The following is a 72,089-nucleotide window of genomic DNA, read 5'->3' on the forward strand; positions in this document are numbered from 1 at the left end:
CTCACCGTTGAGAGGACTACACGTCCTCGCCTTGAGAGGACTACACGTCCTCACCATCAGAGGGCTGCACGCCCTCACCTCCAGAGGACTATAAGTCCTCGCCTTGAGAGGGCTACACGCCCTCACCTTGGGTACTAGTTACCTTCACCTTCAGAGGACTACACGTCCTCGCCTTCAAAGGGTCATGTACCTTCAACTTCAGAGGACTACACGTCCTCGCCGTCAAAGGGTCATGTGCCTTCACCTTTGTAGGGCTACACGCCCTCACCTTCAGAGGACTACACGTCCTCACCTTTAGAGGACTACACGTCCTCGCCATCAGAGGACTACATGTTCCCCATTTTCAAAGGGGGGCATGCCCTCACCTTTAGAGGATTGCACGTCCTTGCCATCATAGGACTACACTCCCTCGCCTTCGAAAGGCGACACGTCCTGAACTTCAGAGGGCTACACGCCCTCGCCTTTAGAGGACTACGCGTCCTCACTTTCAGTGGGCTCCATATCCACACCTTAAGATAATTTAAGGTCCTCTGTCCTTAAATGCTTAACCGAGACTTGCACTCCCGGTTAAGGGACCAGTAGTTTCCTTTTAACGGTTCCTGGGCCACCCCCTGATATTGGAGGAGGGCCAACTGTGCGAGCACAACTAGAAAGGGAGGCTATCACACTGCTACTATGCATACTGGGGCAAGATTTCACCCGTGCCGCTGCAAAGAGACGAGTGCGGATCATGCGCACCAACATGACCACTCTTACATAGATGACATTGCTACTTAGCAATATTCTGCCCAGCGACCGCAATGCCAATCTCCCCCTGCAAAAGTATCAGTTGGTCTGTGTCGTCCCGACATGGGTAAGTATGCATATGGTTCAACTGATTTCTGATACCTTCTATTGTTTGCAGGGATCGCACCCACAAAGACACCCAGTGGACCTGAAGAAGTCCAACAGGGCCCTGGGGTTTCCAGCTCTGGTTACGGGCCTCTATCGGCCCTATAGGGCGCTCGTCCCCCCAGCAAGCTCATGCCATCATGACATAGGTAAGTATGCACCTCCCCCAATTGATTTCTGATGTCATCTATTGTTTGCAGGGATTGTGCCCGCAAGACACCTAGTGGACCCGAAGAAGGCCAACAGTGTCTTGGAGTTGCCAGCTCTAAATACGGGTCTCTATCAGTTCAAGGGAGTGCCTGTTGCCCCCAGCAGGGTCATCAGGCCCCCTACCAATCGAGTTTTCATCTAGAAGTGTTGCGCCCCCAGGCAGGCGCAGGGCGAGACACCACAGCAGCATTGGGATGGACGGTAGCGGGCAATAGACACACCGCCATCACCACTAAAGTTCACCTCAGCTCATCCATAAAAAGGTTAGAGCGTTGCCTACGACACATGGCCGACCAATAGGCAACCAAGTCCAAAGCCAAAGGTAAGCAAAGTACTAGGTCAGTGACCGACAAGTCATAAGGCGTCCAGCTAAAGACGTTAAAGAAGCGCTACTAGGAGGCAACCTAGTACCTTTTGAATCTATGCTTGTTATTTGATCACTTTTTATAGTAGGACGCACCTAGTTGCTCATGATCCTGGGGATTTAAATAAAACAAGCGCAAGCTCGGAAGGTAGTCATACCTCACAAAATATATATATGTATGTTTAGGTAGTGAAAATACCCTAGATATGCATGTATGTAAACAAAAAAAATTACTTCACAAAATATATATGTATGTTTAGGTAGAGAGATACCTTAGATGTGCGTGTATGTAAACAAAAAAATACTTCACAAAATATATATATGTATGTTTAGGTAGAAAGATACCTTGGATATGCACGTATATAGCAAAAATACCTTACAAAACATATATAGGTATGTTTAGGTAGCAAGATACCTTGGATATGCGTGTATATAGCAAAAATACCTCACAAAAATATACACATGTTTAGGTAGCAAAATACCTCATGAAAAAAAAAACAAAAAAGCAAACAAGAAAAAGAAATAAACAAATGATAATGATAAAAAAAAAGAAGGAGAAAAAAGAAAAAATAAGTTGTCAAGCTGAAAAACCAACATGCTTTTGAAAAGAGATGACTTCCAACTTTTCTTTGGAAAAATTCACTGATCATAACTAGTTTTTGAAAAAATGTGTATACACCTGAAGGGTGAATGCTGTGAAGATTTTCCCATACGCCCAAAATGGACTCGGATGAATGCACAAATTGATAAAAGAACATATTTTGGAAACGTTGGGTTGACTAAAATAGAGGAAATGAATCCTGAGCCCTAGCATCACATGACCATAAAAATTTGACACTTGAGTGTCCACATAGGTGCATGCATGACCAGTTTTGCATAAAGTTTCCAAATCATCATTTTTTTATGCATTTGTATCATGGAAATAATGTGGGGCATCCCTTTTTATCCTTGAACCAAACCAAGCCCTGACATGTATCATGTCTAGCCATTCTACAAGCTTTGAGCCAAAATCCTGACTCACCATAAACCTTGACCCAGGGTGAGAATGTCAATCCTTACCCTCGGAAGCGAAAAGAATAGAAGGGAAATTTCCAATCAAAGAAAAGAAAAGAAGGAAAATTCCCCAATCAAAGAGTGGGAGAAAGCAAAAAGAAAAGAAAGAAAATTCCCAATCAAAGAATGGGAGAAAGTAAAAAGGAAGAAGAAGAAGGAAAGAAAGCTCCTGATCAGGGATCGAAGGAAAACAGAAGAAATGTGCAAAAAGGTCTTTGGACCGGACAATATCTGAACAATACAGAATTGTCACCAAATGAACAAAAAGAAGGAAAGGAAACCACGACCTAAAATGGTCTTCTCCCTTTGATTACCAACCAAAATCCCGTGCGCTAGCGACTTTTTCGCCCCGCACTAAACAAAAAAACAGAAAAAGAAAAAAGCCAACAAAAAAATCAAAAGCCAAAAACACACAAAAGCCGAAAAAACCATCAAGAAAACCCATTCCCAAGGGAAGTCCTATTGATCCATGATCACGCATGTAATTTTTGATTTGATAGGAAATAATTTGCAAAGTCAAGTCATGACATATCTATGGTTCGGAATTAGGATGAAACACTTACCTGTGCGAGATTGATACACTTTGAGTGGATTTCTTCTATTTTTTTCGAACCCAGTGTTTCCTCTAAATGGTCATTTAGAAACGAAATGCTAAACATCCAAAATCTACATTATGGTTATGAGAAAATTTCATCAGCATACTCTCCTTCCCCGGTAGACGCATTGTTTTTCACTCAAAAATGCATATGCTGCTCTAATCAGTTGGAATATTTGTCTCTTTACTAAAGCATGTTAGCATTTTAGTGGAGAAAACACCGAGACTTTTTCAAGTCTCACAAGTTATCCAGAACTACGTAGGTCTGAGTTCCTCATTGGGGGATACGTAGGAGCAAGAGCCTCGCTTTTGTCGACCGCACCGCTTTTTGTTGCCATGACCCAAGAGCTGGTAACCCGCGGAGACACCATACGGTTATCCGCACCTCGTCATTCAATCACCCCAAGTGTGATTGACGAGCAGAGGCCAATATGGTCATTTGCGCCCTTTCCGGAGATGTCAGCATTTTCCGATGGAGACTTTTCAAGTCTCACAAATTATCCAGAACTACGTAGGTCTGAGTTCCTCATTGGAGGATACGTAGGAGCAAGAGCCTTGCTTTTGTCGGCCGCCCCATAATCTTTGTCATACTGACCCTGAGGTCACGTGATATGCACCCTTGTATCATCCAGAGGCGGCGGGCCCGATGATACGCGGAGATACCTTACGGTTATCCGCACCCTTTTGTCATCCAGAGGCGGCGGGCCCGATGACAAGCAGAGACCAAGTTTGGTCATTCTGCACCCTTGTATCATCCAGAGGCGGCGGGCCCGATGATACGCGGAGATACCTTACGGTTATCCGCACCCTTTTGTCATCCAGAGGCGGCGGGCCCGATGACAAGCAGAAACCAAGTTTGGTCATTCTGCACCCTTGTATCATCCAGAGGCGGCGGGCCCGATGATACGCGGAGATACCTTATGGTTATCCGCACCCTTTTGTCATCCAGAGGCGGCGGGCCCGATGACAAGCAGAGACCAAATTTGGTCATTCTGCACCCTTGTATCATCCAGAGGCGGCGAGCCCGATGATACGCAGAGATACCTTACGGTTATCCGCACCCTTTTGTCATCCAGAGGCGGCGGGCCCGATGACAAGCAGAGACCAAATTTGGTCATTCTGCACCCTTGTATCATCCAGAGGCGGCGGGCCCGATGATACGCGGAAATACCCGAGTGGCTATCCGTATAAACATTCTTTTGCTATCTGTAAGACAGAACGCTTGATAGCATGCAGAGGCTGACATAGTCTTCTGCACCTTTTGTTCCTCCGGGAACAACAAGTCATTTACATGCGGAAATTTCATGGTCACCCGCGACTCTCGTCAACCGAGAGGAGCGAAATTAGTGTCATACACTAATTTTCGTCCGGGTACCTTTGCTTGATGACATGCGACCTTTCTTTGGTCCTTGTGAGGTGCTTGGCACCCATCATTAGGCAATTTGAGAAATTCCGGGAACAACAAGTCATTTGCATGTGGAGATTTTATGGTCACCAGCGACTCTCGTCAAATCGAGAGGAACAAAATTAGTGTCTTATCTTTACTTTCCTTTTATCTCCAATAAAAGACAAGTAAAGAGGGGCAACTGTCATACCCTAATTTCGTCCGGGGACCTTTGCTTGGTGACATGCGACCTTTCTTTGGTCCTTGTGAGGTGCTTGGCACCCATCATTAGACAATTTGTGAAATTCCAAGACATGCCGGAAAACCAAAAAAATATTGATGCACAATCCGTAAGTTTCCGTGACACACCGGAAATCAAATGGAAGCATCGTTGCATAATTAAGTGAGGTTCCGTAACATTCCGTAAGTCAAAAAGGGGATGATTATGTAATCCGCAAGGTTCCGTAACATTACGGAAAGAAAACAAGTATCTTTACGAAATTCGTAAGTTTCCGTAACTTTACGAAAAAAGAATCACAAAAAAAAAAAGCAGAGGGGGTGTACTTAGTAAAATGGGGGGTGCAAACAGTAATTTTCGAATCTGGGCCCTTCTAGAGGTTTCTGGGCAATTTCTTGCTTAAGGTTGAAGTAACCTAGCTCGCCTGGGCGAGCTGAGCTCGCCTGGGCGAGCTAGATGGCCACCACACCCCCCGTTTTGTTGAAAAATGGGATTCCGGGGCTTCCGGGACACCCGTAATGCTTCCGTAAAATTCCCATAACTCTAAATAAGCATAATTAACTTAATACGGGTGAGACGGAAAAGAAAAAAAGAAGAAAATCAAGTCCTATATGCTTCCGTAAGGCTTCCGTAACTTTTCCGTAAATTATGAAAGAAGGGGGGTGAACTTATCAAAATTGGGGAGGTGCAAATAGCAATTTCGAAATTTTGAATTGGGCCTTCCAGAACGTTTTTTGAAGCTGGGTTGCTTCTGGAGGAAGCAACCCAGCTCGCCTGGGCGAGCTAAGGTCGCCTGGGCGAGCTGGGCGGCAACCTCCTCCCCCTTTTTCCTATAAATAGGCTGAAGGGGACTGTTCTAAGGATCCCTCAGCCCCCTGGCTATGTATTTCAGCTGTTTTGGGTGAAAAAAATTGTTTCCGTGAAGAAAATCCAAGCCGAGGTGCTTCCGTAACGCTTCCGAGATGTTTCCGTAAGCAAATCCGTGAAGGTTTTCGTCCGTTCTTCATCGTTCTTCATCCGTTCTTCGTTCTTCAACGGGTAAGTTTTCGAATCCGAGACTTTCAATTCATTTCTTGCTTTTTTAAGCTTTCATCTTTATTTTCGATTTCTTTTCTTCCGTCTTTAACGCACTTTTACCGTTTATTTAAGCCGTTTTCTCACCTAATAAATGATAAAATGAATTTCAACCGATCATTTGTGTTGTAATCTCATTTAATCACTTTTAAAATGAAATCTAACCGATCGTTCACGCTATAACCTCGGTTAAACCAAAAAAAGTAAAATAATAATAAAATAATCAAAATATCTTGAAAAATAATAATAAAATAAACAAAATATCTTTGAATAAAATAAAACAAAAAAATCAATCGGACGTTTTTCTTTGGAAGTTTCCTTGAATGAATTGATTAATAAGCAAAGTGAAACTAAGACTAAAATAGACTCACAAATCAAGTTTTGTCCGAAAATCACTAAAAACCGTTTTAAGGTCCAACGCCTTAAACGGTCCTCTTTGCTTTTATCGGTTAACATGGACCGTTCAAAAGCATAAAATCAACATGTAACTTTACCGCTTTTGCAAGAACTACGTAGGTCTGATTTCCTCATCGCAATTGAGGATACGTAGGAGCAAAAGCCCCGCTTTTGTCGACCACCCCAAGAGATCGTTAATGGTCCAAATGCCTTAACGTTTCTCTCCTTTCAAAAACAAGAGATCGTTAATGGTCCAACGCCTTAACGTTTCTCCCCTTTCAAAATCAAAAGACCGTTTAATGGTTCAACACCTTAAATGACCTTTTGTTCAATAAAAACATATTTTGCAAAAAAGACAAAAACAACTTAACCAAACACTTTGTTCCGAAAGAACTACGTAGGTCTGATTTCCTCATCGCAATTGAGGAATACGTAGGAGCAAAGGGAAACACCCTTGTCGACCACAAAAAGGAAAAAATATAAAAAGGGTATAAAGGATATAAGAACATAAAAAGGGAACATAAAAAATCAAAGTCATGTTTGCACATTCGATTAAAGGCTGCCGTCCCTTGGGACGGACGTGTGGGGTGCTAATACCTTCCCCGTGCGTAAATACAACTCCCGAACCTTTCAACTTAAAAGTTCGTAGATCGCGTCTTTTCCGGTTTTTCCGACGTTTTCCTCGAATAAACGTTGGTGGCGACTCCGCGCGTATTCCTTTCGTGGAACACGCATCCCGCGAGTCTCGCGTCGCCCTCCCGCCGAAGGGTAGGTTGCGACACCATGGATAATTAAATATTCTAAGCCATCCCCCTCCGGAGATGCTTAAAACTCTTTAACCATTCTATTTCCTCCACCAGGAATATCCAACAAGGTCACTACACCCCCATGTACATACCCAACATAACATCATTACAGTGCATTTTCAACATCATCAACATTTCATCTCAATATCATCATCAACATCACAAGCAATCACATTCCACATACATACGTATAAATTCATGCCCGGGATTCACATTCCCCAGGTCTTCAGGCAACATAAACCTCATACAACAACAATCTATAATACCACGAGACTCATATTTTTTTTTAAGGAAAATTTTAAATTAAAGAGGAAAACTATAGTATTCAAACAAACTCTTATGCCCATTTAAAATTTAATAAAGAATTAAATAGAAGAAAAATCATAAAATTTTGGGTAGAGTCTCCTCTATATTTAAGACTTTTTCCAAAAATTCCAATCAATACAACAACAACATCATTGACAATTTCTATCATCAGTAACAAACCTATCACATCCCATTAGTTAAAAACATAGTTTTTCTTGAAAACCAGCATGCAACAGGGACATGCATAGATCCCCATAGTTAAGTTCCCTGACCCCAACTATGGTATTAAAAACTGTAAACAATAATAAACTCCCCTCACCTATCGTGAGCTCTACGTCAGTTTCTCTTTGCTTCGCCCAGAGACCTCTCTCGTTCATGTTCGTCAGTCCAAATGCAAGGTTCTATATGCCAAATTGAAGGAAATTTAGTATAGATTTCAGAAATAAGGTTAATGACAACATTCGAGGTCAAATACCCCTGTCAAAACATAAAGGGCTAAGGGGTGTTTCGGATTCTACTAAAAGGAGACATCATTTTAAAATTTCGATCACGCCAATGTGACCGGGGTTTAGTGAAGGTCACAAAAATAACATCAATGTTATAAAAAGATAACTTTTACAATGTCTTATTTTCAAGGATTTTTCAAAGGAAGTGTAAAAACATCCAATAATGGTTCCCAAGTCAAAAGAGATGCAAATATAGACTCACACTAACAAGGAGAAGGCTTAGAATCATGGTTACCTCGAAGAAACCACAAAGGAAGGATTGGAGGCTTCATTCTCTAATGAATCCTCGAGTTGAGTTTTGGAGATTCCGCTCCAATCAAACTGTTCTTCTCCGTGCGGTGATCTGACGGCAAGCAAAAATGGCTTGTGACGGTCACCGGTGGTCAATCATGGTGGATGAGAGGCTTGGGGGTGTTGGGGGAGGGTTTAGGGGAAGAGAAGGAGGAAGAAGATGATTGTTTTATGTTGTTGGACGTATTTGAAGCCTGCAACACTCGCCTGGGCGAGTTTGGCTTTCCTGGGCGAGCTGATCCAGCTCAAATTTTTCTTCTTCGGTAAAAATTTCATATCTCATGGGTGCTTTGTTCGCCTATCCTCGATCCTCAAAGGTAATGTTTCATATGTCAAGTTCTCCTTCACTTGTACGTCATCCAATTCAATCACGTGGGATGAATCATGGATATACTTACGGAGTTGAGATACATGAAAGACATTGTGAAGATTAGAAAGAGACGGGGCTAATGCAATTTGGTATGGCACAGGACCGACTCTTTTAAGAATTTGGAAAGAACCGATAAAATGAGGTGTGAATTTTCGAGATTTCAATGCTCAAACAACCCTGGTCCACAGAGTGACTCTCAAGAATACATGATCACCAACCTCAAATTCTAGGTCTTTCCTCCTCTTATCCTGATAACTTTCTTACCTACTATGAGCAGTCCTCATCCTTTCTTGGATCAACTTGACCTTCTCAGTGGTTTGTTGTACCACTTCAAGTCCTAAGGTGAGGTCTTCTCCGGGCTCTAGCCAACATAGGGGTGTCCTACGCCTTCTACCATACAAAGCTTCATAGGGAGCCATGCCAATGGTAGGTGAAAACTATTGTTATAAGTGAACTCTATCAATGGAAGAAAACTCTCCCAACTTCCCTGTTGCTCTAAGACACACGCCCTCAAAAGGTCCTCTAGCGACTGAATGGTCCATTCAGTTTGACCATTAGTCTGAGGATGGTAGGCTGAACTTAGTCTAAACTTGGTTCCCAATGCCCTGTTGAGGCTCTCCCAAAATCTAGAGGCCTCAAAGGGTTCTCTTGGGTTAGACAAAACTAGCACTGGAGCGGTCATCAATTTTTCCTTAAGGGTTTGGAAACTATGCTTACCTTGGGTATCCCACACAAAAGCTTAGGACTCTCCCACTCAAGAACGACTTCTATCTTAGAGGGATCTACAGGTTTACCCCCTTGAGATATCACATGCCCTAGGAAACTAACTTTCTCTAACCAAAACTCACACTTGGACAGCTTAGCATAAAGTTGTCGGTCCCTAAGGGTATGCAACACAATCCTCAAGTGTTCTTCATGTTCCTCTCTAGTCTTAGAGTATACCAAAATATCATCTATGAATACTACCATAAAACTATCAAGGTAAGGGTGAAATACTCTATTCATGTAGTCCATAAACACACCTGGAGCATTAGTCATACCAAAGGGCATGACTAGATACTCATAGTGACCATAACGGATCCTAAAAGCAGTCTTCGGTATATCCTCTGACTGAGGATGGTAGGCTGAACTTAGTCTAAGCTTCGTCCCCAATGCTCTGTTCAGGCTCTCCTAAAATCTAGAGATAAACATAGGATCTCTATCAAACACTATGCTAGATGACACACCATGTAATCTGACAATCTCACTAATATACAGGGAGGTCAACTTCTCCAAGGAAAATCTGTATTAATGGGAATAAAGTGAGCAGACTTGGTCAGCCTATCAACAATAACCCAGATAGAATCAAAACCTCTGGGGGTTCTAGGTAGTCCTACAACAAAATCCATGGAAATACTGTCCCACTTCCACTGGGGTATCTCCAAGGTTTGTAACTTCCCTGAAGGTCTTTGATGTTCTATCTTAGCCTTCTAACAAGCTAAACATGCATACACAAACTCACTAACCTCTCTCTTCATGTTGGGCCACCAAAACATCATCTTCAAATCCTGATACATCTTGGTAGCACCAGGATGGATGCTCAAGTTACTCCTATGTCCTTCCTCTAGGATCATCTTCCTAAGTTCAGGCACATTGGGAACACAAATCCTATCTTGAAGTCTCAAGACTCCATCTGATCCAACATTGAAACTACTATCTCTTCCTGACTCTATAGCTTTTAACTGAGTCCTTAGAAAAGGATCGGTCTTCTGGCCCTCCCTGATATCTCCTAGTAACTCACTGATGATCCTCAAAGTTCCTAATCTCACACTATTAGGGGTAACCTCACATACAAGGCTAAGGTCTCTAAATTGTTCTAGGAGATCCATCTCTCTAACCATCAAGGTAGATATATGTAGGGATTTCCTACTCAAGGCGTCAGCCACTACATTCATGTAGAGATCCATCTCTAAATTTTTCTATGAATACTACCACAAAAATATCAAGGTAAGGGTGAAAGACTCTATTCATGTAGTCCATAAACACACCTGGAGCATTAGTCACACCAAAGGGCATGACTAGATACTCATAGTGACCATAACGGGTCCTAAAAGTAGTCTTCGGTATATCTTCAGACTTCACTCGAATCCGATGGTAACCTGACCTAAGGTCTATCTTGCTAAACACACAAGCTCCTACCAGCTGGTCCATAAGGTCATCTATTCTAAGCAAAGGGTATTTGTTCTTAATTGTCACCTTATTTAACTAGTAGTAGTCTACACACAACCTCATGGTCCCATCTTTCTTCTTTACTAACAACACTGGTGCTCCCCATGGAGACACATTGGGTCTCACAAATAGCTTTTCCAACAACTCCTCTAACTGTTTCATAAGCTCGACTAAATCTATAGGATACATCCTATAAGGGGCTATGGATATAGGTCCAGCACTAGGTACCAGATCTATGGAAAACTCTATCTCTCTCTCGGGTGGTAGACCAGATATATCCTGATGTAAGCTCCATTGGAGCTTGTAGGCCTAGGATCTTCTTCATCAATGGATTCCTTTGCTTCTTGGAAGATGAAAGGAAGCGGAATGGAGAAGGAAGAGAGAGAAGAGACGCCACTTCAAGGAGAAGATGAGTCTAGAAGAAGCTCACCACCATAGGAGGCCATGGATAAGAGCTTAGAGGAAGAAGGAGATGAATGAAGGGAGAGGAAGAGAAGAGCACGAAATTTTGTGCTCTAAAAGAGCTCTGAAATCAGAATTTAATATTCAAATGATCAAAGTTTAAAAAATGCACACACATGACCTCTATTTATAGCCTAAGTGTCACACAAAATTGGAGGGAAATTCAAATTTCACTTGAATTTGAAATTGAATTTGTGGAGCCAAACTTTGGAGCCAAAATTTCACTAATTATGATTAGTGAATTTTAGTTATGGTTCAGCCCACTAATCCAAGATCAATTCCAAGATTCTCCACTAAGTGTGCTTAGGTGTCATGAGGCATGTAAAGCATGAAGGACATGCACAAAGTGTGACTATATGATGTGGCAATGGGGTGTAGTAAGCAAATGCTCACCTCCCCCTCTAAAATTTAATTGGATTGGGCTTATACCAATTCAATTAAATTTATTTCCCAACACACACATCAAATATTCACTTAGTGCATGTGAAATTACAAAACTACCACTAATACAAAACTAGTCTAGGTGCCCTAAAATACAAGGGCTGAAAAATCCTGTATTTCTAGGGTACCCTACCTACATTATGGAGCCCTAAATACAAGGACCAAATATAATGACATCCTAGTCTAATATGTACAAAGATAATTGGACCCAACCTTAGCCCATGGGCTCAGAAATCTACCCTGAGGTTCATGAGAACCCTAGGGCCTTCTTCAGCAGCTCTAGCCCAATCCTCTTGGAGCCTTTTGCTCATGGCTCTAGTGATTGGTCCCTTCCTAGGGAGGGTTGCATCATCCCCTCCCTTTTGAAGAGGATTTGACCTCAAATTTGTTAGTTTCTCCTCCTCAATATCAGCTCCACCTGCAAAAGGAAGTAAATCAGAAATGTTAAAAGTGGTGCTAACTCCATACTCTTCTAGGAGGTCCAACCTATGGGCATTGTTATTGATCCTCTCCAAAACTTGAAAAGGTCCATCCCCTCTAGGGCTAATCTTGGATTTCCTTTTAGTAGGGAATCTATCCTTCCTAAGATGGAGCCAAACCCAGTCACCCTCATTAAGAACTAGCTCTTTTCTTCCTCTATTGCCTTTAGTTGAATACACCTTTGTTTGACTCTCTATTTGGTTCTTAACCCTCTCATGCAACTTCTTTAACTACTCTAACCTAGATTCCCCTTCTTTATGTATAAAAGAAGTGTCAAGTGGGAGGGGAATGAGGTCTAACGATGTTAGGGGATTAAACCCATAGACAACCTCAAATGGGGACTTCTTGGTGGTTCTATGAACCCCCCTGTTGTAGGCAAATTCTACATGAGGAAGATACTCATCCCAAGACTTATGGTTGCCTTTCAAAAGAGCCCTTAAAAGGGTGGATAAAGACCTATTCACTACCTCTATTTGCCCATCAGTTTGTGGATGACAAGTGGTAGAGAAAAGAAGTTTAGTTTCTAGCTTAGCCCATAAGATTTTCCAAAAGTGGCTAAGGAACTTAGCATCTCTATTTGACACAATGGTCCTAGGCAAACCATAGAGTCTCACAACTTCCCTAAAAAATAGTTTTGAGATGTGGGAAGCATCATCCACCTTGTGGCATGGTATAAAGTGTGCCATCTTGCTAAACCTATCCACCACCACAAAGATAGAGTCTACACCTCTTTGGGTTCTAGGAAGCCCAAGGACAAAGTCCATACTAATGTCTACCCAAGGTGCAGATGGGATGGATAAGGGTGTGTATAGCCCATGAGGCATCACCCTAGACTTGGCTTGTAAACAAGCCACACACCTAGTGCAATGCTTATGGACATCTTTCTTCATATGGGGCTAATAAAACTTTTCTTTGAGTAAGACAAGGGTCTTGTCTATCCCAAAGTGGCCCATGAGCCCACCCTCATGGCTCTCTTTCACAAGTAATTTCCTAATGGATCCTTGGGGTATGCAAAGCTTTCCCTCTTTGAACAAATACCCCTCAGCCAAATAGAATCCATCTTGGGCCTTTTTCCCACAACTCTCGTAAATAGGAGAGAAATGTTCATCTAAAGCATACAAGTCCCTAATATTATCAAAATAAACAACTACAAATCTACCTATGAAATCCCTTTAGACATGATGCATAAGCCTCATAAAGGTGCTTGGTTCATTAGTGAGCCCAAAAGGCATCACTAGCCATTCATACAAACCAAACTTGGTCTTGAAAGCGGTTTTCCACTCATCACCCTTTTTCATCCTGATTTGGTGATAACCACTTTTAAGATCATTTTTTGAAAAGATATTGGCTCCATGAAACTCATCAAGCAAATCATCAAGTCTAGGAATGGGGTGCCTATACTTTACAGTGATGTTGTTGATGGCCCTACAATCTGTACACATTTTCCACGTACCATCCTTTTTGGGCACCAACAACACTGGCACAACACATGGGCTTAGGCTCTCTTGGACCCAACCCTTCTCCAACAATTATTTAACCTGAGACTCTATCTCCTTAGTCTCTTGAGGGTTAGTCCTATAGGCTAGCCTATTAGGAAGGCTTGCTCTTGGGACTAAATCTATTTGGTGTTCTATTCCCCTTAAAGGAGGTAGCCCAGGGGGTATCTCTTTGGGAAATATATCACCAAATTCATGTAAGAGTTCTTGGACCTTTGGGGGTAAGGTCTCAAATGTAGGAATTGTGGCAGTGCTAAGGGAGTTTCCCTTAATAGGAGAAGGTAGAAAGATTGTTTAAGAAGGAGTGCTCTTTTAATATCACCTTTTGTTGCAAAATGATTTTCCTTCTTAACAATCTTCTTGGAGGAATCCTTTCCCTCTTTTTCCTTCCCCTTGGCCTTTGAAGACAAGGCCTTACTATCCTTCTTTTTCTTTTGTTTTTCTACTTTTTCTTCCTCATCCCTCTTATCTTTCATAGTTAGTTGATCTTTGGCCACCTGTGAAGGTGTTTGAGGATGCAACACAAATTTAGTGCCAAGATGGGTGAGGGTAATCTCATTAGTTAGGCCATTATAAATGATCTTCCTATCAAATTGCCACGGCCTTCCTAAAAGATTATGTCCTGCCTCCATGCGAACTATATCACAATTAACTTCATCCTTATATGTTCAAATGGAGAAAGGTACCTTTACTTGTTGGTTAACTATCATTTTCCCTTGCTCATTGAGCCATTGAAGTTTATAAGGTTTTGGGTGGGGAATGATAGTGAGGTTCAACTTGGAAACTAATCTTGTGCTACAACAATTGCAACAAGATCCACTATCAACAATGAGAGAACAAGTTTTATCTAAAATTTTGCATCTTGTATAAAAGATGTTCTCTTTTTGGGATTGAGATAGATCACAAGATTGACCTCCAAGGAGCCTTCTAACCATTAAGAGGTCACCTTCTTCATGGGGGTAGACTTCCTCACTAGACTCTTCACCCCTTACATCATCTTCCCTTCCACTAGAGGAAGGGCAAGAAGTAGTCTCCTCTTGACTACTATAAATGTCTTGACCCCTCATGATCATGGTTTTCTTTGTGGGGCATTGAGAGGCAATGTGACCTCTCCCAAGACATTTGAAGCATTTAATGTTGCTAGTCCTCTCTTGGGAACTAGTCTTAGGGGTGTATTTTTCTATGGTCTTACCCTTATCTTCCTTGGGTTTTGAAGGTGCAGCCCCTAAAATTCCATGGGCTTGGTCCTTCCTTGGATAAGAGTGAGAGCCATAAGATTTTGAAGAAGGCTTTCTTTTAAGTTGTTGCTCCATTCTTATACAAAGTTGGACTAGCTCATCTAGGTCCCTATATGGAAGGAGTTCAACCTTGTCCCTCACTTCCATATTAAGCCCACTAAGGAACCTAGCTATGCTTGTTCTTTCCTCCTCCCTAAGTCCAGCTCTTAAAAGGAGTAGTTCCATTTGTTGTCTATATTCTTCAACACTCATACTCCCTTGTCTAAGCCTTTGGAGCTTGTCCATAAGCTCCCTTTCATAGTAGGAGGGAATGTGCCTCTTCCAAAGGGCACTCTTAAGATCATTCCAATACTCTATTGGAGGATCCCCATGAATCCTTTGTTCCCTAACAAGGGAAGTCCACTAATAGAGAGCATACCCTTCAAAGCTAAGGGTAGCCAATGGAACTTTTCTCTCTTCACTAATATGATGGCAAGCAAAGAGTTGTTCAACCTTCATTTCCCAATCTAAGTAGGCCTCAACATTATCTTTTCCATGGAAATATGGGAGGCTAATGATAACCTCTTGAGGCCTTCTATCCCTTTCTCTTCTTTGGGAGTGATGTTTAGTATGTGAACTATGGTGCTCTCTATAATAGTCGCTAAGTTCTTCACTTAAACTTTTGCAAGAGTCATGACTACTATAGGAGACATGTTTTTCTCTTTTCATTTCTTTCATTATTTTTCTTCTTTCTTCCTCTCTTATTTTCTCTCTTTCATCTTGACTTATTTCTTCCACACTTTTTTTACCTTTTTCTTTTCTCTCTTTTTTTAATTTCCACAACTTAAGATATGTCAATTCATCTAATATCTTATACAAGGGGTCCTTAGGAGTAGAACCCTCACCATTAACACTAGATGAAGAATGAAGACTCATGTTGGTTCCTAAGTTATGGTTCTTTCTTGTTGGGGGTTTGAAAAAAAAAGGTAAAAGAAACTATGGTTGAAACTAGCCAAAATAAACACTAAAATAGGTGTGAAAGATAAGGTAAAAACTAATTGGTAAAAGGCAAGCTACCTGGGCGGTTTGACAATGGAGAGTAAAGGAAATAAGCTATGAAAGTAAGCAAGAAATTAAAGTGCAAGAAATGCAAACTAGGAGGATCCTAAGAGTGTGTGGATGACCTCATTTAAGGTTCCCAACAAAACACTCACTATCCTAAGGGAAAATTGCCTAAAATCATTACACACAAATGGAAGTAGGGTGACCTATTGGAGGCTTCCAACTTACTTCCAATGAAAGACCTTTTTGTTACAAAATTTGAAAGCAAAGAAAATTGCCAATTACAAAATTACAAAAAAAAAGTCCTTAATTGTGGTGGCTATTCTCTCTTTGGTGTTTCACTCAATTTGGAGTGTTTCTTAGTCCAATAGCTCTTAAGGTGGTTGGCCCCTTGCTTCTTGACTCAAATTCTTCAAGGTATGGCACCAATCCTCTTTTCCAATTTCCTATGTGGCAACTCACAAGCAAGGAAACAAAGAGACAAGCAATAACCAAAGACAAAAAAATGAAATGAGAGCTAAACCAATAGAGTTTTAACAAGACAAATTTTTAAGGATTATTCAACAATTAAAGCAATGAAAAGCACACAAAAGCAAGCTAGGACTCAAAGAGAAACCTAGAATGGCTCTAGAGTAGAGTAGAAAAACTAAAAAATGAAAGAAAAAAAGACTCAAGAAACCTCTAGTTTTGGCACTTGTTTTCACAATAATTTTCAATTGAAGTTTCAAAACTAGGATTGGTATAAAATAGACACTAATTATAGAACAAATTTTGAGCCAAAACAACAAGCACACTTCCCTGTCACTTTTTTTTCCTGGACATTGATTTTTCAGCCAACTTGTGTGATTTTTCTTATTTTTTCCTTTAATCCAAATCGCTTGGTTCTTTTTTCGTAATTTTGTTCCAGATGTCTAAAAAATTAATTAAAAATTTCAGCTCAAAACATGTAGTTACCAATTCCCAGTAATTTATACAAGTTCGTATGTTCAAGCTGCCAGCACCAACAATTTCAACCTTGAAATCAAGAGTAGTGTTTATGTTGCTTAAGGCTTGGATAGTTACAATTTGTGTTTGCTTATGCTCAATTATCTTGAATAACACAATTCAAGAGAGCTTAAGACTTATTTTGATTCACAAATCCAGCCACAACTCAGCACCACAACTCAACTTCATCATAGGCATCATGTAGGAAACTTAGAAAACAAAAAAAAGAGTTCAACAACAAGACTACTTCTAGGAATTGATTTAGAACATGTTATGAACTAAATAAAATGCATGAATTATACTCAAAATTCAAAAGATAGGCTAAGAATTACAAGAATACATGAACAAATGTATCTAGAATTCTATAAACAAAATAAAAATTCAACATAAACTTAGAACATAATGTGACAATTACTATGACTAAACATGACTCTAAGACAACATGGATTAAGTGATTTACACTTAGATTTTTGTGTTTTTTTTTTCTAATCAATATTATGGAAGAAAATTTAGATCTAAAGGTTCAGCACAAGAATATTATGAATGAAAAATGACAGAACCTAAAATCAACACAAAAAACATGATTCAAGAATAGATCTACAAAATTTGAACCATAGAAATGCAAGAACAAGTGTAGATCTAAGATTTAATCCTTTTTGAATCTACTCTAAACAGCACCAAACCACAAGACAATGGAGGATATACAAGGAGAATAAGATGAAGAACAAGGAATTAAAGAGAATTCACCGAACAAAAAGATAGAGGAAGCAAAAGAACATCACCTAGATGAAGATGCTCTTGATACCACATGATGTAAGCTCCATTGGAGCTTGTAGGCCTAGGATCTTCTTCATCAATGGATTCCTTTGCTTCTTGGAAGATGAATGGCAGCGGAATGGAGATGGAAGAGAGAGAGGAGACGACACTTCAAGGAGAAGATGAGTCTAGAAGAAGCTCACCACCATAGGAGGCCATGTATAAGAGCTTGGAGGAAGAAGGAGATGAATGAAGGGAGAGGAAGAGAAGAGCATGGAATTTTGTGCTCTAAAAGAGCTTTGAAATCTGAAGTTTAATATTCAAATGATCAAAGTTGAAAAAACGCACCCACATGACCTCTATTTATAGCCTAAGTGTCACACAAAATTGGAGTTCAATTCAAATTTCACTTGAATTTGAAATTGAATTTGTGGAGCCAAAATTTCACTAATTATGTTTAGTGAATTTTAGTTATGGTTCAGCCCACTAATCCAAGAACAATTCCAAGATTCTCCACTAAGTGTGCTTAGGTGTCATGAGGCATGTAAAGCATGAAGGACATGCACAAAGTGTGACTATATGATGTGGCAATGGGGTGTAGTAAACAAATGCTCACCTCCCCCTCTAAAATTTAATTGGGTTAGGCTTCTACCAATTCAATTAAATTTATTTCCCAACACACACATCAAATATTCACTTAGTGCATGTGAAATTACAAAACTACCACTAATACAAAAACTAGTCTAAGTGCCCTAAAATACAAGGGCTGAAAAATCCTATATTTCTAGGATACCCTACCTATATTATGGAGCCCTAAATACAAGGACCAAATATAATGACATCCTAGTCTAATATGTACAAAGATAATTGGACCCAACCTTGGCCCATGGGCTCAAAAATCTACCTTGAGGTTCATGAGAACCCTAGGGCCTTCTTCAGCAGCTCTAGCCCAATCCTCTTGGAGCCTCTTGCTCATGGCTCTAGTGACTGGTCCCTTCCTAGGGAAGATCACATCATATCCTCAGGGAACACTTCAGGAAACTCTCTGACAACAGGGAGGTCACACATGGAAATCTTTGTCTCTAGGTTAGACATGATCATGTACACTTGAGCATCTTCTTTTAAAGATGTCACAACTTGGTTGGCAGAGATAAACATCATATCCTTACTCACTCCAGAACCATCAAACACCATAGTTTTATCAAAACAGTTTAACAAGACATGGTTGGAAGATAACCAGTCCATACCCAAAATAACATCAATTTGGCTCAAAGGCAAACAAATCAGATCAATCACAAATGTTCTACTAGAAATTTCCACAGGACAATTCAAACACACATTAAAAGTTAACACAAAACCACTAGTTGGGGTCTCTACCACCAGATCTTTATTTAAAGAAGACATATAAAGCTTAAGTTTCCCTACACACGTATAGGATATAAAAGAATGGGTAGCACCGGAATCAAATAGCACAAGTAAGGGAATCCCATTTATGAAACATTTACATTCAATTAGATCTTTGGATTTCGAAGCTTCGACACCGTTATGGGTAAAGACTTTTCCCGTGGCCTTCGGATGTCCAGTTTGGTCATTCAGGCCCCCACCATTTTGCTTCTTCTTGGGATATGGACAATCTCTCTGAATAAGCCCCATTTGTCTACAATTAAAACATGTCATGTCTTTATCAAGACAATTGGAGGAGATGTGCCCTGGCTTACCATATTTGTAACAAGTGATCTGAGTGGGGAAAGTATTGGGTTTGCTACCACTACCACCCGCAAACCCCATAGCAATAGTCCCCTAATTGTTGGTGCGGTTGCCATATTGCTTAGGAGGGGTCGAGTACGGTTTTCCCCGATGTTGAGGTCCATTCTTTTTGTTCTTCATTGGACCTATACTCCTATAATAGCTCGCCCTATCTCGAGAGTCTTCATCCCAAATCCGGCACATGTTAACCAAGAGTGGAAACTAGCGAACACCCTGGTAATTCACAACCTGCTTCACTTCAGGTCGCAAGTTGTTTAAAAGCTTCACACATTTGGAACTTTCACCATCTCTCCCTTGATAATGGGAAAGTACCTCACCACCTCCTCAAACTTGGCTGCATATTCAGCCACAATCATGTTTCCCTGCTTGAGCTCCAAGAACTCCATCTCTTTCTTGTTCCTAACATCCTCAGGAAAGTTCTCCAAAAATACCCTCTTGAAGACATCCCAGGTCACATCTTAACCTTCAGCCTCTAGGCATTGGCGAGTATTCTCCCACCAATACTCAGCTTCTTCCACTAGAGTATATGTACCAAAAGCAACCTTTTGCCCCTCCGGACATGCCATCACTCGAAAAATTTTCTCAATTTCCCTTATCCAGTTTTGAGCACCATCAGGGTTGTATCCTCCATTGAAAGCAAGAGGATTTTTTTCGTTGGAAGCAGTCCAACCCATGGTATTCAACAGCTCCAACAGCTTCTCCCCTATTTGGATTCCCTATAGCTTGAGCTAAGGCTTGGAGAGCATCAGTTATCGCACAATTATTTCGTCCATCCATCACTCCCTATACACACCAGGAAGTGAGACATGGAAAGAATACACACAAGAAAAAAAGCAACACAAAAATCACAACCATCACAAGTCCCTACTTGGTTACTTTTGAGAGTTGATGCCTCGAGAAAGCATTCCTCTAAACTAGTCCTGTCTCGAGACATTAACACTCACTTTCCATCATTTTTATTTCCTAATCGCTTGCCATATCATCCCATTGCACTTCACAAATTATACAGATGGCCAGTTTGATAACTCATGACACGACATTGAAACTCATGGTATAGCAGACATCAGGAGAACAAACATGTTATGACTACAACAATCAAATATCTATAACACATGGAAACACAACAAAGTGAGTAAGTTCCAATTGTAAACAAGAGACATCAAGCATTCAACAAGGCAACCACAAAATGCATAAAAAACATAGTAGACTCACAACTCACTGGCCGAAAAGGTCTGACTGGCTCTAATACCACTAGTGTAACGACCCACCTCGTCGCTACGATATCACCACTCTAAACCGCGAGAATTTCAATTTTTAAATGAAAACTCCATTAATTTGTTTATGAAAATGAACGTAATTTTTTTTTGTCAGATATACATTCACCAAACAACGCGCCATTACTTAAGTGAATACATACATACATATATAATTAAATTTGTTCATACATATAATTAAATTTGTGATTTACATCTTCAATTCAATAAAAAAATTATGGAACCAGCTATGGAGGAGTTGATTAATAAAACACAACTCTCTCCCAAAATAATCCCAACGTCATCACGTCGGCTCGGCGGCTCCACAAAAGAATCTCACTTCTCGCACTCTACTGTTGTCATTCTGCTCCCACGAACAAAGGTTCGCGATCATCACAGGTACCAACCACACGGTACAAAAATTGCGAGGGGTGAGTTTATTATAAAAGAAATTAATACAAAGATCAAATAACCACAATTAGTAAGAAAACATTAACAAATATCATAAGCTTACACAAACATTCACTAGTCCAACACACAGTCAACAAATAGTCATCATGAGTCCATAGTTTCAATCAATCATGCTTAGTATGATGCATGCACCTGACCTTAACTCTCAAATGTAATGTGGTACCATCCCCAAGGAAATAGCCTAAGTGTGTCCACACAACACTCTCACTTAGGAAAACTAGGCAGTAAGTGTCGAGGTCACCCTATCCTGCACAGGCAACTCCCCACCATGATGATCAACCTAAGTCTCAAGGGAGTTCCAAACCGAGTGACATACCCCCAAGTACAAGTATTCCTCCTCATGAGAAACTACAAGTACTTACTGACAAAGTTTATACTATTTCCATGTCATATGAAGTATGAAACATGGGCACTTTCAAATGCACTAATCGTGGATAATTAAAGATTCTAAGCCATCCCCCTCCAGAGATGCTTAAAACTCTTTAACCACTCTATTTCCCCCACCAGGGACATCCAACAAGGTGACTGCACCCCCCATGTACATACACAACATACAACGTATGAAACATGGGCACCATTAATGCACTGATCATGGATAATTAAAGATTCTAAGTCATCCCCCTCTGGAGATGCTTAAAACTCTTTAACCACTATTTTTCCCCCACCTGGGATATCCAACAAGGTCACTGCACCCCCATGTACATACACATCACACAACGTATGAAACATGGGCACCATCAATGCATTGATCGTGGATAATTAAAGATTCTAAGTCGTACCCCTCCAGAGATGCTTAAAAATCTTTAACCACTATTTCCCCCACCAGGGACATCCAACAAGGTTAATGCACCCCCGATGTACATACATAACATACATCATCACAATGTATTTTCAATATCATCAACATTTCATCTCAGTATCACTCTCAAAATCAACATCATGTCATCTCAATGACATTATCAACAACAATAACATCATCTCATATTAACATAATCATCAATAACAACATCAACTCATATTGACATAATCATCAATAGCAACATCATCTCATATCAATATCATCATAAACATCAACCTCACATCATATCAATTGATGTCATCAATAGCAACATCAATAGTAAGTCACATTCCGCATATACATACATCTATAGTTCATGCCTGAGATTCACACTTCCCAGGTTTTCAGACCACACAAGTCTAATAGTAATGTTATTATTCAATAATAGATATATCACATCCCATTAGTCAAAAACATTGTTTTCTTGAAAACCAGCCTGCAACAGGGATAGGCATTGATCGAGGCCGTACCCAAATCAAATAAACATTAAAAATGCAGTATCTAGGAAGTGATCCTAGGTCGTATCTCAGTGAGCAATGATCAACCAAACGTTCATAACATATGTTAATCAAATAGTAACGAAGTGGGGGGGGGGGGGGTTGTTTGTTTTTGTAATTTAAACATCAAGCAAACTTGAATAAGAAAATAACATAATTAAAACATGTTGTTTCCCCTTGATTCAAAATCAAGTCTCTTATCTTAGGTTACGAGAATTTATCCCTAATCAGTTCAACCACTTAATCCAACCCGAAATTAACTTACTAAGCGAAAATTAACCTAAGGCTGTCATTATGTGATTAAGCAACACATACACCAATTAATCCCTCTCACATGTCCATTAAGCATGAACGAAACTTATCATTAAGCATGAACGTAAATTAAGCATATAGACAATTAATCAAGCATTAAACATGCATGGATTAATAGCAACAGATACAGAGCAATTGGTGAAGGGGAAAAACTAATCAGAATTCAATAGTAATAACAAAACCTCAAAGAGAGCTATGCTTGATCCTCAAGAGAAAACAACACTGGAAACTTAGCCTTCCATTAATCAGCAGAAAACAAAAATGAATTCAAGGGCAGAAGCAGAAAACGAAATTGCAAATTGAAGCAGAAAATGAAAATTGATTGCTACGTGAACAGTGCGCGTGAACAGTAACTGAACATGCAAAACCCTAAAATTTCCTCCTATGTCAACCGTCTCCTCTACTAAAACCCTGGTGCTGTTATATATGTCCTCAGCCCCAAGGCTTACAAATTTGTTTTAAGTCCAAGCCCAAAAATGAAATAAAATAAAACTGGACGAAATAAGATAAAATTGGACGAAATAAAATTGTTTGCTCTCTTCAAGTCCAAGCTGGTTCAGCCCAATTCCAGATCCAAGCCCAATTGCTTATAATTCTCCTGAAATTAAATTAAAAACACAAAATTAGTCAAGTAGGCCCAAATGATAAAACGGCATAATTAATTTGACAATTAAGGCTAACCAGTAATTAAATCGGTGACAAAATGGGTTAAGAAATAGGAGAAAATAATGACACATCAAAATCCCCCACACTTAGCCTTTTGCACTCCTGGGCAAAATCAAAAAGCAGAGCAATGAACAAATCAAGAGACATTAAAGAGAGACAAACAAACACAAAAACAATTACATATTTCTCAATGAATCTCAAGGAATGGGTAACATCCAACACGTAAATAGTTAAAGAATCAAGACAGTCATGAAAATCATCCAAGCACCTCAAACCTGGCAAGGTAGTCAATCAACTCAAGAATTGAATGAAAAGTGATAAAGCCTCACAAGATATGCACTCTATCTCTCAAGTGTCTAGGCTACTGTTTACTCTCAGAGCACCCACGAAAACAAACACCACATAGACTTGGCAAAACTCTAAAATTGACAACCAAACTTGACAAACACATACACATGAGGATCAAAAGGTCTTTTAAGGTTGTAATGGGGCCAGGGACAAGGTAGAGGAAAGTATGGGATAAGTTAGCTAAAACCCAAAGGAATAGAGGAGCAATGGGGAATAAGTGGAAATTAAGCAAAAGTAGTAAACCCAAAACCTCCAATATCAACAAAATCAACCAAGTCTTCAAACCAGTCCAAGTCCTCAAAACAAGACCTCATTTATTCAACTTCACTCCTTTTCTGTTTTTCTTTTATGTTTTTTTTCCGATTTTTTTCTGTTTTTTTTCAGAAAACAAAAATTTAAAAGCATTTTGAATATTTGAAAAATAAAACAACAATTAGGCAATATATGTATATACATCAAGCATGGCCAACAAAAATATATCATCCAATGAAACATACCCCCCATACTTATTCCAAAAACAATTCCAAAGCTCCAAAATTCCTTAAGGGTAGGGTGAGATCATGGTTTTTCACTTAAGGCTTGTAATGAGCTTCAAAACAAAGAAAGGGGAACATAGGCTCAAAGGAGCTATCAAAGGAATTAATTCAAGATAGAATCATTTGGCTAGAGGCTTATAAGAACAAAAATGCCTAAATCATCTCCCAACATGCATGTCAACAAGAGTCAAGCCAAGGCTATTGTGCAAGCAATCAATGGGGCAAAACACACCGAATAAAATAGATGATGATGGCTCAAATCTTACCAAGGGTAAATCTATCACTTTCAATTCAACCTTTCAAAACTAACTTGACATGTAGAGAAAAACAAGGATTTCAATTCACAAAATGCCAAGAAACTCCTATTTCAAAAACAATTACCCGTTACCTGTACATAAACCAAAATTCAAAGAGAAACATGCAATGTTGTACACAAAACATAAAACCAAAATAACAAAATTAACCTAGAAAACCCAAAATAGCAAAATTAACCTAAAAATCCCAAACAAAGAACAATCTCCCCCCCCCCCCAACACTTAAACAACACATTGTCCTCAATGTAGCACAATCATAAGATCAAGAGCAATCAGAACAATCAATAAATTTGGACAAGTGCAATAAAAGAAAAGAAGGAGACAGAAAAAGAAAACTCCCTAAGTCATGGCGGAAGAGAAGTAGGGTGAAGTAAGGAGGTCTCCTCCACCACTACATCCACCAAGGAAGGATTTGTGAGGAATGGTTTCAGCCAGTGTCCATTGACCTTGAAGCTCTTATTTGTGGATTCACTTTTTATCTCAACTGTACCATAAGGAAAAACATTAGTCACCACAAAAGGACCAATCCACTTTGACCTCAACTTACCACTCATGAGTCCGAGCCTAGAGTTATACAACAAAACTTTCTGTCCAACCACGAAGTCCTTCTTAGCTATCAAGCTATCATGGAACTTCTTGGTCTTTTCCTTGTAGAATTTGGAATTCTCATAGGCTTCTAAACGGATCTCATCTAGCTCACTTAGTTGCAACTTCCTTTCCTCTCCAGCCTGATCAATAGAGAAGTTGCAGGTCTTTACAACCCAGTAGGCTCTGTGCTCTATCTCTACAGGAAGATGACATGCCTTGCCAAAGACAACTCGATAAGGAGACATTCCTATGGGTGCTTTGTAGGCATTCCTATGCACCCAAAGAGCATCATCCAGCCTGGTGCTCCAATCCTTTCTGTTTGGCTGCACAATCTTCTCCAATATCCTTTTTATCTCCCTGTTTGAAATCTCAACCTACCCATTAGTTTGGGGTTGGTAAGGTGTGGAAATTTTGTGCACGACCCCATACTTTTTGAGCAAGGAATACATGGATCTGTTACAAAAATGGGTGCCTTGATCACTGACGATGGCTCTAGGGACTCCAAACCTGGAAAATAGATTAGATCTAACAAAATCCACAACAACCTTAGCATCGTTAGTTCTGGTGGCTTTGGCTTCCACCCATTTTGAAACATAATCAACAACAAGGAGAATATAAGCAAAACCAAAAGAGACAAGGAAAGGCCCCATAAAGTCTATACCCCAGACATCAAACACCTCACAGAACAACATGGGTTGTTGAGGCATTTGCTGTCTCCATGAAAGTGAGCCGCTTGCTCTCTGACAAGGCTCACAAGTGCTACAGATTCTCCACAAATCCTTGAAGATGGTGGGCCAATAGAAACCACAGTCAAGCACCTTGCGAGCTATCCTCTGTATGCCAAGATGGCCACCTGGTGCGGAAGAATGATAGAATTACAAGACCGAGTCAATCTCATGGTTTGGAATGCATCTCCTAATAACCTGGTCACTGCACAACTTCCACAAATAGGGGTCATCCCAAATATAATGCTTAACATCACTCTTAATTTTATCAATTTGAGCTTTGGATGCTAAGGAATGGGGAAGAAATCAGAAATATTATACAGAATGTACAAATGGTCATCCGGAAAATCATCCCGAATGGGTGAGTCCTCAGACGCATGCTCAATCCTACTCAGGTGGTCAACCACGAGGTTCTGTGCACTGCTCCGATCACGAATCTCCAAATCAAACTCTTGGATCCAAAGCAACCACCTGACCAATCTAGGCTTTGATTTAGCCTTCTTCAATAGGTACTTCAGAGCTGCATGGTCAGTATAAACAATAACACGAGTACCAAGCAAATATGAACGAAATTTCTCAAGAGCAAAAAATATCGCTAATAGCTCCTTCTCTGTGGTAGTGTAATTTGCTTGGGCAGCATCCAAAGTTCTGGAAGCGTAGTAGATCACCCGAGGCATCTTGTCAATCTTTTGAGCAAGGACAGCCCCCAATGCATAATTGGATGTGTCGCACATCAGCTCAAATGGGGCTGTGCACTTAGGTGCCTGAATAGGGTGGTAGTCAACGCACGCTTGAGGCAATCAAAAGTCTCTTTGCACCGGTCATCAAAATCAAACTCCACCTCCTTTTGCAGTAGATTGGATAGTGGAAGGGCCACTTTGCTAAAGTCCTTGATAAAGCGCCTATAAAACCCTGCATGGCCAAGAAAAGAGTGAACCTCTCGCACACAAGAGGGGTAAGGCAATTTTGAAATAACAATTATCTTTGCAGGGTCTACCTCTATGCCCTTACTGGAAATGATATGCCCTAAAAATATACCTTGTTCTACCATGAAGTGACATTTTTCAAAATTCAGCACAAGGTTAGTTTGAATGCATCTATTACGAACTCTATCCTGACTATCCAAACATGCATCAAAAGAGGATCCATAAACAGTAAAATCATCCATAAACACCTCTATGCAACTCTCTAAAAAATCACAGAAAATGCTAAGCATACACCGCTGGAAGGTACCAGGGGCGTTGCATAGGCCAAAGGGCATCTTCCTATAGGCAAAAATGCCAAAGGGATAGGTGAATGTGGTCTTTTCTTGATCCTTAGGAGCAATATGAATTTGCAAATAACCAGAAAAACCATCAAGAAAATAGTAATGAGACTTACCTGCCAAGCGCTCAAGCATTTGATCAATGAATGGCAAGGGAAAATGATCTTTTTTGGTTGCCTGGTTCAGCTTCCTATGATCAATGCAGACTCGTCAACTGTTCTGCACTCTTGTGGGGATAAGCTCATCCTTCTCATTATTGATCACTGTGAGGCCTGTCTTCTTAGGCACTACCATATGGTGAATATTTGTATTCATGTTTTGATTAAGTTGTTAAGTGTCTAATAATTTATGATTAACTTGCTTTCATTTGTGGTTAACTCTAATGTCATCTATCATTATTAGTCAAAAGTCATGTGTGAACAACAATTTTCTTATCTCATGCGTGAAAGGTTGAACATGTATGGATAAATCTTATATTTTGTCACCTGTGAGAATAATTTCAAGTGCACAAAGAGAATCACTCAAGCTACTTTTACAGGTTAGTTACGTCCAAATTCAAGGTTAATTTAGTAACTTAAATGGTTACATTGGATAACTTCAATACTACTTTTTTTAGTAAGTTAATTTGATGGAACTTTGGGAATCATTGGACATTGATGACTCCGACCTCAATGCCTTTGTTTAACCTTGCATCTCCAATTTAGTGTCGTTGGTTTCAGCTCTGGCCAATGATATCCAAGTTGTCATCATTAATTAGTGCTTTGATGACTCCCTACTTGCTCAAGAATTTATTAGGCATATTTCCTGTGAAAGTGACCATGATTTTGACATGAATCCTTGGCAATGGACCATCCAATTTAATCGTGCACATGGTAAAGTTTGGTGAATGTCTCAATCAGTTTTCCACATGCAATATTAACTTTGTTACCGAATTGTTATTTTTTAGACATGTTGGTTGTTGATGATGTAATTAGGCATGGAACACCGTTGAGCTAAATAAAGGATGGTGATAGAGCGACCTTGGTTATCAGGGTTGTTAAATCATGCACTCCCAATGATTTTGGACAAGCAACAATTAAGCTGAAGGTAGTGTGGTAGTGTACAGTTTGATTGATACTATCATCCATAACATATGTTTATTGTGATTAATGGATTTGATTATTTATTGCAGGATCTTACAACAATTGTTAGTGCGAGTGTACATCACAAAGTCCTTGCAAACATTATTGTTTTAGTTCTGAAAAAGTATCATTCCACCTTAGTTCTTTGTCTATTTCACACACATTTTTGTTGGTTAATTAAATTGGTTTCTAAATAGTTTTTTATAAATAGGTGGTTGTATTTTTGTCTCGCTCGGTCTACATGTTATTTAAATATAACACACTTTGGTTGGTCCAAATAGATCCATATGTAATAGTTGTAACGGTCTAGAAGTGGAAACAACATGTTTGGATTTGAAAGATGTTTTGAATTGTTTCCCTTACTAACATGCTTCACAGAGAAGATGAGTTTTCCAACATATCTTAGACAGTCCTTTAACTAAATCCTTTTTGGATAATTTTGAAATATGTTTTAAGTTGACATGCCCAAGTCTTTTATGCCAAAGTCATCTTTCTTCGTCTTTGGATAACATACATGTTACATTCTGTTTACTAAGATATATCATATCAATTTCATAGAGATTGTGTCGTCTAGCAGTAAAGAAAGACTTGGCATCTTATGTTTTGGCTATACACTTGTCTTTGTTGAAGGACACAATATAACCATTATCTCAAAATTGACTTATGCTAAGCAAGTTATACTTCTGACCTTCAACGTATAAGATGCTGTCTATGGAGACTAGATAAGGAATATTAATTTTACCTATACCAGAGAGTTTTCCTTTACCTATGTCTCCAAAGGCAATTGCTCCTCCCTCGTGTGGCTTTAAATCTAGGAACATAGACCTTTCCCTTGTCATGTGTCTTAAGCATCTATTGTCCAGGTACCAGCTTAAACCTTGACCTTTTCCTACCAAGGATATCTCAGTCTTATTGTCTGTATCTGTAATGAGACAAATGTTAGCTTATTCATCATTTGAACTGCTACTATTTTCATTGTTTGAGTCATCCTAGGTAACCATTAAACATTTTTTTTCTTGTCTCCAAAGTATCTTCTCTTCTTTAGTTAGGGACATTCGACCTTCACGTGTCTAGGCTTTCTACACTCAAAGCAGATGATCTCATTACTCTCCTCTTTGTTTTTCTTTTTGAATCGTGTATCCTTTCTTCTGGAGAAGTGTTGAAACCTTCCTCTCTTTTTTCATCGTCCATTTGAAATTTTTGGACATAAGGACTACCTCATCATCTATGGATCCATCATATTCATTCATCTGCACTTTAAGAGCTTTAAATTGACTCTTCTTTTCTTTTCTTCTATAGCTTGTTTCTTCATACTTGAGAGCAAAAAAATTCTTCTTTTGCAGATGATCTTTGTTTTGAAGGTCGACTTCATGAACTCTAAGAATGCCAAGTAGCTCATCCCATGCAAGATTCTTTAAGTATCTTACTTCTTGAATGATTATGTTTTTTGGTTCCCATACCTTGGAAAAGATTTCCAGCACCTTCAAGTTTATCTAAGCCTTGGAGTATGTTTTTCCAAGAGCTTCCAGATTGTTAGAAGAACATGAAGTCTTCCAAACATGTCGTCCACAAACTCTCCATCTTTCATGGAAAAACTTTCATAGTGTCTAGTCAAATTTACAACTTTTCTTAGTCTGACATCTCATGTGCCTCCATAGTTTATGCTTAATGAGTCCCAGATTTCTTTGGCAGTTATTAGTCTACAAATCTTGTTATACTCATTTTTGGATAAGGCACATGTCAGAGTGTATCTATCTTTTGTGTTGAGCTCCATAATAGCCAGATTAACATTTGTCCATTCAACTTCTAGTTTGGGAATAGGAATATCCCTATTTGTGATTATAAGCTAGATTCTGTATCAAGTGGACTCGATGTACATCTCCATTTTGTCCTTCCAGTAAGGATAGTCTTCTCTAGTGAAGCCTAGTGGCCTTGTGAGCGATGCTCCCTCAGCAATGAACTAACGATTGTTATTTGTCATATGGATTGTTTCCTCTAGACATTGTTCGGTGCTTAACCCTTAGAGGTTGTGCTCTAATACCAAATTATGAAGCCTAATGTCACAAGAAAGGGGGTTGAATTGTGATTTTAGAAATTTGAAAACTTTTTTCCTTTTAAAAACAAAGTCCTCATCTAATAATACTTTGTTGAAAGAAAATATATGATTTTTCCAAGAAAAAAATATCAAATGATGTAAGAAAGTTTTTAGAAAAGCACAAGATATATATATATATATATATATATATATATATATATATATATATATATATATATATATATATATATATATATGTGAAATCTAAAAAAAATCACACCCTTTGGTTAGTTTAAAACTTAAAGGAAGACAAAAAGATCAGACACAAGAAGTTTTACACCGGTTCATCTCTTCCACTGAGAGTACATCCAGTTCTTGGTAAACCACCAAGTTCCAGTAACTTCACAGAAGTTACAAGTATAGTCATTGCCACTTCTGGCTCTTACACAATCAAGCTTTATACCAAGCTTGACAAAAACCAAATATTCTTTGTTCTACCAAGCCATTGTTGGCTCTAAACAAATCAAAGGATTTGTTGTTTAAGGTTGCTCACTAACTAAGCTATTAACGTCTCACATACAAATATATAATCAGCTCTTTTAGTCTTTTCTCTCAATATGTTCAAAGTGTTTTGAGAGTTTTTCAACTTTACAACAATAAACATAAAGCTTTTTATAGAAAGAAAGAATGAATGAATGCTTGTATGATTCTTGTCTTCTTCTTCAAAGCTTCTAGTATATATAGCCTTTTATCTTCAAGTTTATGTTTTCTCTCAATAGTTTGATTCTTCACTTGATCTTCATATGATGAAAATGGTCGTTAGGAGCATGTTTAATGCTTGCATTAAATGCACGTCCTTTCTTCATGAGATAGTCCACTCTTATGGGTTGTCATGTTGAGTACTTCAACAGAAAGTCACTTCACATTCATCGGAGCAGGTCTACATAGCAGAATGCATGTCTTTTGATGATGATCAACATTTTCAAATCTTGGACATTATTTATTCTTCATAGGACTTTGTCAAATCCTAGGAGAATGCATCCGCGGTTATCAAACTCTCGAGTTAACTTGCTAATTCTTACAAGTTTACAAGTCCACTTACCCTCTGTGAGTTGACTCCTGTGTAAAATCTCTTTTTAGTAGACACTGGGTAGACTCAACAAACTCTAAGTAAACTCGGTAGACTCTTGAGTTTACCACTGAGTCAACGAGTTAGCAAGTTAAAAAAATTAGACCAAAATGTAAGTAATTTTGGATTGTTTTTTAACGACCTGTGTGGCGTCCCTAAATTAATGACTGGTTTAATAGTAATAATTTAAATACAAAAAAAACCCTGGTAAATTTTTTTTTTCTTCTTTTTTTTTCATTTCTTTCTCTTTTTACCATAACTAGGTTTAGAAGGAAAATCCTCACTATAAAGTCCTGAATGGCCAGTTCACAACTCTATTCGGAGTCATTTCTTTCTTACCGCCCATAATTCTCTAAATTATTTTGCTATTTCAAAAGGAAGAATATACCAGCCATTACTTTAGGTCGTCACGTGAAAATAAAAGGATAAAATACAGTCGATAAACTCTTTTACAAATAAAGTTGCTAATGCTTTCTTTTCAAATAGCAAGATCGATCATATATGCATTCATCATTTAAAGCTGTCCAAAATATGGGAGTTTTACAAAATATATAGTGTCATCCAGAGCAAAGGTGCCCATAGAGGTGGCTTCAGCCACAAGTATACAATAATCAAATTCCTATACATCAAGTCTACCCATACAAAACAAAAGAGTAAACCTAACAGTCAGTCCTAGATACACCCACCCTAAAAATCCACAAAACTAATCCAAGGAGCTGTCCACTCCACCGTGCGCTGAAGCGTCCGTGCAGGTTCATCTGGATGCACCAAAGAAGTAGCCGTGAATCGAGTGGTGCCTCGAAATCGGCACCTCGTGTTGCCTTCGAGGGTCTCCCAAGCTCCCTCTAGGCACTCCATCTCTACTCGATCACGGATTAGCTGCGCCACCATCACGATCTACAAGAAAGAAAAGAAAGGGGTAGACTCTTTCACAAGAATCTAACTGCACTGCACACCATTTGTCTCATAACCACTACATGCAAGTAAAAGGGGTATTTTAAGGCTTTCCATCTCTGGTAATCGATTACACAGCCTTGGTAATCGATTACCAGAGGCTAAACTTGAATTACACAGCCTCAGGACATGAAATAGGCAATAATGCACTGTGTAATCGATTACACATGCCTGGTAATCGATTACCAGTGACCCATTCCTCTGTGTAATCGATTACACAGGCTGGTAATCGATTACCAGAGGCTTCCACCATCTCCCAGTTCCCTTTTTAAGCCTGGTAATCGATTACACCCCTTGGTAATCGATTACCAGAGGCTTCCCTAGCTTCCTGACCTCGTTTTCAAGCCTGGTAATCGATTACACCCCGTGGTAATCGATTACCAGAGACCATCTTAGCCTCCTGTCTTCATTTTTAAGCCTTGTAATCGATTACCCACCCTTGGTAATCGATTACCAGAGGCCATAACCCACATATCAATCAAAGTTCATAGCTGGCCAGCCACCACAAGCCTCCTTGCTTTGTGGTCTTTGTTCCTTTTATCTGTTGACTGCCAGGAGCTCGCCTGTTTAGGTACATCACAGGTTCTCACTGACCGACTATGCCCGGGTTGGGTCGGGATTGGTCAAGCTTGGTTTTGGGCAATAGCACCCCACCTGACGTCCCCAAGGTCTCCAGACCCCCGCGACATATCTCCAGGTACCACTCTGTGGTCAACAATAAAAGCAGGAAGTTTCACCCTTCAACACTTCCTCATCTCAAGCTTGTAGGATTATGGGGTACCCATCACATGTGGTACTAGGTGGCGGTCGGGCGATGGTGCACAACAAGTTTTCCACATCCACAATGCGCGCATAAACCCACCATCCCCTGTTGCCCACCTCCAACTGAGCTCACGTACTCCCACGTAGCCCATATCCTCGTTTCTCTCAACACCGGGTCCCCATCAATCCTCCCAAGCTTTCACAACATCCAAGCAAAACAACATTCAAACAGCACAAGCTATCACAGCCAAGCAAAACAGAGCAAAGGCAGAAAACTCTGCTTAACACACCAACCAAAATCACAGCTTTTCTCACTTAAAGACCCCAGTAACAATTCCTTCGTTCCGGTTCATCAACCGTTGGATTAACTCGAAAATTTTACTGGAAGTCTATAGTACATAAGCCTACATTGTGACCGTTGGGATCTACTAGCAAACATCTAGAACTCATTCTACATTACTCTTTCCACAACCAGCAAAAACATAACATTTTTCTGCACTTGTGCAAAATCCTGCTGCACAATTTCACAGCAAAAATCTGCACAAAGTGCAGATTTCGAAAATCACACTTCCTCTCATCCAATCTTGCCCAAATCAATTCCTACAAGTCCCAAATCATGTATCAATCATGTCTAAACCAAAATCAAGCCTTACAGCACAGCAACACAGAATCTAGGTGTCCAACACCCCTCAATTCAATGGGTTTTCTAGGTTTGAGAAGTGAAATTTAGAATGGAACAAACTTGAAGCAAACTCTCACCTCACACAAGTCTATACCATCAATTTAGACTTGTTCAAACTGGATTTACACCCAAAATTCCAGCAACTCAAAATTTGACTCTTCAACACCTAATTTTGCCCTAGAAATGGCTCTTGGTTCACTTTGGTCATTTGTTGTTCTCTCTAGCACAGTCCAAGCTTTCTCATAAGTCCTAAACGACATTTCAAGCTAGGATTAACTCACTTTAACCTCCATTTACCACAGAATTCAGACTTAACCTTCCAACCCTCAAAGCCCCACTCTCTTTCCACTCATAACACCACATTCTCACTTTCCAACCCTAGGTTAACTCTATATTTCATCTCTAACAGTTTTCCTTCAGCAACTTTAGCATATAAACATCACAAACATCATCACAAAACCCTAAAACAGAATGGGTATGTCTAACTCACCCAAACATGGCAATTTCAACAAGCTTTCAACAAAAGTCTTCACAAATAATCATCACACAGCAGAAACCTAGCAAGACTACCCATCATATCTCCCCAAACCCCATACCCACGAAAATCAAAGGTGAAAGAAGTCCACCCAAACCTGAAATTTCGAAGTCCCACTCGTAGCCACGCACTTCACGACCCCGAAAATGCTCTCCTTTCACGATTTGGGGCAGAAATGAGCACCAAAGGTTGAAGCTTTGTTGGGGTTTCAATGGAGAATGGAGGAGAAGGAAAAGCAACGTGAGGAAGAGGGAGAGAGAGAGCTGTTCTGAAAAAAAAAAGTGTGGGGGCTGAGTGAAGAGAGAGAAAAGCTTTTGGTCTTAAATAAAAGGGTTTTCTCTTTTTCTATTATTTTATTCAAGCTCTGCCACATGTCCCTATTTGAGTGGAGCAAGAAGGGCCCACTTTCTCTTTTGACTGTGACCCATTCTTAGCCACAAAAGTGAGGAAAATCTGACCTTTGAAACGCTAAAATCCTGCCTCGGTTTGCGTGCCATTTCTCTGGTTCCAGTTTCTCGCGTTTCTCTGCATCCGTCGGGGCCAGTTTTCGAAAGCAAGCAATATATATATCAAAACGCTCAGAATAAAACCTCGAGCGTGGTTCGGAGGTTGGTTTCGTTAAATTCTAAGTCGCACGCAAAACGATGATTTTTAACTAATTAATTAAGAATTAACCCATAACCTCCCAGTTATGGATTTCTCTTCCTTAATTAGTCTAACCCGCGTATCTTGCCCCTACTATTCCTACCCTTACCAAGAACATATATGCATATACACTGAATAATACTTATATATATAATCATTCAAAATACATCGTTTCCAAAAATTCCGGGTAGAAATTTCCAGGATGTTACAACCTGCCTCGTCGCTACAATATCACCACTCTAAAGAAATTATAAAAGAAATTAACACAAAAATCAAATAACCATGATTAGTAAGAAAACATTAACAAATACCATAATCATACACAAACATCCATTAGTCCAACATACACTCAACAAGTAGTCATCATTCGTCCATAATTCCAATCAATCATGCCCAGTATGATGCATGCACCTGACCTCAACTCTCAAATGCAATGTGTACCATTCATCAAGAAATAGCCTAAGCATGTCCACACGACACTGTTACTTAGGAAAACTAGGCAGCAAGTGTCGAGGTCACCCTGTTGTGCAGAGGCAACTCCCCCCCACCCCAATAGTGATCAGCCTAAGTCTCAAGGGAGTTCCAAACTTAGTGGCATGCCCCCATGTACAAGTATTCCCCCTCATGAGAAACTACAAGTACTTACTGACAAAATTTATACTATTTCCATGTAATATGAAGTATGAAACATAGACACCATCAATGCACTGACTGTGGATAATTAAAGATTCTAAGTCATCCCCCTCCAAAGATGCTTAAAACTCTTTAACCAACTCTATTTCCCCCATCAGGGATATCCATCATGGTCACCGCATCCCCCATGTACATACACATCACACATCATCATAATGACATTTTCAGCATCAATAACATCTCATCTCAATGTCATTATCAACATCAACATCATCTCATCTCAATGTCTTTCTCAACATCAACATAATCTCATCTCAATGTTGTCGCAACCAGCCCTTCGGCGAGAGGGCGACGCGGGGCTCATGAGTGCGTCTTCCAAGGAAGGAAGGCGCGCGGAATCGCCACCAACGTTTATTCGAGGAAAATGTCAGAAAAATCGGAATGTGTGGTCTACGAACTTTAAGTGTGAAAGGTTCGGGAGTTTTTTTTTACGCACGGGGAAGGTATTAGCACCCCACGTGTCCGTCAAAAGGGACGACATCCTTCAATCAAGTGTGCAAATATGACTTCAAAACTATGTATTTTCCCTTTTTATGTTTTAAAGCTTTTTTATGGATCTTTTGTATTTTTTATCTTTTTGTGGTCGACAAGGGTGTTTCCCTCGCTCCTGCGTATCCTTAATTGCGATGAGGAAATCAGACCTACGTAGTTCTTTCAGAACTAAACGTTGGTTAAGTTGTTTTTATCTTTTTTCGCAAGATATATTTTGACCGAACAAAAGTCGTTTAAGGTGTTGGACCATTAAACGATCTTTTGATTCTTTTGAAAGGAGAGAAATGTTAAGGCATTGGACCATTAATGATCTCTTGGTTGTGAAACAAGAGAAACGTTAAGGTGTTGGACCATTAACGATCTCTTGTTTTTTTTTTTAAAAGGGGTGGTCGACCAAAACGGGGCTTTTGCTCCTACGTATCCTCGATTTGTGGTGAGGAACTCAGACCTACGTAGTTCTTGCAAAAGTGGTAAAGTTATGTGTTGATTTTATGCTTTTGAACGGTCCATGTTAACCGATAAAAGCAAAGAGGACCGTTTAAGGCGTTGGACCTTAAAACGATTTTTAGTGACTTTTGCGGATAAAGCTTGATTTGTGAGTTGATTTTAGCCTTAGTTTCACTTTAATTATTAGTCAATTCATTCAAGGAAACTTTCAAAGAAAAACGTCCGATTGATTTTTTTGATTATTTTATTCAAAGATATTTTGATTATTTTATTTTTTTTCAAGATATTTTGATTATTTTATTATTATTTTTCCTTTTTTTGATTTAACCGAGGTTACAGTGTGAACAATCGGTTAGATTTTGCTTTAATAGTGATTAAACGACATTACAACACAAATGATAGGTTGAAATTCATTTTATCATTTATTAGGCGAGATAACAGCTTAAACGATCGGTTAAAGCTCGTAAAAAACGGAAGAAAAGAAAACTGAAAGTGAATGAAGTGAAGATGAAAGCCAACAAAACAAGAAATGAATTGAAATTCTTGGATTCGAAAACTTACCGGTTGAAGACTGAAGAACGGACGAAGAACGGTGGAAAATCTTGGTGGAATTGCTCATGGAAACGTCTCGGAAGCGTTACGGAAGCACCTCGGCTTGAATTTTCTTCATGGAAACACGTTTTTTCACCCAAAACAACTGAAATGCATAGCATAGGGGTCAGGGGCCCTTTGGAATAACCACCATCGGCCTATTTATAGAAAAAAGGGTGGTGCTTGCCGCCCAGCTCGCCCAGGCGAGCAGGTGGCTTTCTCTGGAAGCTTCCTGAAGCACCCCCCATTTTACTAAGTTCACCCCTTTTTTTTCCTAATTTACAAAAAAGTTACGAAACCTTTATGGAAGCATATCGAACTTGATTTTCTTCTTTTTTTCTCTTCCTTATCACCCATCTTAAGTGAAATATGCTTATTTAGGGTTACAGGAATTTTACAGAAGCATTACGGAAGCCCCGGAAGCCATTTTTCAACAAAACGGGGGAAGAGGTTGCCGCCCAGCTCGCCCAGGCGAGCTAGGTTGCTTCCTCCTTAAGCAACCCAGCTTCCAAAATGTTCTGGAAGGCCCTAGATTCGAAAATTTCTATTTACACCCTATCTTGATAAGTTCACCCCTCATTTTTGTGTTTTTTTTTGGCTATTTTCCTTTCGAAACCTCACGGAACTTTACGGATTCCATGGAGATGGGTGTTAAGCCTTCCGAAGCAATCAACAACGGTCCCCGAATGAAATTAGGGTGTAACAATCTATTTACACACCCCCACTTTGCTAAATACACTCCTATTTTCGTGTTCTTGGTCGGTTTCTTTCTGAAATATCCCGGAACTTTACAGATTCCCCGGCGATGGGTGTTAAACATTTTGAAGTGGTCAAATGAAGGTCGCATGCCGACAAACAATGGTCCCCGGACGAAATTAGGGTATGACAGTTGTCCCTTTTTACTTATCTTTTATTGGAGATAAAAGTTGTAAAGATAAAACACTAATTTCGTTCAAGCTGAATCTTTACCCGACCGGCCACTAGCACAAATCCAAGCAGTAAAACCTGTGAAGGCATGAAGACATTGAAATTCCTTCTTTTCTCGTTTAATTCGTTTTCATTTTCATTTTCAATCTTTTTTTTAAAGCGTACAAACAAAGGACGTCGAGTCCTACGAAGCACAGGGGAAAAAGATATTGAAGTTTTTGAGGTGAAGACATTGTCATCTTTGAAATGCAAATGAAGACATTGTCGCCTTTTGAAGGCATGCAATGACTGAAGACATTGTCGTCTTCGAAATGTAGATGAGGACATTGTCACCTTTAAAGGCATGGAATGACTAAAGACATTGTCGTCTTCGAAATGTAAATGAGAGTCATTGTCGCCTTTGAAGGCATGCAATGACTGAAGACATTTTTGTCTTCAAAATGTGTGCAGATTACCGTATAAGGCGTCTCCACATGCTACCTGACTTCTCACAGGTCAGGGTAGCATAAATGTGTGTACGGATAACCCTTGGGTGTCTCCGCATGTCACCCGATTCTCACAGGTCGGGGTAACATATTTGTGTGTGTGTGCGGATAACCCCTGGGTATCTCCGCATGCTACCTGGCTTTTCACAGGTCCGGGTAGCAGAACTGTGTGTGTATGGATAACTGTTGGGTATATCTGCCTGCCACCTGACTCATGGGTCAGGATCAACAGATGTTGTGTTTGTACGGATAACCACTTGGGGTATTTCCACCTGCCACCTGACGCATGGGTCAAGATTAACAAATGTTGTGTTTGTATGGATAACCACTTGGGGTATTTCTGCCTGCCACATGACGCATGGGTCAGGGTTAACAGATATTGTCTTTGTACGGATAATCACTTGGGTATATCCGCCTGCCACCTGACACATGGGTCAGGATCAGCAGATGTTGTCTTTGTACGGATAATCACTTGGGTATATCTGCCTCCCACCTGACGCATGGGTCAGGATCAGCAGAAGTTGTCGTTGTACGGATAATCACTTGGGTATATCCACCTGCCACCTAATGCATGGTTCAGGATCAACAAATGTTGTCTTTCTATGGATAATCACTTGGGTATATCCGCCTGCCACCTGACGCGTGGGTCAGGATCAACAGATGTTGTCTTTGTATGGATAATCACTTGGGTATATCTGCCTGCCACCTGACGCATGGGTCAGGATCAACAGATGTATTCTCTGTATAGATAATCACTTGGGTATATCTGCCTGCCACCTGACACATGGGTCAGGATCAGTTGATGTTGTCTTTGTATGGATAATCACTTGGGTATATCCGCCTACCACTTGACGCATGGGTCAAGATCAACAGATGTTGTGAGACCAAAAGAGTCTCAACCGGAAGAAGCTGACATCTCCGGAAAGGGCACACACGACCAAATTGGTCTGCGCTTGTCAATCAGACTTGGGGTCTCCAAATTACGAGGTGCAAATAACCGTAAGGCGTCTCCGCATGCTACCGAACTTGTCGCAACATGCCCTTTTGTGGGCGTGCGAGGCGAGGCTCACGGGTGCGCTTTCCAAAGGAGGAAAGATGCGCGGAGTCGCCACCAACGTTTATTTGTGGAAAATGTCGGAAAAACCGAAGGAAACCGGTCAAAACGAAAATTCTAAGTTCGGGAGTTGTATATACGTTTGAGGAAGGTATTAGCACCTCTCACGTTTGTCTCAAAGGACAACAGCCTATTTTTTAGAATTGTGAAATTGTGTTATCTTAACTTTTATTTCCTTTTTTATTTTTGAGGTCGACAAAAGCGGGGCTCTTGCTCCTACGTACCCTCCATCGAAGAGGAAATCGGACCTACGTAGTTCTTTCTTAAGGGTGAATCAAACGATTCTTTTTACTTGGAAGGTGATCATTTTAAGGCGTTGGACCTTAAAAATGATCCATTTACTTGGTAAAAAAATGAGATATTGAACTTTTCAAATCCTTTATTAGTGACTTTTTTGTGGACGAGCTTGACTTTGCGGGTTGATTTTAGCCTTAATTTCACTTTAGTTATTTAGTCAATTCAATTAAGAACGAGAAATCCCAAAGAGAAACTTCTGATTGATTTTTCCACTTTATTTTACTAAAAGGGTATTTTTTTATTATTATATTATTATTTTACCTCTTTTTTTATTTCCAACGTGGTTACGGCACAACCGAACGGTCGGAATTCATTTTAACTAAAATTAACGGATATTACAAATCAAATGATCGGTGGAAATTTATTTTATTTTTGATTAGGCGAGAAATGATTTAAATAAATGACTGAAGCACGTCAAAAGGGGGTACGGAAAGTAAATGAAACGAGAATAAAAGTACACAAAACAAATGGGGACCACCACGGGTACATAGAATGAATTGAAAAGCTCGATTTGGAAACTTACCCGTTGAAGAATTTTCTTAAGGAAACATCTCGGAAGCGTTATGAAAGCACCTCGGAAGCGTTACGGAAGCACCTCGGCTTGGATTTTCTTCACGGAAACAATTTTTTTTTACCCAAAACAGCTGAATTACATAACTAGGGGGATCCGGGACCCTTAGAACAGCCCCCTTCAGCCTATTTATAAGAAAAAGGGGGAGGAGGTTGCCGCCCAGCTCGCCCAGGCGAGCTGGGTTGCTTCTTCTAGAAGCAATCCAGCTTCGAAAATACTCTGGAAGGCCCAATTTCAAAATTTCAAAATTGCTATTTGCACCCCCCCATTTTGATAAGTTCACCCCCTTCTTTCGTAATTTACGAAAAAGTTACGGAAGCCTATAGGGCTTGATTTTCTTCTTTTTTCTCTTCCTTCTCACCCATATTAAGTGAAATTTGCTTATTTAGGGTTATGGGAATTTTATGGAAGCATTACGGGTGTCCCGAAAGCCCTGGAAGCCCATTTTTTAAAAAAACGGGGGAGGTGGTTGCCACTTAGGTCGCCCGGGCGAGCTTGGTTGCTTCCAACTTAAGCAAGAAATTGCCCAGAAACCTCTAGAAGGGCCCAAATCGAAAATTACTATTTGCACCCGCCATTTTACTAAATACACCCCCTTTTGTGTTTTTTTTTGTGATTCTTTTTCTGTAACATTACGAAACTTTACGAATTTTGTAACGATACTTATTTTCTTTCTGTAAGGTTACAGAACCTTACGGATCATGTATTTACTCTTTTTTAGCTTTCGAAGAAGTTACGAAAACTCACGGATCGATGAGTGAGAACTTTTGACTTGCCCCTAGGTTCGCTTGAGGCTCTTACACGGTGCCTCTCATTGCCCCAGTGTAGGGCTTTGAGGTATCAATTATTGTCTTTCGTCATGACCTTGTAGCAGGGAAACTATTGGGTGAGAATTTGTTATCTGCCCCTAGGTTTGCTTAAGGTTTATGGATGGTGCCTTTCATTGCCCCAGTGTAGGGCTCTGAGGTATCCATCGTTGTCTTGTTTTCACAACCTTGTAGCAAGGGAAAATGAAAGAAGCAATTGATTCTCGAGAAACATTTGAAGGATTTTTTTTTTAGTTTGATGGATTAAGTCAAATGACTCCTATTCTTGATAACTCACACTCTCTCTCAAAAAAGACAAACTTTCAAGAATGATAAAATGAGGTCACATGAATGTCTGCACTTTATTTGAGACACAGCCAATCAAATGTTTTTTTTCTTTTATTTTTGAAACTTATTGTTTTGAACTTTACTCGTCGTTTTATGGCACCCCCACCAACGTGTAGAACGAGTAATCTCTGATTGAAAACTCAGGAGCGCAGGTCGCTTGAGCAAACAACCCAATGGCTTACACTCACATTCCGGTGGAAATTGAATAAGCAAAGATGTAATTGTGAGAGGATGAGATAGACAAGAATGTCAAATTTATCCATATTATTAGCATTGTAACTGTGGTTTACAATAATGGCATAAACTTGAAAATCCTAATGAGTCATTAGAGACATCTAACAACAACCTTCAAATTGCCCCATGTGTGGCATCACTTGTCAATGTCAGGATTCACAAGCGATTCTCCTCAAATTTCAGCCAGCCCGCATCAATTAGACCTTGCACCTTATGCTTCAGGGTCTTACAATGCTCAATGGAATGCCCCGGGGCCTCTTCATGATAAGCACATGTTGCGTTTGAGTCGTATCCTCGGAAAAATAGAGGTTAAGGAACCTTGGCTGGGGTTATGGCAACCATTGAATTATCGAGTAGATATGGGAGCAAGTCAGCATAGGACACCGGGATTGGGGTGAATTCTACAGGCTTTTTCGCTGCAAAATTCATTTCTTGGTTGGTGTTTTGGTTTGTGCTAACAGTGGTGTTTGGCATTGGTCATGTGGCAAGTAGGCCTTGCGGCTGATTTGGGGACGGCCTTTGTGGATGATTGGGTGGTGGGTAATGAGAAAGGCTGATACTGGCTGAGTAATGACATTGTTGGGCTGATGTGAAATTTGACCGTGTAGGAATGACACTCACAGCAAGGGTTTCTCCCTTATTCCCATCCTCTTCATTTGCCCCAGTTTTCTCATTCATCAAAGCAAGATGATCAAATTTGCCTCTTCTTAGACCCGCGTCAATCCTTTCACCAGCGAAGACCAAATCCGCAAAGCTTGAAGGTGCGTACCCCACCATTTTTTCATAGTAAAACACTGGTAATGTGTCTACTATTATTGTGATCATCTCTTTCTCCTTCATTGGAGGTGCCACTTGAGCTGCCAGGTTTCTCCACCTTTGGGCGTATTCTTTGAAAGATTTGTGCCCCTTTTTGCACATGTTCTGTAGTTGCATCCTATCTGGAGCCATATCAGAATTGTATTGATACTACCTAATGAAGGCAACCATTAGGTCCTTCCAAGAATGGACTCGGGAAGGTTCCAAGTCAGTGTACTAGGTAACAGCTACCCCAGTAAGACTTTCTTGGAAGAAATGTATTGGCAGTTCCTCATCTTTTGTGTATACCCCCATCTTCTGACAATACATCTTTTGATGGTTCTTGGGGTAAGTAGTCCCCTTGTACTTGTCAAAGTCCGACACCTTGAACTTGGGAGGGGTGACGATATTGGGTACTAGGAACAACTCTTCTAGGTTAACAAAGACATAATCTTCGCCTCCTTCAATGGCCCTGAGCCTTTCCTCTAGATGATCCAACTTTCCCATTTCTGCCATAGCAGGAGGGTTTTTACCCACTGTGGAATGCAAGGGGTGTGGTTGTGGGTGATACTGAGGGCCCTCCTGATGTAAACCCATTTGCACAAGGGTTGAAGATGGATCTTTAAAGGTTTTTCTTTCTTTTTTTTATGAAATTTATTGAATGAGAGAGAAAGTGACGAGTTTATGGAGGGTTGAATGTAAGGTATTTGGTTCAAAGTTTGAATGTGTTTGGATGGAAAATGAAGATGATAACAATGGTGTTCAAGTAGGATTAAAGAATGAAGGTTTAGAAACGTGAAGAAGGAAAATGAAGAAGAGGGTTGGAAGAATCACTCCTCCAAAATTGGTGTCACACACAGGGTGGTGTTCCTTGATAAACCAATTTCTTGAATCACTCAAGTAACTAAGGAGATTCACTCTCACACTTTAGAAGGTGATTAAAAACTCAAATTCAAGGTCTATTTTTTTATTAGAAAATATGCAGCCTATATATAGGAATGACATCAAGTTGATTACACAAGTGAAATGATCACCAATAACAACAATTGATAGTGTCATTAAACCTAATTAAAACTAGAATTGATAACAACAATTGATGGTGTCATTATACCTAATTAAAACTAGAATTAAGACACATAAACATATGGAAAATTATGCAACTCCTTGGTCAGCCAAGAGGCAGCCACAATTCTAGAGTTTTCACCTTATTAAACCTTAATTTCTATAAATTAAAACAAGCCCATAGGTGGTGCAAATCCCAAGAGAATTGAAAGCCACTTTAACACAAGTTTGGGCCTTTATTTCAACTAACAAAATGCTAATAAAACCACTCAACAAAAGTGGCACCCTCTACTCTTCTTGGAACATGGTGCAATTAACAATCCGAAGCTTCTCCACTTGTAACTTGGGCCTAAATTCAAATAGCATGGTTAACACTTTTTGAAGAGCTTCCTTGGCCTTCTTTGTTCTAGCCCTTGCCATAGGTCCTCCAAGTCCTTCTAAAGGTTCCTTGCCCTTATTCCTTGCCTTGTCCTCATCACCTCCAAAGTGTTTTGCAGGGGTATATCACCAACTGCTTGCCCTTCGGTGGCATATCTGAGGCGAGGCTCGAAGTTGGCTAGATTATGATGGGGTATTTCATATGTCTCCCCCATGGGTTGAGAGACATGTGCATGATCAGTTTGAGGTTGTTGGCTTTCAATGAGTATGGGAGCAGAGTTATTGACATCCTCATCGGGAGTGTACGCCACATTGGGTGGTGTATAGTTGGGAGGCAAGCTATATGGCGGGAAGGCATGCTTGTTTTTTGCACTAAATGAGGGGCGCTCATACCTCCCAACTTTTTGCCTTTCAGACCTACCATATCTGAGGTTGGATGATTTATTTGGTTGAGGCCATATGGGGAGGTTAGGTTCACCTCAGCAATGGTGCTGATAGCGACTATTGCAGCCACATTGACCTCCATTATCTCCTTTATGCTCATCATGGCCTTCATCATTGTGGCCATTTGCTCTTTCAAGGCTTCCATGCCCACCTTGATCTGTTCTTGTACCTCCTCTACTTCACCCATTACTCTAGCTCTAGCACGCGTTTGGTGAGGGCACCGTAAAGCGCATTCTTTCATTTTATTATAATGATTACAATTTGGTTTTCAAGGAAAGAATGCAATGAGCAATGCAACCAATGAAAAGCATGGATGTATGCGAATGATGCACTGTTGAAGTACTGCGATTTTTAGACAAGACACGGGGTTGAATCAATTTAGATTTTCATTAAAGCAACATGGTCCATCATTTTTTTCAAAGTGAAATTGGAAGAACATTGACATCAAAGTCCTCAAGTTTTTTTTTTTGGTAAATTGGCACAATCATGTGTTGGCAGTAGACCAAGAAATGATGTAACTGAATCCTTCTTTTGCCCCAATTTGCAAGTTGGTTACTTCCATAGTTGACCTTGACTTGATGAACCTTTTCTTGAAAGCATGTGCTTGGTTCAACCCCATAACCCAAGGAATGGCAATTTTGATTGCCAATATTTCGACAACATTTCACAGAGATGAATGACTCAGGCATACTTAAGCTATGCATGGAAAATGTAATTATGAGATTGAGATGCTCGAAGAAACATCATTTATTAGTTAACCATGCATTAGATACCATGTTCAATCATCCTGTTTTTTTAAGTGAAACAGGTTTATGATCCCAACATGGTTGGCTCATGGTACCTAACACATGCAACTAAGAACGCAATGTGAATTTTCATGCTTTTTTTGTTTTTGTTTTGTATGAAAATAAAGGGTATGCAAAAACATGTTAGATGCATATGCATGGTAATGAAATGACTTATGCAAAATGCAATGCATGAATATGATAAGTGACAAATGCAGGAATGATATGTCCATTATGATGCCATGAAGAGATGCTTATGTAGTGCATGATATGAATGCATTTACGGACACGAGAGCCCGGAAAATCATCTCTTCTTACTTGCGCATTTGGGGGCGCAATGCCCCCATGTGTGTAGTTAGGAAGGTGATATGGACCTTCCGGCTTCCCGTGACAAAATGACGGGACTGAAAAACAACGCACGTGTAATGATGTGACACAGTTTAAAACGCGCATGGGGACGCAAAAGCATGGTAATATGTCATTTAGAGGATATGCATGATAGTGTTTAAAGAAGACAAAAGAAAAGCACGGAGCGTGTTTGCTTCGTGCCCCTATTTTGGGCACCTATATGGGAGGAACTAAAGGCTCTTAGTAACAATTCCCGAGGTGATCATATCTCTCTTGATGGTTTCTAGATGTATCATTCCTTTTGAGAAAAATATTGCGGCGGTAGGGACTACCAGCGACAACATATTATCAAAGAGAAAAACTCTAGATGAGGTTTCAATGTTATCAAGCAAGTCGGAGACTTAGCATGACCACAAATTCACCTCCACTTCCTATGTTCCCATGGACCTGGGTATATGGCCTCTTTTCCACTCACCATGTGCAAAAAGGTGTTGGTGTTTGTGTGCATCAAATGAATAAATATCTATCTCATGCATACATTAAAGAAAACACACTAGAAGCATCATAGAGTTATGTAAGAGAAATAAAGGGAAACCAACAAAAGGGGAAGTCAAGATATTGCACAAGTTTAGAAGGCCTAACTCTCTAAAAATAGTCCCCAGTGGAGTCGCCAACAGTCGCAACCTACCCTTCGGCAGGAGGGCGACGCGGGGCTCACGGGTGCGTCTTCCAAGGGAGGAAGGCACGTGGAGTCGCCACCAACGTTTATTCGAGGAAAACATCAGAAAAATCGAAACGTGTGGTCTACGAACTTTAAGTGTGAAAGGTTGGGGAAATATGACTTCAAAACTACGTATTTTCCCTTTTTTATGTTTTTATGTATTTTCCCTTTTTATGTTTTTTAGCTTTTTTATGGGTCTTTTGTATTTTTTATCTTTTTGTGGTCGACAAGGGTGTTTCCCTCGCTCCTACGTATCCTCAATTTTGATGAGGAAATCAGACCTACATAGTTCTTTCAGAACTAAACGTTGGCTAAGTTGTTTTTATCTTTTTTCGCAAGATATATTTTGATCGAACAAAAGTCGTTTAAGATGTTGGACCATTAAACCATCTTTTGATTCTTTTGAAAGGAAAGAAACATTAAGGCATTGGACCATTAACGATCTCTTGGTTGTGAAAGAAGAGAAACGTTAAAGCGTTGGACCATTAACGATTTCTTGTTTTTTTTTTAAAAGGGGTGATCGACAAAAGCGAGACTTTTGCTCCTACGTATTCTCGATATGTGGTGAAGAACTCAGACCTACGTAGTTCTTGCAAAAACGGTAAAGTTACATGTTGATTTTATGCTTTTGAACGGTCCATGTTAACCAATAAAAGCAAAGAGGACTGTTTAAGGCGTTGGACCTTAAAACGGTTTTTAGTGACTTTTACGGACAAAGCTTGATTTGTGAGTTGATTTTAGCCGTAGTTTCACTTTGGTTATTAGTCAATTCATTCAAGGAAACTTTCAAAGAAAAAAGTCCAATTGATTTTTTTGATTATTTTATTCAAATATATTTTGATTATTTTATTATTATTTTTTTCAAGATATTTTGATTATTTTATTATTGTTTTAAGATATTTTGATTATTTTATTATTATTTTTCCTTTTCTGATTTAACTGAGGTTACAGTGTGAACAATCGGTTAGATTTTGCTTTAACATTGACTAAACGACATTACGACACAAATGATCGGTTGAAATTTATTTTATCATTTATTAGGCGAGATAACGGCTTAAATGATCGGTTAAAGCTCATCAAAAACGGAAGAAAAGAAAACCGAAAGTGAACGAAATGAAGATGAAAGTCAACAAAACAAGAAATGAATTGAAAGTCTCGGATTCGAAAACTTACCAGTTAAAGACCGAAGAACGAACGAAGAACGGCGGAAAATCTTCACGGAATAGCTCACGGAAACGTCTCGAAAGCATTACGGAAGCACCTCGGCTTGGATTTTCTTCACGGAAACACGTTTTTTTTACCAAAAACAGCTGAAATGCATAGCATAGGGGTTAGGGGCCCTTTCGAACAGCCCCCCTCGACCTATTTATAGAAAAAAGGGGGTGGTGCTTGCCACCAAGGCGAGCAGGTGGCTTCCTCAGGAAGCTTTCTAAGGCACCCCCCATTTTTACTAAGTTCACCCCCCTTTTCCATAATTTATGGAAAAGTTACGGAAGCATATCAGAATTTATTTTCTTCTTTTTTTCTCTTTCTTCTCACCCATCTTTAGTGAAATATGCTTATTTAGGGTTACGAGAATTTTACGGAAGCATTACGGAAGCCCCGAAGGCTATTTTTCAACAAAATGGGGGAGGAGGTTGCTTCCTCCTTAAGCAACCCAGCTTCCAAAATGATTTGTCTAGATTCGAAAATTGCTATTTGCAACCTTATCTTGATAAGTTCACCCCCGTTTTTGTGTTTTTTTGCCTGTTTTCCTTCCGAAACCTCATAGAACTTTACGGATTCCATGGCGATGGGTTTTAAACGTTCCAAAGCGATCAACAACGGTCCCCGGATGAAATTAGGGTGTAAGAGTCTACTTATACACACCCCCACTTTGCTAAATAGACTCTCGTTTTCATGTTTTTTGGCTGATTTCTCTTCGAAACATCCCGGAACTTTACGGATTCCCCGACAATAAGTGTTAAACATTTTGAAGTGGTCAAACGAAGGTCGCATGCCAACAAACAATGGTCCCTAGACGAAATTAGGGTATGACAAATGTCATTCTCAACATCAACATCATCTGATCTCAATGTCATTCTCAACATTAACATAATCTCATCTCAATGACATTATCAACAACAACCACATCATCTCATATCAACATAATCATCAATAACAACATCAACTCATATCAATATTATCATAAACACCAACATCATCTCGTATCAATTATTATCAATAACATCATTATCTATCAACATTATCATAAGCATCAACGTCACCTCATATCAATTAATATCATCAATAACAATATCATCAGTAAATCACATTTTGCATATACATACATATATAGTTCATGCCTGAGATTCACACTTCCTAGGTCTTCAAACAACACAAGTCTAATAAAAATAATAATGTCATTTATCAATAACAGACGTATCGCATCGCATTAGTTAAAAATATTGTCTTTCTTGAAAACTAGCATGCAACAGGGATAGGCATATATCCCCATAGTTAGGTTCCCTGACCCCAACTATGGTATCAAAAGCCGTAAATTATAATAAACTTCTCTCACCTATCGTGAACTCTCCGTCAGTTCCTTTTTGTGTCGTTCAGAGACCACTCTCGTTCATGTTCGTCAGTTTAAACACAACGTTCTATATTCCAAATCAAAGGAAATTTAGTATAGATTTCAAAAACAAGCCTAATAATAGCATTTAGAGTCAATTACCCCTGTCAAAACATAAAGGGCTAAGGGGTGTTTCAGATTCTACTAAAAGGAGACGTCATTTTGAAATTCTAATCACGCCAATGTGACTGGGGTTCAGTGAAGGTCATGAAAATAACATCAATTTTATAAAAAGAAAAATTTTACAATGTCTCATTTTCAAGGATTTTTCAAAAGAAGTGTAAAAACACCCTATTACAGTACCCAAAACATAAGAAACACTAAGAGAAGCTCAAGCTAACTAGGAGAAAGTCTTAGAAGTCAAGATTACCTCAAAGAAGCTACAAAAGAAAGGATTGGGGGATTGTTCTCCACCGAATCCTCGAGGTGGATTCTAAGGATTTTGCTCCGATTAAAATGTTCTTCTCAGTGTGGTGGTTCGGCGGTCGATAAGTGCCATATTTAAGTTATTTTTAAAATTAAAATGTTAGCACTTATCTTTCGACTGTCATAGTTTTCTTATAAAATACCCTTAAATCTAGTTGTTTTATATATATTGTACATTTCCAAGTGCGATGGACCGACTTGGGATAACTTAATGTGTGCATCAGTAATATTGGAAAATGATTCATAGATGTTAATCTTATTAGGATACTAAGGGTATGAATGATGAAATCTAATCCTATGTTTTCTTGAATTAATTTAAAGTCGTTATTATTATTTATGTAATTTACGTATTTTCAATGCATTGAATTTCGTTATTTCCGTTAATTCTAGTATTTTCGTTATTTCCGTAAATCCGTTATTTTTACTATTCTTTTACTTTAAGTTATCTTTAGTTAATTGAACCAAAACCAATGACATTCGATTAAATTTATAAAATAACTATTAAACTGATAACTTTTATTCGAATGAATTAAGTAAACTCGAGTCCCTGTGGAGACGAACTATTTTATGAATGTGAAACCTATAACAACAATTGGTACGCATGCCAAGAATCTTAACAAGTTTCTTGCACCATTGCTGGGGACTTGAGTCGCCCACTTAGTTCTTTCAGATTTAAACTTTCAGTTCGATAGGCTATTTTCTTTTGTAATTATTTCTTTTATTTTGATTTTGTATAAATTCCCTCTTTTCTTTTTTTTTCTTACTTTTGTATTTATTTCTTTCATTTTGATCTTGTATAAATTTTCTCTTACTTTTATTTTCACTAACCTTGGTACTTACGGGTTGTTGTAGTGTGTTCTTTTTCCCTTTATGCGAGGTAAATTTCTTGTAGATACAACGTCATTTGATCTGGAAATTACCAAGACTGAAAGGAAGAATAGGAAGAAAAAGAAACAAGCAACCACTAAAACATCAGGTAAGTCTTCTTCTCCTGATTATCTTTCAATTGATAAGCCACTTGTAGAAAATAACATGGCTGATCAAGGAGGAAAAGGAAATAGACCACCGAGGAGGACTCTTGGTGACTATGCTTATCAATAAGGCCCAAAACATTACAACAACATAGTCATTCCTCCTTTCAATAATAAGGTCATGGAATTAAAGCCAGCACTGCTTAGTCTAATTGGCTCACATCCCTTTGCTGGAATGGATCATGAGGATCCATACACACATTTGTCTACCTTCATGGAACTATGTAGTACTATGGGAGCATCTAATGAAGATGTTGAAGCTGTCTACCTTAAAGCTTTTCCATTTTCATTAGCAGGTAAGGCAAAAACATGGCTCCAATCACTTCCAAATAAAAGCTTCAACACTTAGGATGAGCTGGACAAAAAATTCATAGTGAGGTTCTTTCCTCCATCAAGATTTATCATCGCAAAATCCTCCATCGTGACTTTTTCCCAAGGATCTGACGAACCTCTCTATGAGACGTGGGAGAGATTCAAAGCTTTGTTGTAGAGGTGCCCAAACCATAACTTTGATGACGCTGCACAACTGCATATCTTCTATAGTGGTTTGAAACCTTAAACTAAGATGATCCTTGATGCCTCAGTTGGAGGAACTATGGTGTCCAAGAGTCCGGAGGAAGCTATTGTAATCATTGACTCTATAGCAGCCAGTGATTATCAAAGTCATCATGATAGAGCTCTAACTCAAAGAAAAGGTATAATGGAGCTTAACACTCAGAGTGCAATTCTAGCTTAAAACAAACTCTTGACGCAACAAATTGAGGCCTTAACAAAGCAGATAGGCCAATTTCCTCAACAATATCACCAAGGTGGACCATAGAAAACACATCCAGCTCACCAAGTTCAACAAATTTTGAGATGTGATTTATGTGGTGGTAACCATTAGAATGACCACTGTTCAGCACATGGTGATGGACAACAAGAAGAGGAGGCCCATTATCTGCAAAACCAAGCCATTAGGCCTCAACAAAACTTTCAAGGAAGCTACCAAGGCTATAGAGGTGGCTCAGGTTCAAATCAGCCTTATGGCTAGAACCACACAATTTTGGTCCCACTAACACTTCTTTTGTAGGTCCTTCTAACAACTCTTATGGAGGTTTTTCAAATAAGGGTCCACAACAACAGCAAGCTCAGCTAGATAGAATGTAAAAAATGGAAGATACTTTGACACAATTTATGCAGGTATCCATTGCAAACCAGAAGAACATCGATGCTTCAATTAAAAATCTAGAAGTTCAAGTTGGAAAACTGGAAAAATAGCTATCTGAACATGGAAGTGGATCTTTCTCAGAAACCAAACAGCTCAACCCAAAGGAACATTGTAATTTAATTACAACAAGGTGGGCAACTGTGGTTGGCTTGAAGGATAATAATGAGAAAAAGAATAAAGAAGGAGTTGAAAAGGAAAATGAGAAAAATGATTAAGTGGTGACTAGTGAAAAGTGGAAGAAAAAGTGGTAAGTGAAGAAGAGAAGAAGAAATCAAATGAACAAACCACTGATTAAGGTAAAGCTATAGTAAACCATCCACCAATTGAGCATCTTCCTTATCTGCATGCTCCGTCAAAGAAAGATAAGGAAAGACAGTACAAGCGTTTTATAGATATTTTTAAACAACTGCATATTAACATTCCTTTTTCTAAGGCGTTAGAACATATGCCAACATATGCTAAATTCATGAAGGATTTGCTTATGAAGAAGAAAATAATTATGGATGATGAAATAGTGAAGCCTCAGCCACAACAATGACTTCCAGCATAAAAGACATTAAAGAACCTAGTGTTTTATATTTTGTCCTAATTTGTGTTACTTTAATCTTATGTCTTATATTTCTGAACTTTATTTTTGAGTCTTTATTCACGAATTATGTTTTTGAATTTCTAATCTGTTTTGTTAGAGCTATCATTGCATGGCTTGGGGACAAGCCTATTTTTCAAGAGGAGGATGAAGACATGGTAGATCATGTTGATTATTTTATTAGAGGAGACTAAGCTCCTCAACCATGATCTCAAGAAGACTGAGCTCCTTAGCCATGATCTTAAAAACATTTGTGAACTTGTCTTTATGTTTATTTATCGCTTTGTATTGAATTTTAGTACTTTATTACTTTATTTATTGTTTTGAATTTTTTGAAAAACTTACGCAAATTTATTTTGACTAATTTATGCGTGCTTTGATATTTTGTTAGTATAGTTATAGATTATAACTCTTTTTGGGACTTAAATAGAAAAATTTTCTTGAAAATAGCATGTTTTAGAAAGAATCAACAACCAATATTTTTGAATCAAAACACAACAAAAGGGTTTTTTTTAAAACATCGAGAATGAAAACAATGAAGGACTTTCCCAAAAACTAGATGAGTTCAGATGTTTTTGTATGGACTTGATAAAAGAAAAACATTTGAAACACTGATTTGATTTGAATATGGAAACAAGCCTTAAGCTTTAGTGACTGTGTGCAACCACAAATTTTACATTGAGTGTTCTCTTTGATATGTTCTACAGTTGATTTTGCACAAATTTCTAATTGTCATAACATATGATTCATGAAAACAATGGAGGACTTTCCCAAAAACTAGATGAGTTCAGATGTTTTTGCATGGACTTGATAAAAAAAACATTTGAAACACTGATTTGATTTGAATATGGAAACAAGCCTTAAGTTTTAGTGATTGTGTGCAACCATAGATTTTACATTGAGTGTTCTCTTTGATATGTTCTACAGCTGATTTTGCACAAATTTCTAATTGTCATAACATATGATTCATGGATATCATTTAGGTTTTCTTGCTTTCTTTACATTTTAAGCCACTGGCCAAAAAGTTATCCCAATGTATATTATTTTTGCCATTTGCAAACCCTTTGAGCCAGACACTTGATTTTTTGTTGGAACACTAACCTAGGATAAAAGTTTCCTACCTTACACTAGGTTAGGAGAGTAAAGGTGTTTTGTTGGGGATTTCTATCATTTGGTGGCTAATGTGATGTAAGTACTCTGTTTTTAATATGGGTATTAAGGGAAAACAAAAAACAAAAAAAATAATAGAAAAGAAAAAAAAAAGAAAAGAAAAAGGAAAAAGGAAAAACAAGTTCTTTATGGATAAATAAAAAGTTTGAATCATGTACATTTGATCAAAGTTGTTGTAAACATTTGAATAGAAAGAAGTGATCATTTGGTTGAAACGAAAAAGGGATTAGAAGTGATTGTTCATTTTACTAGCTAGACTTTTGTGTTTGCTCTCATATTCTCAAGGTATGTTTGAATATCCAGAAAAACCAATATTTCCTTCAAAACCAGGCCCAACCTTAAAAGACCTATTGATCCATGATGATTATGCAATTTATCTTTGATTTGATGGAAATGACTTACAAAATTGATTTATAACATATCAATGATTAGAATTGAGATGAAACACTTGCTTGTGTGAGATTTATACAACTTTGAGAGGTTTTACTCTATTTGAATGCATCTAGTGTTTCCTCTAATGTTTTTTAGAAACAAAATGCGAAATGATCTTAATCTCATTTTTTGGTTCTATGGATTCCATCTTTGTGCTTTCATTTCTCATTGTTGCATTTTGAAAAATGTTATTATGATTAGTTTGGGGATTGATTCTTTACAAAGCATGTTCATAATTTTTGAAACATATCTATTTTATACTTATACTATTGTTATTTGTAACTTTTCTTTACTTTGCTTGAGGACAAGCAAGATTCAAGGTTGGAGGGAGTTGATAAGTGTCATATTCCAGTTATTTGTGGGATTAAAATGTTAGCACTTATGATCGAGGCCGTACTCAAATAAAATAAACATTAAAAATGCAGTATCTAGGAAGTGATCCTAGGTCGTCTCGCAACGAGCAATGGTCAACCAAACGTTCATAACAGATAATAATAAAACACTAACGAATTGGGGGGGTTGTTTGTTTTTGTAAATTAAACAGCAAGCAAATTTGAATTAGAAAATAACAGAATTATAACATGTTGTTTCCCCTTGATTCACAAGCAAGTCTCTTATCCTAGGTTACGAGAATTTATCCTTAATCAGTTCAACCACTTAATCCAACCCTAAATTAAATTACTAAGCGAAAATTAACATAAGGCTGTCATTCTGTGATTAAGCAACACATACACCAATTAATCATGAACAAAACTGATCATTAAGCATGAACATAAATTAAGCACAGAGACAATTAATCAAGCACTAAGCATGCATGGATTAATAGCAACAAATACAGAGTAATTGGTGAAGAGGAGAAACTGATAAGAATTCAATAGTAATAACAAAACCTCAAACAGAGTTGTGCTTGATCCTCAAGAGAAAACAACGCTGGAGACTTGGCCTTCCATTAATCAGTAGAAAATGAAATTGTAGATTGAAGCAGAAACGAAATTGCAGAAAATGAATTTTATTCTACGTGAACAGTGCACATGAACAGTAAAACTTGGAATTCTATAACCCTAGAATTATTCTCCTCTTCGAAAAACTCCCTAAACTAAAACCCTGGTGCTGTTATATAGGTCCTCAGCCCCAAAGCTTACAAATCTATTTTAAGTCCAAGCCCATAAAGGAAATAAAATAAAATCTAGACAAGATAAGATAAGATTGGATGAAATAAAATCTAGATGAAATAAAATCTGGATAAGATAAGATTTGATAAAATAAAATTGTATGCTCTCTTCAAGTCCAAGCCAAATTCCGGATTCAAGCCCAATTGCTTATAATTCTCCCGAAATTAAATTAAAAACACAAAATTAGTCAAGTAGGCCCAAATGATAAAACTGCATAATTAATTTGACAATTAAGGCTAATCAATAATTAAAATGGTGACAAAAAGGGTTAAGAAATAGGAGAAAATAATGACACATCAAATCCCCCCACACTTAGCCTTTTGCACTCCTGGGCAAAAATCAAAAAGCAAAGTAAGGAACAAATCCAGAGACATTAAAGAGAAACAAACAAACACAAAAACAATTACATATTTCTCAATGAATCTCGAGGAATGAAAGGAATGGGCAACATCCAACACGTAGAGAGTTAAAGAATCAAGACAATCATGAAAATCATCCAAGCATCTCAAACATGGCAAGATAGTCAATCAGCTCAAGAATGAAAAGTGATAAAGCCTCATAAGATCTCTATCTCTCAAGTGTCTAGGCTACTGTTTACTCTTAAAACACCCATGAAAACAAACACCACATAGACTTGGCAAGACTCTAAAATTGAAAACCACACCACAAACACATGCACATAAGGATCAAAAGGTCTTTAAAAGTTGTAATGGGGCCAAGGACAAGGTGGAGGAAAGTATGGGATAAGTAGCTAAAACCCAAAGGAATAGAGGAGCAATGGGGAATAAGTGGGAACTAAGAAAAAGTAGTAAACCCCAAAACCAAAATTAAAAATTAAGCATAAAAAGTAAACCCAAAACAAAATCAACCAAGTCCTCAAACCAATCCAAGTCTTCAAACCAAGACCTCATTTATTCAACTTCATTTTTTTTTCATTTTTTGTTTTTTTTTTTAACGTGAACAGTAGCATTTGAAAGAAATTGAAAAATAAAGCAACAATTAGGAAATATATGTATATACATCAAGCATGACCAACAAAAACATATCATCCAATGAAACATACCCCCCCCCCCCCCCCACACTTATTCCCAAAAGAATTCCAAAGCTCCAAAATTCCTTAAGGGTAGGGTGAGATCATGGTTTTTCACTTAAGGCTTGTAATGAGCTTCAAAACAAAGAAAAGGGAACATAGGCTCAAAGGGGCTATCAAAGGAATTAATTCAAGGTAGGCTCATTTGGCTAGAGGCTTATAAGAACAAAATGCCTAAATCATCTCCCAACATGCATGTGAAGCAAGAAGTATCAACAAGAGTCAAGCCAAGGCTATTGTGCAAGCAATCAATGGGGGCAAAACACACCGAATAAAATAGATGATGATGGCTCAAATTCTCACCAAGGGTAAATCTATCACTTCCAATTCGAACTTTCAAAACTAGCTTGACATGCAGAGAAAAACAAGGATTTCAATTCACAAAATGCCAAGAAACTCCTATTTCAAAAAACAATTACCCATTGCCTGTACATAACCTATAATTCAAAGAGAAACATGCAATATTGTATATAAAACATAAATAACAAAATTAACCTAGAAAACCTAAAAAAATTAAACTAGAAAACCCAACAAAATTAATCTAGAATACCCAACAAAATCAACAAAATTAAAGAACAATCTCCCCCCCCCCCCCCCCCACACACTTAAACAACACATTGTCCTTAATGTAGCACAATCACAAGATCAAGAGCAATCAAAACAATCAATAAAATTGGACAAGCGCAATAAAAGTAAAGAAGGAGACAGAAAAAAAAAACTCCCTAAGTCATGGCGGAAGAGAAGTAGGGTGAAGTAAGGAGGTCTCCTCCACCACTACATCCACTAAGGAGGGATTTGTGAGGAATGGTTTCAGCCGGTGTCCATTGACCTTGAAGCTCTTATCTATGGATTCACTTTTGATCTTAACTGTACCATAAGGAAAAACATTAGTCACCACAAAAGGACCAATCCACTTTGATCTCAACTTACCACTCATGAGTCCGAGCCTAGAGTTATACAATAAAACTTTTTGTCCAACCACGAAGTCCTTCTTAGCCATCAAGCTGTCATGGAACTTCTTGGTCTTCTCCTTTTAGAATTTGGAATTCGCATAAGCTTCTAAATGGATCTCATCTGGCTCACTTAGTTGCAACTTCCTTTCCTCTCCAGCCTGATCAATAGAGAAGTCGCAGGTCTTTACAACCGAGTAGGCTTTGTGCTCTATCACTATAGGAAGATGGCATGCCTTGCCAAAGACAACCCGATAAGGCGACATTCCTATGGGTGCTTTGTAGGCAGTCCTATGCGCCCAAAGAGCATCATCCAGCCTGGTGCTCCAATCCTTTCTATTCGGTTGCACAATCTTCTCTAAGATCCTTTTTATCTCCCTGTTTGAAATCTCAGCCTGCCCATTAGTTTTGGGGTGGTAAGGTGTGGAAATTCAGTGCACGACCCCATACTTTTTGAGCAAGGCATACATGGATTTGTTACAAAAATGGGTGCCTTGATCACTAACGATAGCTCTAGGGACTCCAAACCTGTAAAACAAATTAGATTTAACAAAATCTATAACAACCTTAGCATCGTTAGTTCTGGTGGGTTTGGCTTCCACCCATTTTGAAACATAATCAATAGCAAGGAGAATATAAACAAAACCAAAAGAGACAGGGAAAGGCCCCATAAAATTTATACCCCAGACATCAAAAACCTCACAGAATAACATGGGTTGTTGAGGCATTTGCTATCTCCATGAAAGTGAGCCGCCTGCTCTTTGACAAGGCTCACAAGTGCTACAGATTACCCATGCATCCTTGAAGATGGTGGACCAATAGAAACCACAGTCAAACACCTTGCAAGATGGCCACCTGGTGCGAAAGAATGATAGAATTGCAGGACTGAGTCAATCTCATGGTCTGGAATGCATCTCCTAATAACCTGGTCACTGCACAACTTCCACAAATAGAGGTCATCCCAAATATAATGCTTAGCATCCCTCTTAATTTTATCATTTTGAGCTTTAGATGCTAAGGGAGGAAAAACAGAAGCAACCAAATAATTCACAATATTAGCAAACCAAGGAGTGGGGAAGGAATCAGAAATACTATACAAAATGTACAAATGGTCATCCGGAAAATCATCCTGAATGGGTGAGTCCTCAGAGGCATGCTCAATCCTACTCAGGTGGTCAGCCACGAGGTTCTGTGCACCGCTCCGATCATGGATCTCCAAATCAAACTCTTAGAGCCAAAGCATCCACCTGATAAATCTAGATTTGATTCAGCCTTCATCAACAGGTACTTCAGAGCTGCATGGTCAATATAAACAATAACACGAGTACCAAGTAAATATGAACGAAATTTCTCAAGAGCAAAAACTATCGCTAATAGCTCCTTCTCTGTGGTAGTGTAATTTGCTTGAGCAAGGACAACCCCCAATGCGTAATTAGATGCATCGCACATTAGCTCAAATGGGGTTGTCCAATCAGGTGCCTGAATGATAGGGGTGGTAGTCACCGCACGCTTAAGGCAAGCCTCTTTGCATCAGTCATGAAAATCAAACTCCACCTCCTTTTGCAGCAGATTGGATAGTAGAAGGTCCACTTTTCTAAAATCCTTGATAAAGCACTTATAAAACCCTGCATGACCCAGAAAAGAACGAACCTCTCACATGCAAGAGGGGTAAGGCAATTGTGAAATAACATCTATTTTTACAGGGTCTACCTCTATGCCCCTACTGGAAATGATATGCCCTAAAACTATACCTTGTTCTACCATGAAGTGACATTTTTCAAAATTCAGCACAAGGTTAGTTTCAATGCATCTGCTAAGAACTCTATCCAGACTATCTAAACATGTATCAAAAGAGGATCCATAAACAGTAAAATCATCCATAAACACCTCTATGCAACTCTCTAAAAAGTCACTGAAAATGCTAAGCATACACCGCTGAAATGTGCCAGGGGCGTTGCATAGGCCAAAGGGCATCCTCTTATAGGCAAAAGTGCCAAAGGGACAGGTGAATGTGATCTTTTCTTGATCCTCAGGAGCAATATGAATTTGTAAATAAACATAAAAACCATCAAAAAAGCAGTAATGGGACTTACCTGCTAAGTGCTCAAGCATTTGATAATTGAATGGCAAGGGAAAATGATCTTTTCTGGTTACCTTGTTCAGCCTCCTATAATCAATGCAGGCTTGCCAGCTGTTCTGCACTCTTGTGGGGATAAGCTCATCCCTTTCATTCTTAATTATTGTGAGGCCTGTCTTCTTAGGAACCACTTGGACTGGACTCACCCACTGGCTGTCAGAAATGGGGTAGATGATTCCAGCTTGTTAGAGCTTGGTCACCTCCTTTTTCACCACATCTAGAATGACGGGGTTGAGTTGCCGCTGTGGCTGCCTCACTGGCTTAGCTCCATCCTCTAAAAGTATCCTATGCATGCAGGTAGATGGGCTAATACCAGGAATGTCTGCTAAAGTCCATCCAATGGCTTTCTTGTGCTTCTTGAGAACTAGCAACAACTTCTCCTCTTGCTCAGCAGCAAGGGAGGCAGAGATGATCACTGGAAATTTTTCCTTGTCCTTCAAGTAAGCATATTTGAGGGTTGCTGGTAAGGGCTTCAACTCTGGTGTGGGTGGTGGCTGAACAATGGGAGGAACCAGGGTAGGAGAAGAAGAAGGTTCCTCAGCCTGTACCTCATAAATCAAGTCAGAAGTATATGTACTTCCTGCAACATGGTTAGTGCATTCTGACTCTAAAAAATCAACATCAAGAGGTACAACACCCAGAAAATCAAAACCAGACTCAAATTCAGAGTCATTCTCAGCATAAAAATCAGATACAGGATCAAATTCAAACTCAGATTCAGATTCAAGGCATAAGGAATGACAAGTATGCAGATCAGATAAAAATGGATGTTTCCTACCATGAAGAACAAAATCAAAATCAAACATATAATCATCAATAATCAAATCAATTATCTTGGCACGAAAAATAGAATGATCCTCAGATGGATGTTTCATGGCATCAAGAATGTTAAAATGAACAACAATATCACCAAATTCCATAGACAATGTGCCGGCATAAACATCTATCTTGGTTCGGGCTGTTTTCATAAATGGCCTACCTAAAATAATTGGAACTGAACCATGGGAAAATCCCTCTTCCATATTAAGAACATAAAAATCAACAGGAAAAATAAGTTCACCAACCCGAACCAGCACATCCTCTATGAAACCTGCAGGGTAAGCAACACTTCTATTTGCCAAATGAATCACCACATCTGTAGATTGCAAAGGTCCAAGAGATAAAGAATTGAAAATAGATAGAGGCATGACACTAACTGATGCTCCTAGATCTAGCATGGCATTCTCAAATTTACTGTTCCCAATAATGCAATGTATACAGAAAGTACCTGGGTCTTTACATTTCTCAGGAATGTGAGGAACAGATTTACCTATCAATGCTGACACATTTCTACCCATGCTAATCCTTTCATTGCCTTTGAGCTTTCTTTTGTGGGTGCATAGCTCCTTTAGAAACTTGGCATATCTTGGAATCTTCTTGATGGCATCTAGCAGAGGTATGTTCACCTCTACTTTCCTGAAGGTCTCCAAGACCTCCTTTTTTGCTTTTTCCATTTTTTTGTTTAGAATTGCTCTAGGTGGGAATGGAAGAGGGATAAGAGGTTGCGGTAAGTCAGAATTACTAGAAGAAGGTCCACCTGCATGAAAATTTTTGTTAGGAAGCTTTCTCTTTTGTGCAACTATCTCATCCTCTTTTTCAGGTGTAGAATGAAGCTTGACAGGTTTAGGTGCACGTGCTGCTACAGGTGGAGGCACTTGAATTTGGTTGCCAGACCTCAAGGTGATGACACTCACATTTTTCGGATTCTGCACAGTCTGTGAAGGCAATTTGTCAGAATTTTGGGACTGAGCTTGGTTCAACTGAGTAGCCATCTGCCCCATCTAATTTGTCAGACTCTGAATGGAGGCTCTTGTCTCTTCCTAAAATTGCATATTCTGGATGGTCATTTGCCTCACTAACTCTTCTAAGGAAGGTTGAGGAGGAGCCTCAGTTGCTTGTTGTCTTTGTTGTGACTGCTGCTGTTGCCGCTGCTGTATTGGAGGAGGAACATATGGCTTGCTTGGACCAGCAGCATTCTGGAAAGGAGGTATAGGTTGTTGTTGTTGTGGAGGACTTGCCCATCTCAAATTTGGATGATTCCTCCAACCTAGATTGTATCTGTTGCTTGAAAGGTCATAATTATTCTTCTGTTGTTGGGTTTGTTGCTGAGGGGGTCTATTATAAATGTTTGCAGCATAAGCTTCAGGTTACTCATTGACTCCAGATTGCTGCAAAGAAGGACAAAGATCTGTATGGTGGTCTGCAGAAGAACATAGACCACAGACTCTTGCAACAGGTGCAGATTTCTGATTCATGGCAAGCTAAGTTACTAGGTTGACCAAGGCATCAAGTTTTCCCTCAAGCTTTTTATTTTCAGTAGATGAAGATGAATCCGTGGCCACCTCATGGACTCCTCTAAGGACAATAGCATCATTTCTTGCACTGAATTGTTGGGAGTTGGAAGTCATCTTCTCAATCAAATTCCACCACTGGCAGTATCAATCATACTCCTCTCCATGTTGCTAAGTCCCTCATAGAAATATTGAAGAAGGAGTTGCTCAGAAATCTGGTGGTGAGGATAGCTTGCACACAATTTCTTGAATCTTTCCCAGTACTCATACAAGCTCTCTCCACTAAGTTGCCTGATGCCTGAAATGTCTTTTCTGATGGCAGTGGTCCTAGATGCAGGGAAGAATTTCTCCAAGAACACCCTCTTAAGGTCATCCCAGCTGAAAATGGACCTGCGAGCAAGGTAGTAGAGCCAATTTTTTGCCACTCCCTCCAGAGAATAAGGAAAAGCCTTTAGAAAGATATGATCTTCTTGGACATCAGGGGGATTCATGGTGGAACAAACAATATGGAACTCCTTAAGATGCTTATGAGGATCTTCACATGCAAGACCATGAAACTTGGGCAGCAAATGTATTAGTCCAGTCTTGAGAACATATGGAACACCCTCATCAGGATATTGAATGCACAAGCTTTCATAAGTGAAATCAGGTGCAACCATCTCCCTAAGAGTCCTCTCACAAGGTAGAGGTTGAGCCATGTTCTCAGTATGAAAATTAGTAATTGAATGCTCAAAAATCAGAATATTCAGAATCGCCAGCAATAGAATACTCAAAATGCACACAATGCTCGAAATGCACAGAATGATCAGGATGCACACTATGCCTAACTAATCTATGAAAGGTTCTATTTATTTCAGGATCAAAGGATTGTAAATCACCTGGATTTCCCCTAGTCATACACTATATGCAGCAAATAATGTGTTCTCAAACAAGCACCAGGGGAGGGTTAAAACTACAACTATAGTCAAACGATATCCAAATGAGCTGAAATTTTGTGAGCAACACCCTAAAATCATGAGAAGATAGCACAACAATTTTCAAACAAAAATTCAAAGTCTAACTATGAAAGCTGCCTAGGGAAAGTATAGAAAAATAAGACAATAATACTAAAAAAAATAAAAATAAATAAAAGCTTAGTAAACGGCTGATTTTTCAAGTTTAAAATGGCAACAGACCACAGGTCGGTTGCCCCAGCATGGGAAATTTTCTTCTAACCCAAATACATATATAATAATAGTCATTCTGATACCCGGAGCAAAAGTTATGGCCGTTTTAAGTTTTGCTAAAAACAAGTTCCCAAAATTTTTGACTCTCTCAAATTCAACCACACCAAGTGCTCCTGGAATTTTTCACACAAAATATGGATCAAAATAAACTACCACACAAAAAATCAGCCAAAAATAACAACTCTAACTATCAAAACAAAAATCACTAATCAAATTGCAAAATCAGTCGCTAATTCCCAGTCGCTAATCACTGTTCACAACAAAACACCAACTGAATTAGTCGCTAAAAATAGTCGATAAATAGGGGATGCGACTGAAATGCAAAAAAGAACGCTGCACAAAACAAAACAACTAAACACTATTAAGAACCTTTGGCCCACTGCTCCCCGGCAACGGCGCCAAATTTGATCGAGGCAGTACCCGAATCAAATAAACATTAAAAATGCAGTATCTAGGAACTGATCCTAGGTCGTCTCCCAACGAGCAATGGTCAACCAAACGTTCATAACAGATAATAATAAAATAGTAATGAATTGGGGGGGGGGGTTGTTTATTTTTGTAAATTAAACAGCAAGCAAATTTGAATTAGAAAATAATAGAATTAAAACATGTTGTTTCCCCTTGATTCACAAGCAAGTCTCTTATCCTAGGTTATGAGAATTTATCCTTAATCAGTTCAACAATTTAATCCAACCCTAAATTAAATTACTAAGCGAAAATTAACATAAGGCTATCATTATGTGATTAAGCAACACATACACCAATTAATCATGAACGAAACTGATCATTAAGCATGAACATAAATTAAGCACAAAGACAATTAATCAAGCACTAAGCATGCATGGATTAATAGCAACAAATACAGAGTAATTGGTGAAGAGGAGAAACTGATAAGAATTCAATAGTAATAACAAAACCTCAAAGAGAGTTATGCTTGATCCTCAAGAGAAAACAACGCTGGAGACTTGGCCTTCCATTAATCAGTAGAAAACGAAATTGTAGATTGATTCTAAAATGAAATTGCAGAAAATGAATTTTATTCTATTTGAACAGTGCACATGAACAGTAAAAACTGGAATTCTAAAACCCTAGAACTATTCTCCTCTTCGAATAACTCCCTAAACTAAAACCCTGGTGATGTTATATAGATCCTCAGCCCCAAAGCTTTCAAATATATTTTAAGTCCAAGCCCATAAAGGAAATAAAATGAAATCTGGACAAGATAAGATAAGATTGGATGAAATAAAATCTAGATGAAATAAAATCTGGATAAGATAAGATTTGATAAAATAAAATTGTCTGCTCTCTTCAAGTCCAAGCCTAATTTCGGATTCAAGCCTAATTGCTTATAATTCTCCTGAAATTAAATTAAAAACACAATTAGTCAAGTAGGCCCAAATGATAAAATTGCATAATTAATTTGACAATTAAGGCTAATCAGTAATTAAAATGGTGACAAAAAGGGTTAAGAAATATGAGAAAATAATGACACATCAACTTATATTTCAACTATCATAGTTTTCTTATAAACTACCCTTAAATCTAGTTGTTTTATATATATTGTACATTTACTAATGTTGTTGTTTAAATATGAAAGATTCACCCATTATTTGAAGGTTTTGATGGTTGTTTGTTAAATCCAAAAACAAAGCCAAAAAGAAGGGCAAAATGATCATTTTACTAAGATTTCTGACACCCAATTCACCCAGGCTAGCACCCAGCTCGCTTGGGCTAGTAATCTTGCTTTAGCCCTAAGTAAACAACTCGCCTAGGCAAGCCGGTTACTTCAGCATTAAGCCCCAAATTGCCTGGGAGAGCTGCAGCTCGCTTGGGCAAATTTCCTTGCACTCCTTGGTTGTTTTCTATAAATAGCCATGATTTTTTAAGGGAAGAAAAAGGCCAGCAGCCTAAAACTAGAGAGAAACATAGAAGAAGAAGGAGAAAAGGAAATGTGGAGCCAAGGCGCTACAGAGTTGCGATCGTGGATCACTTCCTTTGTCATTTCTCTTGTTAGTCTTGTGCTCTGCGCAATGATCAGTTAGTTTTTCTTAAGGATTGGATGTAGTCTTTGTACCTTTATGTATCCCTTTTGATATTATATATGTATGAATATTTTCTACTCATTATTGGTAATTTCATTCTACTCGTAATGTTTGATTCTATTTGATCACTAGTTTCATGAAATTGAATTTTAAGTGAGACTAGAAAGTATTCTTAGAATTTGAACCAAATGATTTTACTCTTTATGTTACGTTGCTAGAAATAGAACATAACATTTTGATTGCAAAAAGCACGAGAGTATAATTGTAATGTTGGGATATTTACTGCATATGCGAGGGATCAATATTGGAAAATGATTCATAGATGTTGATTTTATTAGGATATTAAGGGTATAAACAATGAAATCCAATCATATGTTTTCTTGAATTAATTTAAAGTTGTTATTATTATTTCTGTAATTTAAGTATTTTCGACGCACTGAATTTAGTTATTTCCGTTAATTCTAGTATTTCTGTTATTTTTGTAAATCCTTTATTTTTTACTATTCTTTTACTTTAAGTTATCTTTAGTTAATTGATCTAAAACCAATGACATTCGATTAAATGTGTACATAACTATTAAACTGATAACCTTTATCCGAATGAATTAAGTAAACTCGAGTCTCTGTGGAGACAAACTCTTTTATAAATGTCAAACCTACAACGACAATTAGTACACTTGCCAAAAATCCTAACAGTGGCAAGCAACGACGGCTCGTGGTGGCCATCGGTGGTCGTCTGTGGTGGATGAGGAGGTGTTAGGGCTTGGGTGGGCGTTTGGAGAGAAAAATAGTGAAAAATCATGTTTTTCATGCTGAAGAACGTATTTATAATTTGTAGATCTCGAGCGGGAGTCCACTTTTGGTGCTAAGCACGACTTTTCACGTTTAGCGCAATTCCTCTTAGGTTTGGATTTGCATTGAGCGTGACAATTCGCGGTGAATGAAATTCCTCTTGCGCTAAGCGCGACAATTAGCGCTCAATGCAATTCCCTCTCGGGCTGGAATTGCACTTAGCACGCTTCTCATGCTATTCAAGAGGTCAAAGGTTGTTATTTTAAAAATCCCAATGATCAAACCCTAGGGAAATGTGTTAGGCACCTATAGTTAAGATTTAAGATGATCCAACGGTTAACAAATCCAAGATAGCAGTTTTACCGGAAAAGGTTTAGGTAAATTTTGAAATCTCATAATTTCAACTTAGGTTAATAAAACTCCACATAACTCAACATCCACATCAAACAAATCACACATGACTAATTCACACCATGCCTCAACTAATTCAAGTCAATCATATAATCAAATAACACGATAAATACAATTAAAAATTGATTTTATAGTTAGCTAAATTTCAAGGCATTACAACTCTTCCACCCATTTAGAAATTTCGTCCCCGAAATTTACCTAGCTCAAACAAGGCTAGATAGGCTTCTCGCATCTGACTCTTTAGTTTCTACGTGGTGTCTTCTCCTTATGCACCTCCCCAGATCACCTTAACTAATGGAATCTCCTTCCCTCCTAGGTGCTTTGTTCGCCTATCCTCGATCCTCAAAGGCAATGTTTCATATGTCAAGTTCTCCTTCACTTGTACATCATCCAATTCAATCACATGAGATGGATCATGGATATACTTATGAGGTTGAGACACATGAAAGACATTGTGAAGATTAGAAAGAGACAGTGTAATAGATTTCGATATGCCACATGATCGACTCTTTTGAGAATTTTGAAAGGACCAATAAAATGAGGTGTGAGTTTTTAGGATTTCAATGCTTGACCAACCCCAGTCCACAGAGTGACTCTCAAGAATACATGATCACCAACCTCGAATTCCAGGTCTTTCCTCCTCTTGTCCTGATAGCTTTTCTGCCTACTCTGAGCAGTCCTCATCCTCTCTTGGATCAACTTGACCTTCTCATTGGTTTGTTGTACCACTTCAGGTTTTAAGGTGAGGTTCTCTCCGGGCTCTAGCCAGCATAAGGGTGTCCTACACCTTCTACCATACAGAGCTTCATAGGGATCTATGCCAATGGTAAAGGGAAAATTATTGTTATAAGTGAACTCTATCAACGGCAAAAAAAACTCTCCCAACTCCCTTTTTGTTCTAAGACACACGCTCTCAAAAGGTCCTTTGGCGATTGAATGGTCCATTCAGTTTGACCATCAGTCTGAGGATGGTAGGCTAAACTTAGTCTATGCTTAATTCCTAACGCTCTGTTCAAACTCTCCCAAAATCTAGAGGTAAACCTAGGAACTCTATCAGACACTATGCTAGATGGCACACCATGTAATCTGACAATCTCACTAATATACAGGGAGGTAAACTTCTCCAAGGAAAATATGATATTAATGGGAATAAAGTGAACAGACTTGGCCAGTCTGATGTATCTCTATGTGGAGCTTGAAGGCCTTGGATCATCTTCATCAATGGAGTCCTTTGCTTCTTGAAGATCAATGGCAACAGAATGGAGAAGGAGGAAAGGTGATTGCAGATGCCACTTCAAAGAGAAGATAAGTCAAGAACAAGCTTACCACCATAGGAAGCCATGGATAAGAGCTTGAAGGTAGGAGAAGATGAGTGGAGGGAGAAGGAGCCCGAAATTTTATGCCCCAAATGAGGTATGAACTTTGAAGTGTAATTCTCAAATCATCAAAGTTGAAAAAATGCACACAAAAGGCCTCTATTTATAGCCTAAGTGTCACACAAAATTGGATGGAAATTTGAATTTTTATTCAAATTTCACTTGAATTTGAATTTGAATTTGAATTGGTGGAGTCAAATTTGGAGCCAAAATTTCACTAATTATGATTGGTGAATTTTAGTTATGGTTCAGCCCACTAATCCAAGATCAAGTCCAAGATTCTTCACTAAGTGTGCTTAGGTGTCATGAGGCATGTAAAGCATGAATGACATGCACAAAGTGTGACTATATGATGTGGCAATGGGGTGTAGCAAGAAAATGCTCACCTCCCCATTAAGATGACCCAAAATTTAATTGGATTGGGCTTCTCCCAATTCAATTAAACATATCTCCCAACACACACACACATCAAATAGTGCACTTAATGCATGTTAAATTACAAAACTACCCCTAATACAAAAACTAGTCTAGGTTCCCTAAAATACAAGGGCTAAAAAATCCTACATTACTAGGGTACCCTCCCTACACTATGGAGCCCTAAATACAAGACCCAAAAATAATGAAACCTTAATCTAATATGTATAATGATAAGTGGGCTCACACTATGCCCATGGGCCCAAAATCTACCCTAAGGGTCATGAGAACCCTAGGGCCTTCTCCTGCATCTCTGTCCCAATCTTATAGGAGTCTTCTATCTAATGCCCTTGTGGGGGGTAGGATTGCATCATTCCCTCCCCCTTGAAAAGGATTTGACCTCAAATCCAAAGGTTCTTGAAACTCTGGGCTTCTTCCCTCAACACCTATAAAAAGAATAAAAACATATGTATTAGTGGTATTTGGCATGTTGGAGTAGGGTAAGGTCTGAAAACCCTTTCTTGGGCATCTTCCCATGAGGGAACATGGTTCCTCACCAACTCAATGAGTGGTTCCTCACCAACTCAATGAGTGGTGCTACAATTATAGAAAAACATGGGACAAACCTTTTGTAAAAGTTTGTTAAGTCATGGAAGCCCCAAATTTTCATTAACTTGGTTGGGGTGGGTCACTCAGGAATGAACTTTATTCTCTTAGAGTTCGTGGGAACCCCTTGATCACTATTTAAAAAATTAAGGAAAGTAATGCAATAAAACATACCTTTTCTGTATTTTCATGTTGATTATTCCTACAAAAAAGTACGACAAACCTAAGGTGTCCCATATGAGCACCTAGGTTTGTATTGAAACCAAAAATAAGAACAAACCTACCTAATGAGTCCCTATTACACGAATCATGAAGATGTTGGGTGCATGAGTGATTTTACAAAAAAAGGGTTGCACCACTCAACACATTCATCATATCACCTATTTTAGGGATTTGGTGCCTAATAATACCTATTTTGGGCACCAACAGAGCACAAGGATTTAAGCTCTTACGAACCAAACCCTCATCCAACAACTCCTTTACTTGTGGAATAACCTCAAGCCCAAGAGGTGTGGCAGTGCTAACAAGTGTCTTTTTACAAAGGAGAAGATGTGGAGGTTGCCTAAGAGGAAAAGTTTCTTTAATGTTTGTCTTTATTGCAAAATGACTTTCCTTCTTAGCTAACCTCTTGGAGGAGACACTTACCTCCTTACACTCCTCCTTAACCATTAAAGGTTGTCCTTCTTCTTGGGGGTAGATTTCTTTACTAGATTCTTCCCTTTTTGGTTCTTCACTTTCACTAGAGGAAGGTGAAGTAGTATCCTCATCTTGGCTACTATAAATGTCTTGGCCCCTCATAATCATGATTTTCTTGGCGGGGCATTGAGAAGTAATGTGTCCTCTTCCAAGACATTTAAAGCACTTTATAGTGCTAGTCTTCTCTTGCATACTAGCCTTAGGGGGTTGCTTTTCTAATGTCTTCCCCTTATTATCTTTGGGCTTAGAAGGTGCCACCCCTAAGATGCCTTGACCTTGGTCTTTCTTTGGATAAAAGTGAGGGCCATAAGATTTTGAAGTATACTTCCTTTTAAGTTGTTGCTCTACCCTTATTTCTCAATCTAAGTAAGCCTCCACATTGTCCTTCCCATGAAAGTATGGGAGGTTAATGTTAGCCTCTTGAGGCTTTCTTTCCTTTTCTCTCCTATGGGTGTGAGATCTAAGATGTGACCTATGCCTTCCTTCATAATAGTCAAGAAGTTCTTCACTTAGGCTCTTGCAAGGGTCATGACTACTATAGGAGGCATGTTTTTCTTTTCTTAATTCTTTTAGTATTTTCCTTCTTTCTTCTTCCCTTATTTGTTCCCTCTTATCTTGATTTATTTCTACTCTTTCTTTTCCTTTTTCTTTTTTTTTTCTAGTTTTTCTTTCCATAATTTGAGGGAATTCAACTTATCTAAAATTCTAGATAGAGGGTAGTTATGACTAGTACCCTCACCATTAACACTAGATGAATAATGACTCGTGTTGGTTCCTAAGTTGTGGTTCTTTCTTGTTGGGGGTTTGCAAAAGGTAAAAGCTAGGGTTCAAAAGAACTCAAGATAAGCATGATAAGCAAGAAAAAAGTATTATGCAATAACAAGATAAACTAGGCGTGACTAGTAAAGACAATAAGCTATGAAAGTAAGCAAGATATTAAAGTGCAAGAAATGTAAACTAGGAGGATCCTAAGAGTGTTTGCATCACTACATTTAAGGTTCCCAACAAAACACTCACTATCCTAAGGGAAAAATTGCCTAAAATTATTACACACAAATGGAAGTTTGGTAACCTATTGGAGGCTCCCAACACACTTCCAATGAAAGGCCTTTTTGTTACAAAATTTGAAAGCAGTGAAGGTAAGTAAATTGCCAATTACAAAGTTACAAAAAAGTCCTCAATGTTTATGGTTGTTCTCTCTTTGGTGTTTCACTCAATTTGGAGTGCTTCTTAGTCCAATAGCTCTTAAGGTGGTTGGTCCCTTGCTTCTTGACTCAATTTGGATAGTTACAATTTGTGTTTGCTTATGCTCAATTGTCTTGAATAACACAATTACAGAGAGCTTAAGAATTATTTTGATTCACAAATCCAGCCACAACTCAACACCACAACTCAATTTCTTCATAGGCATCATATAGGAAACGTAGAAAACAAAATAAAATTTTAACAACAATACTACTTCTAGGAATTGATTTAGAACATGTTATAACTTAAATAACATGCATGAATTAGACTCAAAATTCAAATGATAGACTAAGAATTGCAAGAATACATGAACATATGTATCTAGAATTCAATCAACAAAATCAAAATTGAACACAAACTTAGAACATAATGTGACAATTATTATGACTAAACATGACTTTAAGACAACATGAATGAAGTGATTTACACTTAGACTTTTGTGTGTTCTTTTCTAATCATTATTTTACAAGAAAATTGAGATCTAAAGGTTCAACACAAGAATATTATGACTGAAAAATGATAGAACCTAAAATCAACAAAAAAAAACATGATTCAAGAGTAGATCTATAAAATTTGAACCATAGAAATGCAAGAAGTGTAGATCTAAGATTTAATCGATTTATTTTTTTTAATATACTCTAAACAACACCAAACCACAAAACAATGGAGGAGACACATGGAGAAGAAGATGAAGAACAAGAAATTAAAGTGAATTGATTGAACAAAAAGATAGAGGAAGCAAAGGAACATCACCTAGATGAAGATGCTCTTGATACCACATGATGTTGCTCTATGTGGAACTTGTAGGCCTTGGATCTTCTTCATCAATACATGATGCAGCTCCATGTGGAACTTGTAGGCCTTGGATCTTCTTCATCAATGGAGTCCTTTGCTTTTGGAGATCAATGGCAATGGAATGGAAAAGAAGGAAAGGTGATTGCAGACGCCACTTCAAGGAGAAGATGAGTCAAGAAGAAACTCATCACCATAGGAAGCCATGGATAAGAGCTTGAAGGTAGGAGAAGATGAGTGGAGGGAGAAGGAGAAAAGGAGTACAAAATTTTATGCCTCAAATGAGGTCTGAACTTTGAAGTATAATTCTCAAATGATCAAAGTTGAAAAAAATGCACACAAAAGGCCTGTATTTATAGCCTAAGTGTCACACAAAATTGGATGGAAATTTAAATTTTTATTCAAATTTCACTTGAATTTGAATTTGAATTGGTGGAGCCAAGTTTGTAGCCAAAATTTCACTAATTATGATTAGTGAATTTTAGTTATGCTTCAGCCCACTAATCCAAGATCAAGTCCAAGATTCTCCACTAAGTGTGCTTAGGTGTCATGAGGCATGTAAAACATGAAGAACATGCACAAAGTGTGACTATATGATGTGACAATGGGGTGTAGCAAGAAAATGCTCACCTCCCCCTTAAGATAGTCCAAAATTTAATTGGATTGGGCTTCTCCCAATTCAATTAAACGTATCTCTCAATACACACACATCAAATAGTGCACTTAATATCATGTGAAATTACAAAACTATCCCTAATACAAAAACTAGTCT

This window comes from Glycine max, chromosome 9, assembly GCF_000004515.6.
Source record: "Glycine max cultivar Williams 82 chromosome 9, Glycine_max_v4.0, whole genome shotgun sequence".
NCBI classification, from domain to species: domain Eukaryota; kingdom Viridiplantae; phylum Streptophyta; class Magnoliopsida; order Fabales; family Fabaceae; genus Glycine; species Glycine max.